This window comes from Patella vulgata, chromosome 6 (assembly GCF_932274485.2).
Source record: "Patella vulgata chromosome 6, xgPatVulg1.2, whole genome shotgun sequence".
Classification (NCBI taxonomy): domain Eukaryota; kingdom Metazoa; phylum Mollusca; class Gastropoda; family Patellidae; genus Patella; species Patella vulgata.
In genome coordinates this window covers 10033538-10105626 of record NC_065884.2, presented here as the reverse complement: position 1 = coordinate 10105626, position 72089 = coordinate 10033538, and the positions used below count along the sequence as shown (strand labels likewise).

At 36.4% G+C, this 72089-nt stretch overlaps 2 protein-coding genes and 1 long non-coding RNA gene across 3 annotated transcripts; 1 reads left to right on the top strand and 2 right to left on the bottom strand.

The window, feature by feature from the left end:
- The first annotated feature begins 13937 nt into the window (after nt 1-13937).
- LOC126824221 (galactoside 2-alpha-L-fucosyltransferase Sec1-like) lies at nt 13938-14499 on the top strand. Its single transcript, XM_050553403.1, has 2 exons — nt 13938-14032; nt 14310-14499. Exons 1-2 carry the CDS (start codon nt 13938-13940, stop codon nt 14497-14499), a joined length of 285 nt encoding a protein of 94 aa, XP_050409360.1.
- Nucleotides 14500-35442: 20943 nt separating this feature from the next.
- LOC126825176 (uncharacterized) lies at nt 35443-37944 on the bottom strand. Its single transcript, XR_007681826.2, has 3 exons — nt 37841-37944; nt 36636-36707; nt 35443-35676 (listed from the first exon to the last, which is right to left on the bottom strand). It is a non-coding gene; the product is annotated as an uncharacterized LOC126825176 (long non-coding RNA).
- Nucleotides 37945-43080: 5136 nt separating this feature from the next.
- Nucleotides 43081-71538, bottom strand: LOC126825164 (TLC domain-containing protein 2). Its single transcript, XM_050554671.2, has 4 exons — nt 71234-71538; nt 58641-58723; nt 58063-58145; nt 43081-51827 (listed from the first exon to the last, which is right to left on the bottom strand). Exons 1-4 carry the CDS (start codon nt 71482-71484, stop codon nt 51369-51371), a joined length of 876 nt encoding a protein of 291 aa, XP_050410628.1. The 5' UTR covers nt 71485-71538; the 3' UTR covers nt 43081-51368.
- Between the last annotated feature and the right edge of the window lie 551 nt (nt 71539-72089).

Here is a 72089-nt window from a genome sequence, read left to right as displayed (position 1 = left end):
TTTATTCGTGATATACATTAAAAACAAATGAACATGGATTCGGGAGAAATTTTACTAGAAAATACAAACATTTTGAATACAGCATGTATAAGAATGAACAAGAAATAATTTTGATATATACTGAATGCACTAACAGACACGGGATAACACGGACTTCACATTAAGCAACATTTTGACATATTGCAATATAATAACTATTATTAATAGAGTTCCTGTTAGCATGCATAAATTATATTTAAAAAATTAAAACAAAAATTATAAATGTATATTTCCTTCTTATGAGATGCATTTTATATTAAGGGCGTCTCCGTTATATGAATATATTATGTTCTTTTATAGAGGTTACGGTGGCTAAACGGGTAAGACGCTGGCTCGCTAGCCTGGAGCTCGGGTGTTCGATCTCTGCATTGGCCGAGAAAGTTCACCGGGATTTTCCGGCGTGGTTTCCCTCATAGTACACTGTATGGTGTATATACCCGTCTATGAGCAGAACAGTAGGACGTTAAACCCTATTTCATTTCATTTCTTCTTTTAAAATAAATCAGGCCCCGTGTTCACAAAGCATTCTCAGACTTAAGTTAAGAATTTACTCAAAATTGTTCGTCTTATTTTAACTAAAATATAGCCCTTTATCAAATTTTTGTTGTTTTAATGTATCAAATACACCAATAAGAAACTATGTTCAAAGTTTTGTGTTTCTGAAGCAAAGATATTTCTCATAAACAGTGATTGAAAGTTGAGTAAATTCTTAAATTAAGTCTGAGAATGCTTTGTGAACTTGGAGCCAGGTTGATGAAATGCATCTCGTCATTCAGCTATGAGTATCACCAAAAGGATATTAAGAAATCATGTAGCTATGAGGGAAATTTTGCCCGGACAGCGGCACTATGGCCTACTCTTATATCGAATTCCAACTGCGAAGGGATCTTTTACGTGCACGCCAATGTGTACACGGGACCTCGGTTTTTGGTTCTATCCGAACGACTAGACAGCTGTCCTTCTCAGGCCTGAAAATAAACAGGTGCACACGTTTTAGAATGGCATAGTAATCATATGTAATATGACCACTTAAAAATAATTCACAGAAAGTTCCACAAGATTCTTTAGGGGTTCTAGAGGTCAGGCAATGCTTTCCTGCGTGCCGTACACTGTATTAGTGTATTACGGGGTGTAATAGCACAAGTAATGCAACAAGGAGTTGGGTCAAGTGCGTTACACCGTGTTCCACACTCAAGCTATATGACAAAAGGGATAATTTTCTATCGTTAATGTGATTGTCCCATCCGTAAGTAGTATCCCCTATCAACCAGCTTTCAATTTCCAACAATTAAAGTATGCGTTGGAACATTTGCTGCTTATGCAGTTAGAAAGCCATAAGACTATTAATTAAGAGTATGCTACTCGGCAAACCTCGGCAGATTCCAGTGGCCTACCACTCGGCAAACCTCAGCAGATTCCAGGGTCATGTATAGAGTAACGGAATCTGCTGAGGTTTGCCGAGTGGTATCCTGCATCTAGCCTCGGCTGTATGACGAATTCCCCATTGCAACAATATGACGTATTATTATATCAATCTGTCTCTTATATAATTTTATGATTTAAATTAAATAAGGATCGATGGTAGAATATCATCATACTTACCACGTGTTACTCAAAAATCAATTTTGTATTGTCAGAATATACTATTGAGAACAAGTCACTGGCTGCAGTCAAAAGAAGCGAATATAATAGAAGTCACAACAGTTCAATCAATAAAATGGGTGTCTTTTAAAGATTACTTTTGAAAAATCTTATTTTCTTACGGTGTTCAATTCGGATACATTGTGTGCTTTCAATCCTTTCACTTCAGTTCGTTTAAGACAAATAAGGATTTCTTTTGGAGCTTATTTTTAAAAATCTGTTTTCGTACGGTGTATTGTTTTGGAGACTTTTTGCTGTGTTCCTTTGGGATAAATTATGTGTTTGTGAATTACATGTTACTTATTCTAGTAACACAATTCTGTTATTATGAACAAACGTGTCGTTTTGTATCCCTTCGTCTGTGTTTATGTTTTGTCGGCTTTGCTTTGTGTATATTTTATGACTTATGTTCAACAACCAACCCCGAGGCTTAAAGCCGCAGAAACTTTCGGAAAATTGGTAACTCCAATTCAAACGGAAACCACTCTGAAAAAGGAAAGCATTTATGAAATAGACCAACCCGAGAAGAATGGAAATCATTCACTGAAAAAAGATCAAATATCTCAAATCGGGACAGGTGATGAGAAAAAAAGGACACATTTTCTGGGATTAACGCAAATTTTTGGTCGGTTGGGTAATCATATGTTTTACTACGCTTCCTTAAGAGGAATAGCGGACGCTATCAACTATACACCCATTTTAAGTAGAACAGGTCCTATACTTGAATTGTTTGAAATTAATTTGAATAAATCTGTTGGTACATTGACCCTGCACAATAGTGTCACGAAAAGTGAAAAATGTACAGGAATTTTTACCGAAGATCTGATGTCACCTATAAATACGACAACTAATATAACATTGTTAGCTTACTTACAATCGTTTAAATATTTCCAAAAAATACAATCAGATATCCGAAAGGAGTTTATCCTGAAAGCGGATATCAAGGCTCGGGTCAAACATATTTTTAATACACATAAAATAACAGATCGAATAAAGGTTGGGGTTCATGCCAGAAGAGGTGATTTTGTACGTTTGCAAAGGGAAGGATACACGCTACCTACCCCTTTGTTTTTTTACAAGGCTATGGATATGCTGAGGCAGAATTTAACAAATCCAATATTTGTCGTGTGTTCAGATGATAAGAAATGGGTGACAGATTATTTACAATTTAATAATTCGGTTATTGTTCATGAAACTGTAGAAGTTGATTTTGGAGTATTAATGAGTTGTGATCATAGTATTATATCATCTGGAACTTTTGGTTGGTGGACCGCCTATTTAACGAAAGGTACCAGCATTTATTTTAAAGGATTTCCCTCACCTCCTCTCCTTGGATGTATATCTCCTCCAGATTATTATCCATCTCATTGGATTGGACTGGAGTAATCCATTTACTTGAATTGAACTCAAAATTGGACCCAAGTAATCCATTTACGTGAATTGAACTCAAAATTGGTCCCGAGTAATCCATTTACTTGAATTGAACTCAAAATATCTAGTTAGCACGGACTCCACAATTCCATCTAATTGGATTAATCTAATTATCACGGACTTAAATAATTAATCTAATTGGATTGGACTATAATAATTTAACTGGATGGATTTTGTATAACATACTAAGAAAAGCATGGGCTCTATGTATGAACTCCAGAAGTGACTTATGTTATATAAACAATCTGGTTAAAAGGCAGATCCTATTTCGTTTCGTTTTTATAGTTCAAAATTTCGTTTTAGGCCATCGAAAGTATAAAAAAACGAAATGAAATAGGATCTGCGTTTTAATCAGAGGGCCAATTCCGATTATATTTTGGAGAATAAAACTGCTTAATTTTGTGTTAAAACTCCTTAATATCCCGTACCTAAGGGCCGAGCAACTAATTCAATATTTGTGATATGTTTTCAAACAACTTACACCCGTCAGTCTTCATCTGGAAATGGAGACCGGTGTCCCAAGATGTATTATGCGGTGTCTGTATAAAACCAGACTTTTATTTTATAAAAAAACAATGTGTAGGCGAAATTTACGTTTCGTTATCCAGTACGGCATATGGGTCATTCACTGTATAGACCTCTACAGGAACGGCGATAGATTATCAGGTCACCCAACGAAAAAAATGACCAGAAATCTTAAAAGGGTTACGTGTCCGGATAAGCATTTTTGACGTTCACGTCCAAACAACTCAATATTTTGAGCTGAAATTTTGAGGCAGGGTAAATACACCATTGCTCTATATTTTGGCTCTTAAATTTCATACGAACTCGGACTTTTATTTTTGAGACTGTTCAAATCGGGATAGTCCCTTTAAGGAAAAGTGAACAGAAGTTGCATCACACATTTAAATGGATTAGACTAGTTGATACATTTTAGTGGAATAAATTAATTAAACCCCTGGCATGTGTACAAAACTATCAATTTTAATGAACGATACTAATTAACATAATTTAATGGAATGGTCGATTTACCCAATTCCAGACAATAGCAATTAAATAGTACCAAATACTACCTCATTATTGTGAAAAACTAAATTAATACTTCAATTATATAAACAAGATTGAGATAATTCCTTGAAAACAGCGGGGTTGGATGGCCGAATGGTTAGCACATGCGCGCTGTATCATAAGGTCTGTCATTGAGTCAAATGGCGTGATTTCGATTCCCCGGTTGTCCGTGACTAGGAGTAGGGTCGCCTGTCCAACCTTGTGGGTTTTCTCCGGGTCCTCTGGTTTCCTCCCACTGCTAAAGACCCCTAGGCGAAAGCGAATTATTGAATTAAAATTGAACCATGTGTTAGTCCCGAAATGACCTAGTTTGTGTCGAGTGGATGTTAAAACCCATTTCTCTCTCCCCCTCCCTCTCTCTCCAATAGAGTCCACAACGGCCGAATCTACCGATTCAATATTGAAGTATCGATGTTTAGTCCATGCCAGAAAGAGATATCGATACCTTATGCTTATCTTTCATTTCAGAAATTAGGAGATATTTGGTAATATTTGGCTAGTCTTTCGAAGTGTTATAGTATAGTATACAGATATTACGTTCAGATCTTTAGTCATACATATCTATCTACAATACTGCCACACAAATTTCAATTCTGCAAGTATGACGGGCTCTTACACGTATATGCCCACTTTTCACTATTGATGAAAGAGCCCCCAGTTGATCCGGCGCTGGCAGTAGATCTTCATATATCAATTGTCCCAATAATTATTTTGTATCTGATGATTGTGCATGGGCAACCAATATCTGTCTCGTGATCTCCGCCACAATAACACCATAGGCCCGGGATTACGTAAAAAAATGAACTCTTACGACTGGCGTGGGTTGGATGGCCGAATGGTTAGTGCGTGCGCGTTGTGGCATAAGGTCTGTTATTGAGTCAACTGGCGTGGTTTCGATTCCCCGGCTGTACGTGACAAGGAGTATGTTTGCCTATCCAACCTCGTGGATGTTCTCAGGGTCCTCCGGGTTCCTCCCACCGCTATCGGGAAACTTTGCCAGGACAGCTGCATTTCCGGACAAAATTATCGCAGCTGTAATCAAATGCCGTCAAAGGCCGCCAAATGCTGGGCCACTGAAGCACACGAAACCTCGCGCAGCGGGCCATTGAACTATTTATAGATATAAGGAAGAAGCAGAGAAACCGTAACCGGTTTAAGATATATAAATCTCAGATAAGTACAAGATAACAACCTACGAAAAACAATTTCTCATGCATGATTGTGGCGAAGAGGATCCCTCTAGAATTTTTTTTAACTATCGAAAGGAAGTAGGCCGTAGCACGGTATTTAGCCCAGATGAAGTAGAAATGTATAGGACTTTAAACTCCATAGTGAAGACTTCAAATATTATTGAAATATCAAAGTTATACATACATAAAATTAAAATAATTTGGCTTCAAAGATACCCTAATGACTGCATTGCCAAAATGGATACATCTCTAACACGTAAATTGTTAAAATAAAAAAATATATACATATATATATATATATATTTCGGGAGTGACCAGATCTATGTTCCCCTTTTCCTGAAAAACTGACAATTCTAAGTAGGAATATTTTGCCCGGGCATCGCCGTTGTCTAACTGTCAAGGGTTCTTTTACGCCCACGCGTACGTACGTACTATGGTTTCTATTCACACCACTTCCGTTGTCGGGACTGACATTCTGTCAATTCGGCACGCTTTGGACTGAAACTCGAGTATCCCCTTCAGCCAGCCATGGGTCAAATTTTAAGCATCGTTACTGATATTGCCACTGATATCCCCATCAGATGAAAAATTAAAGGCATCATGGTGCGCTCACTAACATCCCCATAAAAGGTATTATAGGCATCATGGTGTGGTCACTAACATCCCCATATAAGATATTATATGCATCATCATATGGTGTGGTCACTAACATCCCAATATAAGATATTATAGGCATCATGGTGTGGTCACTAACATCCTGATATAAGATATTATAGGCATCATGGTGTGGTCACTAACATCCTGATATAAGATATTATAGGTACAATGGTGTGCTCACTAACATCCTCATATGAGATATTATAGGTACAATATCAAATTTACCTTGACGAAATGACCATGTATTAAATACAACACAAAACTTACAAAAATACAATTTTAATATATAACTAATAAATATATATCTATCTATAAATAACTGAAACTAATAAGACACTCCTTCTCCGAACTCCAATAACAAAATATGTCTCGGACATTTTAAATAATTGAACTGAATTGGTTTACGTTGATAACATGGCGCATGAACCTAATAACATTTGGTATATGGAGAACTTGATTTACTGGAATATTTTAAGGTGGCTTTGATAAAATAGTATCTCTGAAAGGCATTTAGTTAAAGGGATATATATTAAACAGACTTTATGGATAACATCCACTAGGTTTATTAACTGTTAATTAGTTTATTGTTATCCACTTGTATATAGGAAATGGAAATGGAATGGGGTTTAACGTCCTACTGTTCTGCTCCTATACTGGGCTAATGAAGACGGGCATACGCCATACAGTGTGCTATGAGGGAAATTTTGCCCGGGCAGCGGCACTATCGCCTACTCTTATATCGAATTCCAACTGCCAGGGGATCTTTTACGTGCATTCCTTCTGCAACATGTTTGATTGTATCATTGCTTGATAACGATGAGAATATCCTCATTGAAACGTTGCAGTTAATAAACCTAGTGAATGTTATTAACGGTCTGTTTAATTGATAAAATAGACTAAATAAATTATTTCGGTATGGATATTGGGTATAATTAAAAATTTCTCCGTGGTGGTAGATCATCAACTGGTGGACCATAGGCTGGTGGAGTTGAATATAATTAAAAATTTCTCCGTGGTGGTAGATCATCAACTGGTGGACCATAGGCTGGTGGAGTTGAATATAATTAAAAATTTCTCCGTGGTGGTAGATCATCACCTGGTGGACCATAGGCTAGTGGAGTTGGTTCTACCATCATCTCATCCGGCTTTTTATCCTTCTTCTTGATTTCCGGCTTCTTATAGACAATTTCTATGATGGCTTTACCCTGACAATCCACGTTATAATCGAAATCGCAATAACCTTCGTTAGCGTTGAATACCAGACCAGGTGGACATTGTTGAACAAAGGTATCCTTGTTGGTTATAGCACAATTGATGAAAGTATTACAGAGAGACGGATGAGCAAACAGGCCATCTTCTTTAGGACAGATGAAGCCATCTGTTGGTAGGTTGTTAGAATGGGGTCGTTGATCGGGTGTCAGTTCGACAGGGCCATTGTCGTTTGGATTGTTGGGAGCATAGCCTGAAAAATTCATACAAAGAAATATTAGAGGAAAATTATTATACCTCTGAACTATCTATCTTTCTGTCTGTCTATGTAGTGAGAGTGAGAGAGAGAGAGAGAGAGAGAGGGAGAGGGAGAGAGAGAGGGGATGGGGTTTAACGTCCACTCGACACAAAATAGGTCATTTCGGTTCAATTTTATTTCAATAATTCGCTTGCGCGTAGGGGGTCTACAGTCGTGGGAGGAAACCGGAGGCCCGGAGAAAACCCACGAGGTTGGACAGGCAACTCTACTCCTTGTCACGTACAACCGGGGATTCGAAACCACACCAGTTCACTCAATGGCAGACCTTATGGTACAGCGCTAACCATTCAGCCATCCAAGCCCCCTGTCTATTTAGTGGGTGGTCCAAGAGTGGTCTAACGCGTGCGTTTTAGATTAAGTGGCGTGGTTTCGATCCTAAGTTTGTACGTGACAAGCAGTAAGGTCACCTGGCCAATCTCCGTGTTTCACCACTGTTATAGGCCACTTTTCACAAGCGAATTATTGAAATAAAACGGGTACCATATCGCTGGGTCAGAGCAAAAACATCGTAAGTGACAAATTTTACGAAAACTGTTTTTTGATTGTTTTGGAGTTCCAATACCTAAAGCCACCTTTTTGGGGTATGAAAGAATGAATTTATCATTTTTCCTCGGAGATATGGCTACCCCCAAAATGTGGTATGTGCATAAATATCATATTGGTGAGAGCAAGATCATCGTATCTGACTTGTTTTGAGCAAGAACATGGTAAGTGAGGGAATCTATCTCTCTGACTATGATATCATAGCTGATATGACGTCATAATTTATGACATCACAGCTACGTTTCCACGGTAACAGATTGGAAGCGATTAAAATAAACAGTTTTTATGCTTACTTTCCTTCAATCTCAGATGGGGATATTGTTGTATATTGTGCTGATAAAAAAGGTGATAAAATATTAAAACCCCAAACCCTATAAAAAAAACTAGGAAACGTGAACATCAGAAAATGTTAATAGAGCCTATAGGCCTATACGGAAAAAAACAAGTCATTGATAAGTAAGCCTAAAAGAAAACTGATCTGCTAAAACTTGCAGAATATCTACAAAGTGACTGTCGACATTTCTAGAAATGTATTTCCGATGTGTTAGCGAGACATGTTAACAATTGCATTAGATTTTTGCATCAATATAGCCTACCTTTAGTAGCCTATGATAAAAACTGTATTAGCTCATTCGTAATATTTCTATATTTGCATTAATGAAAAATATATATTTAGCCTATTGATGATTGGAAGATCACTAAAAGCGCCTCCTTACTCCCGAATCACACCATAGGGCCTACTAAATTACCAGTGCTGGTAAAGTAAAGCGGAAATAAAACTTATGATGTTTTTGCACTAACCTAATCGAGTGAATATTAAATTTAATTCAGAGCAAAAATATCGTAAGTGATATTTTGGACAGGATGGGTGTAAATAACCGTAATTCCAAATAACCGTAGTTACCCTTAATATCATTAGTCAACTGGAGAAATGTGAAATGTATTGCAAAAAAATTGGATTTACCAGAAAGGTTTCAACCTTTAAAGTCGTTTTTCTCCACAATTAAAAAATGTCACTTACGATGTTTTTGCCCTAACCCAACGATATGTTAATTCCGAAATGACCTAGTCTGCATCGTGTGGACTTTAAGGGCCATCTATATCTGGATTTGGCTAGAAATGCAGCACTTAGAACTATAATAGTTTTGTTCTGAAAGCAGGAAACATTAGGGCGACCCTATTCTGTTAAGGTCTACAACCAAAATCTATAGTTCATACCATTTTAAGCAATCTAATTAAACTACAAATCTATATTTCGTTTCATGAAAATCTGGCCGGTTCTAGTGGAAGGTCGCGTCAGGGTTCGTACCAGTGACTTTTGACCCTATGACGTCAGACAATGATTAATCAAGTGGCTAATCCCTCACTTCAACCAGAACCACTCTTCGGTATAATATCCTAGTGTTTTGAACGCAAGTAGAAAGAAACGAAATAGGATCCGTGTTTTCATCAGATTGCGTTTTAAGAAATCAAAATTGAGCTTACCTAGATTCTTATTTTGTGCTGGCTCATTGAATCTGTCTTGAGATGGATTGTTGGTTCTGCCATTTCGTGGTGGAGTGTATCTATCTCTCGGTGGGATGTATCGTTCTTCTGGAGGAGAATATTGACGATCTTGTGGAGGACGGAAGTTTCTGTTCTGTGAAATAGTGTTCGCCACCAGACAAACAGCTACCAGAAATACAATATCCAATGCTGAATTCATCTTTATGTTTGTCTTTATTAACCTATAACACAAGATAATACATGTGACGAGTGTAGTACACGAGACTGCGTATGCTTACAAAGGATGAAAAAAAATGAAATAGAGTTTCACGTTCTACTTTTCCGCACCAACCGGGATAATTAAGACGGACATACGCCATACAGTGTGATATGAGGAAATGTTATTATCCGGGAAGCAGTTGCATTCTAACTGATGAGGGTGCTTTTAAGTGAACACCGCCAACATGTACACGGAACCTAGATATTTCGTCCTCCCCGAACAACTAGACGCTGTTCCGTTGCGCCACTGACAAGGGGAAGTTCCAGCGAGGAACTTACTCGGTCAACACCGGGGTCGAACCGAGTTCCTCCTGGTTAGGGGATGACGTGGCTAAGTGGCTAAGACGCTGGCTCGCTAGCCTGGAGGTCGGGTGTTCGATCCCTGCATTGGCCGAGAAAATTCATTCAGATTTTCCGGCGTGGTTTCCCCTTGTCAGTGATGCAGGATGGAGGGCCTGATAAGAACAGCTGTCTAGTCGTTCGGATGGGACGAAAAACCGAGGCCCCGTGTACACATTGGAGTGCACGTAAAAGACCCCTTGGCAGTTGGAATTCATAATATAAGAGTAGGCCGTAGCGCCGCTGACCGGGCAAAAATTCCCTCATAGCACACTGTATGGCGTATGCCCGTCTTCATTAGCCCATGTTAGTAGCAGAACAGTAGGACGTTAAACCCATTTCATTTCATTTCCTCATGGTTAGCACCCCGCGCTCTACAAACTAAGCCACCATAGCTTCTCTTAAACAGGCATTAAGTAAGCTTAGATAAAGAGCTGACAGTTCTTCTTCTCGTTATAATAGTTTAAAAAAAATGGATAATGAAAACAAAATATGCTGAAACTTTCAGTCAAATTGCTTCACCCTGAAACGAGATATATGTAATTCAGTTTTAGTCTCGGTCGTCATTACTAGCGTTGGTATGATAATAGTCTCGATAGTCCACTTTTACGATAAATTATCCATCAGAAAATATATTTAAAAAATCCAGTAAATATCGCAGACTAGCGATGACATCGAGGGTTGATTATGGTGTGGATAAGTTAATTAATGTCTAATTAATAATTTAGATAACATTTCAGGCCCAAAGAAAGATCTGCAATAGAAACATTTAGCTCTTGCATAATATATGTTTAAGCAAAAGAGATATTCGTGAAACTGAATATTTACCTGTATGTAATTGTTTACACCTGTCGTGAGTCGATGTATTACCACGTCTAATGTTCACCGTATTTATACCTTCAGGTGAATAATGAGTTTCACATTTATATAAATTAAAATGACAGAATTATTACCGGACGAATTCTGAATGTTTCCTGGTTATTTCAGTCCAACTACGATAATATTTATGGTGCGATCCTATATTTCATTCGGGGGGGTTGGATGGCTGAATGGTTAGCGTGCGCGCGCTGTATCATAAAGTCTGTCATTGAATCGACTGGCGTGGTTTCGAATCCCCGGTTGTACGTGACAAGGAGTAGGGTTGCCTGTCCAACCTCGTGGGTTTTCTCCGGGTCCTCCGGTTTCCTCCCACTGCTAAAGACCCCAAAGCGAAAGCGAATTATTGAAAAAAAAATTAAATCATATTAGTCCCGAGTGGACGTTAAACCCCATTTCTCTCTATATATATATATTTCATTCTTGGCGGATTGCTGTTTACTATAATCCCGTTATGGTCCTTTGCATCGGTCCACTCGGCACAAACTAAGTCATTTCGGGACTAACATATGGTTCAATTTTATTTCAATAATTCAATGCACTTATGGGTCTTTAGCAGTGGGAGGAAACCAGAAAACACAGAGAAACCAACGAGGTTGGCCAAAGCGATCCTACTCCTTGTCACGTACAACCGGGGAATCGAAACCACGCCAGTTGACTCAATAACAGACCTTATGATACAACACGTACGTGCTAACCATTCCGCCATCCAACCCCTGATGATGTAAGCATATTCATTTTATTTATCGTATATGCTGAATTTATTCCTGATATACATTAAAAACAAATGAACATTGATTCGGGAGAAATTTTACTAGAGCATATAAACGTTTTGAATACAGCATGTTATGAATGAACAAGAACTGATTTTGATATATACTGAATGCACTAAATATCACGGGATAACACAGACTTCACATTAGGCAATATTTTGACATATTGCAATATATAATAACAATTATTAATGGACTTCCTGTCAGCATGCATATATTTAAAAAATTAAAACAAAAATTATAAAGGTAAATTTCCTTCTTATGAGATGCATTTTATATTTAGGGCGTCTCCGTTATATGAATATATTATGTTCTTTTATAGGGGTTACGGTGGCTAAACGGATAAGACGCTGGCTCGCTAGCCTAGAGCTCGGGTGTTCGATTTCTGCATTGGCCGACAAAGTTCATCGGGATTTTCCGGCGTAGTTTCCCTCATAGCAGACTGTATGGCGTATACCCGTCTTCATTAGCCCAGTATAGGAGCAGAACAGTAGGACGTTAAACCCCATTTCATTTCTTCTTTTACAATAAATCAGGCGGATGAAATGCATCTCGTCATTAGCTATGAGTATCACCAAAAGGATATTATTAAATCATGTAGCTACGAGGGAAATTTTGCCCGGGCAGCGGCACTATGGCCTACTCTTAAATCGAATTCCAACTGCGAAGGGATCTTTTACGTGCACGCCAATGTGTACACGGGACCTCGATTGTTCGTCCTTGTCAGGCCTGAAAATAAACAGGTACACACGTTTTAGAATGGCATAGTTTTAAAATGTAAAATGACCACTTTAAAATAACACACAGAAAGTGCCACAAGATTCATTAGGGGCTCTAGAGGAGATGTTGGTTCGAGCTAGAGTTACGGGGATGTAATAGCTCAAGCAATGCAACAAGGAGTTGGGTCAAATGCAGGGGCGCCGGAACCCGGGTACCAGGGTATACAAATGGTACCCTACCCTTTTCTGGGGTATACGTGTATACCCATGCCCTAATGATGGAAGTTTTCAACCTTTTTACTCGTCTAAAAAGGAATAATTTTCTATCGTTAATGTCCCCATTAATGATCTATTAAGAGTATGCCACTCGGCAAACCTCGGCAGACTCCAGTATCCTACATCTAGTCTCGGCTGTATGACGAATTCCGCCATTGAAACTATACGACGTATTATTATATCAATCTGTCTCTTACATTTATGATTTAAATTAACTTTGGAATCGATGGTAGTATATTATACTTACCACGTGTTACTCAAAAATCGATTGGCTGCAGTCAAAAGAAGCGAATATAATAGAGGTCACATATTTCCAATCCTTTACAACAGTTCAATTAATAAAATGTGTGTCTTTTAGAGATTTCTTTTGAAAAATCTTATTTTCTTACGGTCAAGGCTTTTTTCGGTGTTCATTTCGGATACATTGTGTGCTTTCAATCCTTTCACTTCAGTTCGTTTAAGACAAATACAAATTTCTTTTGGAGCTTATTTTTAAAAATCAGTTTTCGCTCGGTGTATTGTTTTGGAGACTTGTTACTTATTCTAGTAACACAATTCTGTTATTATGAACAAACGTGTCGTTTTGTATCCCTTCGTCTGTGTTTGTGTTTTGTCGGCTTTGCTTTGTGTATATTTTATGACTTGTGTTCAACAACCAACCCCGAGTCTTAAAGCCGCAGAAACTCTCGGAAAATTGGTAACTCCAATTCAAACGGAAACCATCCTGAAAACTAACAGCACTTATAAAATAGACCATCCCGAGAAAAGCATTTATAAAATAAATGATCTCGAGAAGAATGAAAATCATTCACTGAAAAAAGATCAAATATCTCAAATCAAGACAGGTGCCGAGAAAAAAAGGACACTTTTTCTGGGATTAACGCAAATTTTGGGTCGGTTGGGGAATCATATGTTTTACTACGCCTCCTTAAGAGGAATAGCGGACGCTATCAACTATACACCCATTTTAAGTAGAACAGATCCTATACTTGAATTGTTTGAAATTAATTTGAATAAATCTGTTAGTACATTGACCCTGCACAATAGTGTTACGAAAAGTGAAAAATGTACAGGAATTTTTACCGAAGATCTGATGTCACCTATAAATACAACTGCTAATATAACATTGTCTGCTTACTTACAATCGTTTAAATATTTCCAAAAAATACAATCAGATATCCGAAAGGAGTTTATCCTGAAAGCGGACATTGGGGCTCGAGTCAAACATATTTTTAACACACTTAACATAACACATCGAATAAAGGTTGGGGTTCATGCCAGAAGAGGTGATTTTGTACGTTTGCAAAGGGAAAGATACACGCTACCTACCCCTTTGTTTTTTTTACAAGGCTATGGATATGCTGAGGCAGAATTTAACAAATCCAATATTTGTCGTGTGTTCAGATGATAAGAAATGGGTGACAGATTATTTACAATTTAACGATTCGGTTATTGTTCATGAAAGTGTAGAAGTTGATTTTGGAGTATTAATGAGTTGTGATCATAGTATTATATCATCTGGAACTTTTGGTTGGTGGACCGCCTATTTAACGAAAGGTACCAGCATTTATTTTAAAGGATTTCCTTCGTCCCCTCTACTTGGATGTATATCTCCTCCAGATTATTATCCATCTCATTGGATTGGACTGGAGTAATCCATTTACTTGAATTGAACTCAAAATTGGACTCGAGTAATCCATTTACTTGAATTGAACTCAAAATATCTAGTTAGCACGGACTCCACTATTCCATCTAATTGGATTAATCTAATTATCATGGACTTAAATAATTAATCTAACTGGATTAATCTAATTATCATCGATTTAAATAATTAATCTAACTGGATTAATCTAATTATCATCGATTTAAATAATCAATCTAATTTCATTGGACTATAATAATTTAGCTGGATGGATTTGCATAACATATTAAGAAAAGCATGGACTCCAGAAGTGGCATATGGTATTTAAGGAAAAGTAAACAGAAGTAGCATCACACATTTCAATGGATAAGACTAGTTTATACATTGTAGTGGAATAAATTAATTAAACCTCTGTGCGCCATTGGCATGTTTACGAAACTATCAATTTTAATGAACGATACTAATTAACATACTTTAATGAGGTGGTCGATTTACCCAATAGTAATTAACCCTTGTGGGTGCACGTTGTAAGAATCACATAGCAGGTATCATGTGGTCCATATGGATCCCAGTTAAAATTCAAAGTTGTTACGCACAGATATATTTGAATTAAAAGGCAGAAGTTTTTTTTTTTGCACTCATATTTGACATATGAAAAAACAACTAAATTATTATCCAAAAATATTTTAGTGACATATGGAAAAGATATAATAATTCTCACAAAATTGTTACTTTGTGTACTATGTGATAAAGAGGTTAAATGGCAATTCACGCTTGATACAAAAACCATTGAATATAAGCAAACACATTAGCAAAATCACTTCTGTGGGTTATCAGTTCGGGGTCAGACTGGACCCCATGTTCCCTTCAAGCATTGGGCCTGATTTGCATGTAACATAACGCTGCATGTGGCAAGCAGATAAATACCGATCTCTTCGCTACGTGTAAAAATGTATAGGAGACAAAGTCAATACATTTCAGAAAGCAGTACCCTGTAGTTATTACACCAGACAGGATACGCCCACATTTTCGAGAGATGGATAGAGAATAAGCTAAAAAAGAAAGTGATTTTTCGTACAATCAGGGGCCATAATTCAGGAAGTTACTGTCCGATATGCGCGAGTATGGAAAGGAACCGAGATCTTTGGGTTATAAACTTACATTTCAAGTTTCATCACAATCGGATTAAAATTGTGACCTCTATAGGGTACGCTATTTGAGAACGAAGGGCGGCCATTTTGTCTGTCAGTTTTGGGCCGATTTTCACGAAATTCGACCCCATGCATCCTTAGGGTTTAACGGTGATATAACAATAAGTTTTCCTCAATCGGATAAAATTTATTACCTCCATTGGGTCCACAAGCTAAAATCTCAATTTTTCGTACAATCAGGGGCCATAATTCAGGAAGTTACGTTCCGATATGCGCGAATATCGACAGGAACCACGATCTTTGGGTTATAATCATACATTTCAAGTTTAAACTAAATCGGATAAAAATTGTGACCTCTACAGTGTTCACAAGCTAAAAACGTGATTTTTCGTACAATCAGGGGCCATAATCCATGAAGTTACAGTCCGATACATGCCAATATCGAAAGGAACCGAGATCTTAGAATGATAAACCTATATTTCAAGTTTCATTGAAATCGGATAAGAATTGTGACCTGTAGACTGTTCAGTCACAGGGGTGACGACAATATACGTCCACATGAAAATGTGGGCGTATAAAAACACTATAAAACATGTGCACGGGGCAATCCAAATACTTCTCGGCATTTAACTATATATTACCTTGTTTAATATTTATTTAAAAATGTAACCACCATTCAAAATATAATCATAAAGGCTAGAAAATGACATAGTAGATTCGTTACGAAATTCAACACGTTTCATATCTCGTAATTTCTCGCGAAAATTCTACTTCAGTACTTGCAAGCCCGAAATGATTTCTTTACTGTCCAATCAATAGACGCCTTCCAATTTACTTTATTCTATTTTAAGTAACATTGTATAATCAAAATATTATCGCCATGTCACGTACGGCGGGAAACAGAGTATTGTCTTGAATATTTATCGTAGATATTGAATTAAACAAGCCAACAGTGAGGCTGATGTCCCCCGCCGAAATCCTCAAATAAATAGATGACACATATTAATTAATCGCACATCTATTTTTTCAAAAGTATCAAGTAATCAAACTGATTATCAAATATACACTAAGTTCCATCACTCTCTATAAGATAGAATGAAAGTTATCTTGTCCCAAAGCATCGACCAAGGAAATTGCTTATCTCTGCCTAGCTTTAGCTTGATATGTTAATCATTGAATATTTTTGGTGGAAATTGGTCAAATTGCGTAATATGCTAATTAGCATAATTTCATATTTCAAAAATTGACTTAATGCTATAACTTGACTATTAAATGTTCAAATTTGGTGGAAATTGTGTCTAAATCCATGTTTTCGTGGCCTGGGAAGCAAATAAACACATTTAGAATATAATCACTTTATTACATAATGCACGTTACTTGTAACGTTAAACTGTGTGTTTAACGTTACAATTGATACAGTCTAAGAATCCTTACGCAAGTTCAAATAGGTTCAAACGCACAATTGTCAACACATATCATTACAGTTTGTATTGGAATAAGTAATTCTATGACAAATAGTGAAGACTGGACCACTAAACAGTTACCGAACAGTTTTTCTTTGTGGTTATGCGTTCTTCATTTGCATAGCGATGTTTCTTGTAATGACGTATTACACAGTCAAGCCGCCATGGCGGCCATGACACCAGCCTGTTGATATTTCGCGTAGCAGTTGAGTTTCATCAAATCATATAATTATGCGGTAAGGCTTCACCTTTATTTCAATAGGAATTGATTTATTATATGTTAAGCTAAGTGCAGTACTGTTTTGGGTCAGTTATGTGTAAATTAAGGGAGGTATAGGCCAGTAACCTTTTTGTAGTGATTTCACTAAATAAAACTTGCGCAAAGGAACTCTGTAGGGATGAGCCACTACTGTGGCTGGAGTAAGGCGGAAGACATCAGTAGTGGAACCATTTCTAAATGCACAATATGCAAATTAACAGCCGCCATTAGTGAAAAAGTTATATTTCCCCCTAAATCTGAAACTCTTTGACTTAGCTCCACGAAACCAGTATCTACGCTCATAATTTCATGGTCAAAGGTGCCGAAAAACAATAGGAGAACATCACAGTGGTATTGCATAATATAGAATATGCAAATTAGATGCCTCGGCCATGACTGAAAAATACACTTTTAGTCCAAACTCAAATCATTTGCAATAATCTGAAAAATCAAGTTCCTACACCCATGAGTAATAAAAGTATCTGTACCTCATTGTGGAGAACATTTGACTGATTGCATTAGTACCAGAGCACTGTTGTCATGGGTGGGGGGGGGGGTCACATAGCCCTGATGAAAGCAAACAAATTATTAAAACTTTATCATCAGAATTGTCTAAAACTGGTTTCGGAGGTGCTGTTATAGGATTAATAGGATTGTTCTTTAGCAAGGTAGGACTGTTTATAGATATCATCTATTTTAAGGCTTTATTTTAATACATTTTAAAAATATGAAATTGCAACTTTAATAGCTGCGGTTATTCAAATAACAAAAAGTCCTAACCGTAGGAGCACTAATTTCCACAAAGCCTAAAATAGCAATAACCAGCCGTATAACAAAATTATTTTAGTTGAACAGATCACGACACTGTTTATCAACAATGATCACGTGACTAGTCACATGCCGCAATCCAACGATTTTCATTAGTCAATGACTTCACCACTTGTTGTGGCCAGAAAAAATATAATTCTTATTTAGATAATTTTATAAATATTATACACACTGACGGCGACATGTGAAGTGGGTTGGTTAACGTCATTGTTACTGATATGAATCCTCTTCATAATGATTTTGACACGCACAATAAAACTTAAAAGAATCCATGAAGAATTATGGCCCGTAGAGTGAGCATGAGCCATATATTCACTGAACGTCCGATGTGATATCCACGTTGGACAAAATATATTGAAAGAAAATTATCGGATCATAACCAAATTCAATAAGGATAATGTTTATATGATAATGACATAATATACCTAAACACAAAAGATTCCCTGAGACATTGTAGCCTGTAGAGCATGAGCCAACTAACAAAATAAAAAAACAAGCCAACAGTGAGGCTGATGTGCCCCGCCGAAATCCCAAAATAAGTAAATGACACATATTAATTAATCGCACATTTATTTTTTTAAAAACTATCGAGCAATCAAACTATACACTAAGTTTCATCACTCTCTATCAGATAGAATCAAGATTATCTTGTCCAAAAGCATCAACCAAAGAAATTGCTTGGGTTTAGCTCGAAATGTTAATCATTGAACTCAGTCAAGACATTACCTAATGAACATCTACATCAAGTTTAAACATTCTACCTCAATTAAAAGCAGAGTTTTACTTATCGCTCCTTAGTCTAAGCAGAAAATTCGCACCATTGAACTTAGTCAAGGTAATGATAAAATAAATCTATCTTCGGAGTTTCATCGCTCTCACTTCATTATAACCAATATTATCGTACCCCAAAGCATCAACCAATCAGATTGCCTATCTCTGCTTATCATAAGCAGACAATGTCAATCATCGAACTCCACCAAGGCATTCACCTAATGAACGCCTACATCAAGTTTGAACATTCTACCTCAATAAGAAGGAGAGTTATTGTGTTCCAAAGTATCGACCAATCAAATTGCTTATCGCTCTGCTTACCCTCAGCACTTTAACGTGCACTCCAATTTGTACATGGGACCTCGGTTTTTCGTCCCATCCGAACAACTAGACAACTGACCTTGTCAGGCCCTCCATCCTGCATCACTGACAAGGGGGAAACCACGCCGGAAAATCTGGATGAACTTTCTCGGCAAATGCAGGGATCGAACACCCGACATCCAGGCTAGCGAGACAGCGTCTTACCCACGTGATCTCCCTTGATGTAATAAAGCTATACACCAAGTGTCCTCACTCCCACTTAAATATAACTAAAGTTATGTCCCAAAGCATCAACCAATTAAATTGCTTATCTCTGCTTACCCTAAGCAGAAAACTCTCTTCTTCGAACCCTATCAAGGCATTCATCTAATAGACACCTGCACATTCTAACTCAACAGAATGAGAGTTTATTGTGTTCCAAAGTCTCGACCAATCAAATTGATTATCGCTCTGCTCACCCTGAGCAGAACATGCTCATTATCAAACTTAGTCAAGGTATTGATGTAGTGAAAATATACACCAAGTTTCATCACTCTCACTTAATTAGAACTAAAGTTATCAAGTCCTAAAGCATCAACCAATCAAATTGCCTATCTCTGCTTACCCTAAGCAGAAAATCCCCATCTTCTAACTCCATCAGGGCAATGACCTAAAAAAAAAACTCCTACACCAAGTTTGAACATTCTAACTCAATTAGGAGAGTTATTGTGTTTCAAAGTCTTGGCCAATCAAATTGCTTATCGCACTGCTTAGCCTAAGCAGAAAATGCTCATTATCGAACTTAGTCAAGGTATTGATGTAATGAAACTAGACACCATGTTTCATCAATCTCACTTAATTAGAACTAAAATTATCGTGCCCAAAGCTTCAACCAATCAAATTGCCTATCTCTGCTTACCCTAAGCAGAAAATGCTCATCTTCGAACCCTATCAAGGCATTGAGAGATGATTGACCTAATAAACACCTACACCAAGTTCTAGCTCAATTAGAAAGAGAGTTTGTCCCAAAAAGTGTGACGGACAGAAGGACGGACGAACCCGTTTTAATAGTCCCCTGCTTACTTCGAAAGGCGGGGGACACCCCCCCCCCCAAACCCCCCCCCCCGTCTTATCTTTACTTCACTATCTAGCAAACTAGTGTTTTTATACATGCTAAAACCCGAGTTTTAAATGCTCTGTCTCATTCCTGCATTTATCTTTCGGTTACACAACTAATACTCCCCTATTGTTTGGAGACCTCCACAATCAGTAACACGCGTCTAGAGAGAGAGAGAGAAATGGGGTTTAACGTCCATTCGACACAAACTAGGTCATTTCGGGACTAACATATGGCTATGCCCTCGTCACGTACAACCGGGGATTCGAAACCACGCCAGACTTTATAATACAGCGCGCACGCTAACCATTCAGCCACCACCCCCTAACACAGGTCTGTCCTCAATACATTAATAGACATTCAAGACAATATTATAGTATTGAGTTGGGACTTTCCAAAAGATAACAATCAAGTTAGCTAATATTTCTTACCAACCGACCCCAACCCCCACTTTCAACATTCATTGATTGATTGGGGTTTCATATTGTACTTGTTTGTTGTCAGTGCACTTTAAAAGTAAATGGACAAATATCAATGAAAATATTTATGAAGAAAAATATGACATAATGGTGGTGGCAGAGGAATAACATGTAACCACTTCTTGAGTCCTTGCAGTACAGGAAACGATCAGTCAGTCACACCTTTAAATCCTGATACCACAAAAATTGTTTCAAACAATACAACAAGATATATATTTTTTTTTCTTTATTTTGGTTCAACGCTATCTATTAATACTAACAGGCACATCTAAGACTTAAATAACATCTGCAACTCGGACATGGTCCTTTTTTTGAGTAGAAATGAAATGGGGTTTAACGCCCTACTGATTTGCTTCCAAATTTTTGAGTAGAGAACCTGTGGAACGGTGGCCATATACTTCCGGAGTCTAGTTGATGTTTTATTTTGTAAATGTTGCGCAATGCATCCCCACCATGCATATGAGATGAACCCTATCCAGAGAAAAAAATAATGGCATTAAAATGATTAACAATGTAGAAACATATGAAAACCCTCTTTTTTTTTCAAGTGGATTGTGCAAAGCAATTATATAGCAGTACTCAAGCTATATAATTTGTATAGATCCATAATGCTAATATTGTGACTGAAAATATTTAGTAAGTCAAGAACCAACTGATCCCAGGCATGGTACTATTCTACACCTATATCTCAGAGAGCTCTAAACTGCCATCAAGTTGAGTAAAACCATTTCTGATGCAAAGGAATCTAACTTACTGCTTTATCAAAACTTTTTCTATGTCTGCAATATCTCTTGATTTGCAGATTTCCAGGAAGGAGGCTTAGCATATGACGACCGCAAAACCTCTGCTGGTTCCTCTCCTCTTCTTTTGTTTTTTCTGATGCAAAGGAATCTAACTTACTGCTTTATCAAAACTTTTTCTATGTCTGCAATATCTCCTGATTTGCAGACTTCCAGGAAGGACGCTTAGCATATGACGACCGCAAAACCTCTGCTGGTTCCTCTTCTTTTATTGAAGAGAATCAGCTTTGCCAGTGTGAGACGGGTCACATCTTTCCATGTGGTTAGATCCTTAGTTTCTCTCAGTATGGGCACTTGAATTTGTAGCTGCTTATCTATATACAGGCGCGGATCCAGGATTTTTTGCAGGGGGGGGGGGTCTAGGTTGGATAATTGCTTAACTAATGCGCTAAACGTTGTAAGGCTGGGGGGGGGGGGCTGTAGATCCTCAACACAGAAAAAAATTGGTAAATTAGATTCAATTTGGTGCATTCTGACGTATTTCCGGAAGATAAATTCCAAAAATACAGGTCTAAAAATCGCCAATAAAATCGCATAAAATGTCCTTAAAATTTTGATGGGGAATGCTCCTTTCACAGGTGAGGAACAAAATATCTTCAGATACCATATTATGGTTGTTCTTAACAAGCTTTATTAGCAGTATCAATTTACTATTAGAGTAACCAATCCATTTAAGTATAGGAAAGTTGGTCGGGGTTTTACCAGAGCACAAACTTTCACAGACGAAAAGTCTATAGACTTGTTAATCTGTAATTACCCGATTTTAAACACACGTGGTGTTACGCCTCACGCAGCAATTGTTTTAAATGCGCGTATAAAAAGTCTTACGAATGACGACCTGTCGGAAGTATTTTACCTGCACTCTCGATCGCTGTAGTAGGCCTACCTTCCACTGTTTCGCGGTAAGGGCATGTTCCAAGTTCACCTAATAAGACATTCTCTTCAGGTATAATAATAATAATAATAATTAAATAATAATAATAAAACATAAGCGGTGAATATGTTATGTATCAAATTTTTAAAAAATCTTATAAATTCCGCTAGTATATTTTTTTTTTTAAATTTGATAAAATAAATGACCAGAGTTTTTTTGTTATCAACGCTGCCGATAAAATTAAAAAGCAAACAACAATATTCAACGTCAACGGGCAAACAGCGTTAATAAAACTCTTTAAATTTCAATAAACTTATATTTTCATACAGTACACTGTTAGAAGGATTGGGTCAAATTTGACCCAAGTGTATTGGGCACAGACAGGCATTGACCCAATAAATTTGTGTCGCAATGACTTAAAATTATTGAGTCAGTTTGACACATATGCATTCGGTTAAAGCTACCCAAAACAAATTTTGGGTCGGTCATGTCTGTACCCTATAGGGTATATATATATACTTGGGTCAAATTTGACCCAAATTTTTTGGGTTAAAATAGACGTAGCGTTTTTGGGTCGCTGTTCCTTTAGGTGACGTGGTGTTGGGATGTAAGGCCCATGTATATAATGGTTGAATCATAATTGACTGCAACAAAAAAAAAAATTCATGCATCAAGAATCAATCATCTTAATTGTGACACGAGGCATATACGATAATTACTGCACTATGTGAGAATTTACTAATAGACACATATGACATGCATGCACTTAAATTATATAATGACATTATAATTATTATTCCCATTTCGAGGATTAGTCGAAAACAAGTATTTATTCCGCTTCCCTTTGTCCTTTGATAATGTAGAGTTTATTAAACTTCCAAAAAATATAACAACTTTGTAAATCTGAATATAATTTATTTTTGGTAAAAAATAAATAAATATTTTCATCAATTGAGTTAGGTGATTAAACAAATCCAAGATATCTTGGATACAGGTCACAATTCTATGGAATACAATTACTGCTTTTTACTGAGCGACGTTTCGACTAGGCTGCTCTAGTCATTATCAAGCAATGATAGAATATGAAAATATAACAAGGCAATATATTATACACGTACACAACAATACTTAGTTGATGCTGGCCAAAGATACCCCTTAATTACATCTACATAAAGGGAATCTTTTTAATTTAATTAAGGATTATAAAGTTAATGCTAATAACAACATTCATTAATAAGACTAATTTACCTGAAAATTAACACAAATTGATTAATGGATAACTTGTTATTAAATATACACAATGATATATTAGGTTTTAATAGTGTTAGAAATAAACTCCCTTCAGCTGTGAAGAGTGACTGGTTAATTACGTCTACTGGCGTATTAATACAAGCATGCAATAATATAAATGTAGTCCAAAATAAAGCATGTGAGATGCATTACAGAGTTCATACCATCAACATCGTTTTTGTTCTTTTTTTCACTCATCGTAACTCGAAGCCATGAGTCTGCTATTTATGGGCCCAGCCTGAGAATCCATTTCGGGATTTCTCATACATCGTTCGCAACAAATAGTGACAAAGTATTTTTACTAGATGCTGTGATTTGTAATGGCAGGATTTAAACTGATTTACGATAACAGCGGCTATGAAATTTCGTGTGTGAGGTTTTTTAACAGGTAATCCCAAACACGCGATCTGCAGGGCTTCCAGGGTTTTGTGGACAAAAAGAGGATATTCAATGTCCAATATGAAATAATACGATATCAGTGCGTATACAGCTTTACTAATGCATGAGTATTGAACTACTGATACTTTTTCGGCATAGACTATCATTTTCTGTCTCTCAGTACAGGTTCCAAATGTTTGTATGTAAGGCTGTCTTCCACAGCCTAACGAACATCTTCAGCTGTGGCATTTGCCGAACAAAAATCTAGCAGCTACCGGTGGGGAAGCACTGTCTTCTTTACATGTGCCATGCCTACGATGGCACAGATGATATTCAGGTCTAGAAGAGATAAAAGATCACATCATAATTGATATGTATATACGTATAGATAATTTGTTAACATCGCCATATAATGTAGAAAAAGATCAACAACACTCGATTCCATGGAGATAGGCTTTAAGTGAGGGTTGACAATGGAAAAGACCGAAAATCATGCAGCCCGCGCATTGTATATAAACTATAATATATAGGTGTATAAAGTCTTGATTAGAAAGGTTTCATTTTCAATCTGAGTAAAATAAAACTTAGTTTGCCAGGCAACAAACCATACGCCCACAGAAGCTATATAGTCGCATATTTTTTCTTGTCGGTATCGAAACATATAAAAGCTGTACGAGAATTATAAGCAATTAGCCGAAATCATATACGCCCACATTTTCATGTGGACGTATATTGTCGTCGCCCCTGTCCGTCCGGACGTCCACAATTGTTTGTGGACACTCTACAGGTCACAATTCTTATCCGATTTTGATGAAACTTGAAATATAGGTTTTTCTCCAAACGATCTCGGCTGCATTCGATATTGGCATTTATCGGATCAAAACTTCATGGATTATGGCCCCTGTTTGTACGAAAAATCACGTTTTTAGCTTGACCCTATAGAGGTCACAATTTTTATCCGATTTTGTTGAAACTTGAAATGTAAGTTTATAACCCAAAGATCTCGGTTCCTTTCGATATTCGCGCATATCGGACCGTAACTTCCTGAATTATGGCCCCTGATTGTACGAAAAATCGCGTTTTTAGCTTGTGGACCCTATAGAGGTCATAATTGTTATCCGATTTAAAAAACGTATTATTATATCACCGTTACACCATAAGGACGGCTAAGTTCGAATTTCGTGAAAATCGGCCCAAAACTGACAGACAAAATCGCCACCCTTCGTTCTCAAATAGCGTAAAAATATGGTATATCAAGGTTGTGGATCCTATGGAGGTCACAATTTTTATCCGATTTTGTTGAAACTTGAAATGTAAGTTTATAACACAAAGATCTCGGCTCCTTTCGATATTTGCGCATATCGAATTGTAATTTCCTGAATTATGGCCCTTGATTGTAGGAAAAATCACTTTCTTTTTAGCTTGTTCTCTATCCATCTCTCGACAATATGGGCGTATCCTGACTGGCAGCCGCTGGTTTCATTATTGTTTCATTGGCTTCTATAGTTCTCCCCAATACATTTCTTATACTTATAATACATACGTGTAATATAATGATGAATTGGTTTTTTTTGAGTCATCAGACCTCATTGAAAATCACAAGGCGTCAGATAATTGTATTCTATAGCCTTTCGAGCGACCACAAGATTTTTCAAAGTGATTGAGAGTCATATAACTTTGACAGTAAAATGAAAAACAAAAGGACCCTATAAATCTCATGTTTAAATTTAAATTTAATTGGATATTGATCTCCACGAAATATACATGGACGTATAAAAATTGTTTTCTTACCATGGTCATATTCAGGGTCTGTTGTCTCCAAAAGTGGTACTTGTTGTATCAACTTTTGGAGGGGATGGCTGGCTGGATATGACGGTGCTCTGGATCTAGCTTCTAACATGAGGGTTGAAAGAAGATAAGTTAGACGTACGTCGAAACCTGTAAAGCCGTTGGCTTGTGGCAAGATAAGGGGCAGTTCCTTCAGCATCTGAAAACAAATTAAAATTTCATAACTATATGTTAGTCCCGAAATGACCTAGTTTGTGTAGAGTGGACGTTAAACCCCATTTCTCTCTAAAGACCCCTTCGCGCAAACGAATTATTGAAATAAAATTGAATCATGTGTTAGTCTCTCTCTCTCCTATCATTTTTCGTCCACATTTCTTTATTAATAAATAACACATTGTGCTACCGTACTATTTCTCTTCAGTACATCTGTATATGTTATTTATTTAAGTTTCCGCCGATATCTATCATAAGCCAGATTTCCTTACATTAAATGTCAGCCTCCACCTATTTCCTTCTAGAATATCGGGTGTGTCTATGGTTAATGTTGATCGATACTCCAAACTTGTCACATTCAGGTTTCCCTTAAAGATACATTATGGGAGATTAGATAAAGGTCTGTCAGTTCTCACTATAATAGTTAAAAACTAGATAATGTAAAAGGGATTTTGCTGAAAATTTCAGTCAACTTGATCCACTCTGAACCGAGATTTTAGCGATTGAATTTTCGGCCTAGCCTCGATCATCATTACTAAAGTCGGTAACATAGTCTCGATTAATCATTTCGTGATTAAATCAATAAACCTAATCGGAATAATTTAATTAATGTCTAATTAATAATTTAGATAACATTTATGGCCTAAAGAAAGACCTGCAATAGGCAGATTTAGCTCTTGCATATGTTTAAATAAAAATTCGCAAATTTATACTTTAAAGAGACAAGATCCTGGATGTCGTGTGCATAACAACAAGAGAGAGAGAGAGATAGAAATGGGGTTTAACGTCCACTCGACACAAACTAGGTCATTTCGGGACTAACATATGGTAAATGTTATTTCAATAATTCGCTTGCACGTAGGGGTCTTTAGCAGTGGGAGGAAACCGGAGGACCCGGAGAAAACCCACTAGGTTGGCTGACAAGAACAGTGTCTAGTCGTTGGGATGAACCAAAAAAAAGAAGGTCCCATGTACACAATAGCATGTAAAATTGACAGTTGGAATTAGAAATAAATGAGAAGCCTTTAGGCAACATGAGTAGTGAGATAGCGCCATAACCGCTGCGCCACCGTGCCTCCTATCACTTTTTAATAGTTTCTGTTGTATGTACTATAGCAGTGGTTCTCAACTTGTTTTTGCCAAGGGCACACCTTGGAGCACATTAAAAAATAGCGGCACATCTGGCTAAATATACATGAAAAATATTTGAATTTTGCAAAATAAAAACATGGCAAGTCATAGACGGCATACAGCCGTAGACACAGACTAGTCATGGGCACCTAGAATGACTCAAACTAAATAAAGAAAAAACACAGCTATGAACTATACCAGTAGACACCAGAGAATACGCAATTGGGATCAAGTGGTTTTTCGCATTTTCTTAGTGAGCCGTTCAAAATTTCGCGGCACACTGGTTGAGAATCACTGTATTATAGGGATTAAGTAGTCTAACCCATACGTTGTAAATCATAAGGCCCGTAATCGATGCTAGTATCAAGGCTGTAAGTTTGTTGTGTACCATGTTGCTACTAACGAGCCCGGTGGGTTATGAAATTCATGAACCTTAAAAATATAACCGCCCCCCCCCTCCCCCTCTCTCACTAGAATTTTTTATATCTCATAAACATGGCGGCACACAATCTGCTTTTAAAATGTCCGCATAGTTAAAAGTAAAGTCAAATTAGTAGGAATCGGAAAAGAAAAAAAAATTGTTAAGTGACGATTGTCGAAGTCACATTAAGTGAAATACCATAAATCATCAAAAATTAATAGACAATTTAATATTCCCACTTTTTAAAATGTTGTTACAACACGTGAGGAGGGTTAGAAATTATCAGGAAAGAAAATTATATAAATTAGTTTAATTTTAATAGTTATGTTTTCATAAATCATAATTCAGCCATAAATCTTGTCTCTTTCAATTCGGTATAAAAGCAGCTTAATTCTATAAACAGCTTCATCTTGGGCCAGGAGCATTGACAGATTTACTAGAACTATTCACTTGGCTTGACGGTAAGGTCCATAATTATTGTTATTAAGAATATTGTTCGCTGGTTTAAATTTCAACCATTCTTTAATTCTGAAAAACAAGAAATTAATTAATATCTTTACATATAGTTCGAATTTTATGATATTTTTACGTATAATTTATATAGTTCGTTGATTATGGTTTTTTTTACATAGTATTTTAGGATATTTTAGATAGTTCGTGTTTTAGGATATTTTAGATAGTTCGTGTTTTAGGATATTTTAGATAGTTCGTATTTTAGGATATTTTTGCATAGTTCGAATCTTATGATATTTTTGCATAGTTCGTATTTGATGATATTTTGGCATAGTTCGAATCTTATGATATTTTTGCATAGTTCGTATTTGATGATATTTTTGCATTCTTTAATTCTGAAAAACAAGAAATTAATTAATATCTTTACATATAGTTCGAATTTTATGATATTTTTACGTATAATTTATATAGTTCGTTGATTATGGTATTTTTACATAGTATTTTAGGATATTTTAGATAGTTCGTGTTTTAGGATATTTTAGATAGTTCGTATTTTAGGATATTTTAGATAGTTCGTATTTTAGGATATTTTTGCATAGTTCGAATCTTATGATATTTTTGCATAGTTCGTATTTGATGATATTTTGGCATAGTTCGAATCTTATGATATTTTTGCATAGTTCGTATTTGATGATATTTTTGCATAGTTCGTATTTGATGATATTTTTAAATAGTCCGTATTTTATAATATCTTTAAATAGTTAGTAATTTATAATATTTGTACATAGTTCGTAAAACGTATAACCCTCCGATCACAGATATTACTTTTATCCCTTTCCGGACATCTTATTCCAAATAGCAAATGTCAGGTGTGTCTTTACGTACACGTTACCTTGGTTACGATAATAATTAATTAATGTGTACACGGTACCTTGGTTACGATAATAAACAATCAATGTACACATCTTGGCAAAACTACAAACAGTGATAACTTGGCTCAGGATAAAGTAATTTGAATGAAATGTTCAATATATTCATTTTGCATTGTCAATTTTTTTTAACTATATATTATAGCAAACGGAGGTTGGATGACCGAATGGTTAGCGCGTGCGCGTTGCACCATAAGGTCTGTCATTGATTTCGATTCCCCGGTTGTATGTGTGGCATGGAGTAGGGTCGCCTGTTCAACCTTGAGCTTTTTCTCCGGGTCCCCCGGTTTAATGCCATGCTAAAGACCCCTTATTGAAATAAAATAGAACCATATGTTAGGCCCGAAATGACCTAGCGAGCCTACGGCTAACTCCCTGAGCTACCGCGGTTCCCCAAACGTAAAAGATATAAAACGATGTGTGTCTACGGCATGTTTATCACGTGCATTCCATATGTACATAGTTTTGGCTCCATACTTGAAAGTGACAAGAGACAAGGAATAATATTGCCTGGGGGGGGGGGGCTTTCTCCGGTTTCCCCCGACTGCTAAAGATCCCTACGCGCATGCGAATTGTACCATATGTTAGTCCCAAAATGGACTAGTTTTCATCGTTAAACCTCATTTCTCTGTGTATTCTATTTTAAACAAAGCAGGGTAAAGTTAGAAGATATAAAATGGGCGAACTGATGAAAATGCGACTGCTGTTGATGCTAGGCCTGGCGTTGGTCATCACCGCTGTTCAAGCGAGAGGTGAGTTGAAATGTTTTAAGCTTAGAAACATGGCCGCTTTATGAGTTTGGATGAGGAAATGAATGATGTCTAACGTCCTATTGTTCCACACCAACCGGTCTAATGTAGACGGCTAAATTTATTTGTTAAGGCCAGCTCAATTTTTGTCAAGGTCTCATAGATGTAAAAAAAGGTTAAGGCACATGATTGCTGGCGAGATTGTAGCATTGGGGCTAGGTCCAGGGTTAGGGTTAGGGTTGGGCTTAGCGCTAGCCCTGTTTACATCTCATGACCTATGACGAAAAATTGAGCTGGTCTTATCATTTAGCACTAACCAATGTAGACCGGTACACCCCATGCAGTGTGTTATGGGGAATATTTTGCCCGAACAGAGGCGCTTAGTTCTAATTCCAACCGCCAAGGGTACTTGAAGGTGCCCCCCCCCCGCATTTCCCGTATCATTTATGACATGGACATTCGTGGATATTAACGAATTATCATTCAGACCCCGGCTGATTTTCAAAGTGAAATACATGTTGGTGGCGTTAAATCAGGAGACATTAATGGGAACTTCTGTTTTGATTGACGAATCTGAATACAGTTTGGATAGATATATGCATTTTGGTAAGACTTTTTATTGTGTAGGGTCCAAAAGTCTACATTTGCCTATATGTATCAGTTATTCTTGAAAATGGTGCCCTTGATTAAGACGTTTGTTTACAGAGCATGGGGGTGTTTCGACGTGTAATCGCAGGGCTTTCATTTGCCCACACCGGAAGTATCGATGCGTAAGGAAGTGCACCTCCTCATATGGCACGATACTGCATCTCGGCCGATCTGGAAAATATCTTTCCATGTTTATACCACAATTCTAACCCTAACCCTTCAGAGTGGTTTTACCCACAATCCAGCTTCAATTTGTACGTTTGACATGTAACTTGTAAACCTAACCCTAACCCTAGAAAGATATTTTCCAGATTGGCCAAGATCTAGTTTTGTGCCCTCACATGTCATCGTATATCAGGCTTCAGTTCATTGCTAAAGATCGCTGTACGCGCATGCGAATTGACGAACTAAATATATACCATGTATTGGGCCTAACTGCCTGCTTGCGTTGTGTTGTGTGGACGTTAAAATCATTTATATGTATTTCTCCTTACAGATGATGATGATGATGATGACGATGACAAAAGACGTTATTATGGTAGCAGCATTGGTCGCCCACAGTACAGACCTACCTTTAAGCGTTTTTTCCACCACATTTCATACAAGCCCGAAAAGGTGATGGTTGCTAATCCTTGTCCGTTATATAAATACGGACTCTACGAAGATCCCAACGACTGTGGCGCTTTCTTCCAATGTTCCCCATCTGGGTTGGTTCGTACCAGATGTGCTAAGGGAACCCTTTTCGATAGGAACGTCCAGCAATGTAATAGTAAAGAATTTGTCACGTGTTACAGCGGCGTCAGTTGTCCACATCCATACGGTCTCTTCCCTAACCCCAGATTCTGTAACAAGTTCGTGAATTGTTTCAAGAATATCCCCTACGTTCAAGCTTGTCCAGCTGGTCTGGTGTTTAATGCTGTTGCTCCTGGTAAAGGTTTCTGTGATTACCCTAAAAATGTATATTGTGAAGGTAAAGAGATCGCTGTAATTAAAGTCCACAAACCTGTCGTTAAACACCCAGTCTACACCCCAGTTGAGCACCCAGTTGAACATCCCGTCTACACCCCAGATGAACGACCAGTCTACAAACCAGTTGAACGACCAGTCTATACGAAAGTCCACAAGGAACCTAAGAATTATAACCCTATAGATAATTCAGGAGACTATGCTGAATACAGGCGACGCAAACAAACCGTAATCTACAAACGACCAATTACATTCCACAAGCAGCCAACTATCCACAAAGAACCCACGGTCCACCCAACAAAACAACCACGACAATATAGCTCTATTGATAATTCTAATGACTACGCTGAATATGCTAAACAAAAGTCGACTGTTTACAACAACGATGGTCGTTATGAAGATGAGGACCGTTACGACAACGATGACCGTTACGATAACGATGACCATTACGATAACGATGATCGTTACGACAACGATGATCGTTACGATAACGATGACCGTTACGACAACAATAACGACGATCGTTACGACAACGATGATCGTTACGACAACGATGACCGTTACGACAACGACGATCGCTACGACAACGACGATCGCTACGGCGATAAGAAATAACTTGGATAACTTTGATTATTAATTATTTATTATTTATTCTAAATGTATTTTCAAGGCAGAGTCCTCTTAACGATGTAATTCAAAGAGGGTCACTTTTTTAATTTTAGAGATTTTTTGGTGAATATATAATGATCATCACCAGCCAAAGAAGAAATTATTTGCGATAGATGTATTAGTATTAACAATAATATCAGAAACGGCAATACATGTCGATTTGCAGGCATACGGGAAAACTTTGACAGTGTAGCGTCAAATAAGATCGCTTTATCCTACAGACATACACCGCAGTGCTCAAACCGGTCATCGATTCTGCATCATCTGGCCTATCTTGGTATTGAATTTATTTTCTAGAGGCTTCAGCATTCAGGCTCTAGTCCCGCCAGTCACGTGCTTACCCCATTGCTGTTCCCAAAGGTATTCTATTTATGTGGCGCAATAGATCCTCCAAAGACTAAGGGACGAATTTCACTGTAACATTGAACGGACTCACTACAAGAGAAATTTCAGTGGTACCATGGGATTTACGAAACCATTCATGGAAATCCAACCAATGTGTCGAATTTCTTATTTTAATTTCAAAAACAACAAAAATTATGTATGTCCATATACTCGAAACGAAATTCCAATTTAATCTTATAGAACTAGCCCCATAGGTATTCTAAATAATAAATTCCTTAGTTCGCATTTATCAACATATTTATATATTTTTTTTATTTCATAGCCATATATATATAATGATTGTACAATGAAATGTGGTGCAATATAATTTGTCCATAAAATAAAAATTAAAGATTTAAGAAAAGTGTTTTTGGTGTATAATGACATTATTTAGTTTTCATTATATTGGATGAAAATCAACCGGTTTCTAGTTTGAATGTCAAAGAAATGGAATGAAGTGAAATGAGGTTTAACGTCCTATTGTTCCGTCTGTGATATCACTACTGTGGTAACTGATGTTAAACATCAACCAGTCTTTCGGTTTCAGGGGAGAATAAAAATGCCAATTTAAATTTCTGGACTCAGACTAGCAATTATTTGCCCATTGACTGCAATGTTAAATGACTGTAACATCACAGGCTGTAGCTTTTTGCTCAACATTCCGTTGGTTCCACTCTTTATAGGCACAATGAGGACAACATTTGGCAATCTCCTCATCATAATTTTGTAGGGGGTTGACCGTTTAGATTTTTTGCTACACGGATTCGAAGTTGACAGGGGTGAAAATCTCACTTCCGACACAATGATTGCTCTGCTGAAAGACACTTTACACCCCCTATCCCTCCGCTGTAATATCATCAGTATTACCCAAAACTGCTATGAAATTGCAAATTTGATCCCTTTTCTCCAATTCTAGACCAAAAAGTCAACCCAAAAATGCAGGAAGAGGGGAGAAAAAAATTAAGGGAAAAATTGTCTATTTATAACTCGCACTACATGAAATAAGGGGAAATAATTACTAGTCTTAGTCCTTCTTTCAAATTTTTTATCCTATAGTTGTCTCCCTTCCTCTACACTGTGGTTTTTGTTTGCTTTTTCGGGCTTTATTTTTTTTATGTTTTTTTACTCAATTTTTCCTCTTTTCATTTGATGCAAGGTTTGTTAGTTTTTTTTAATCATCCTTTACCAAATTGAAAACAGCTAAGTTTCATCGATTTTGACCAGGATAATGCATTCTATTAGACTGATCTAGTGTGTTTTTTTTTTTCGGTTTGTGTTTGTCCCGGTTGCTAGGGTTTGATTCCGTTGAAATTAGTCCTCGTTGTCCCCTTTTAAAAGGTGTAGGGCGAGTGGGGCTGACAAAAGAGAGAGAGGGAAATGGGGTTTAACGTCCACTCGACACAGACTAGGTCATTTCGGGACTAACACATGATTCAATTTTATTTCAATAATTCGCTTGCGCGTAGGGGTCTTTGGCAGTGGGAGAAAATCCACGAAGTTGGACAGGCGACCCTACTCCTTGTCACGTACAACGGGGGAATCGAAACCCCACCAGTTGACTCAATGACAGACCGTATGATACAGCGCGCGCGTGCTAAACATTCGGCCATCCAACCCCCCTTGGGGCTGACAAGGAACAGCCTGTATTCCTTCGGTTGCCACGTTGGCGTGCACGTAAAAGAACCCTTGACAGATGGAATTCGACGAAAAGAATGCGGAAATGCCACTTTTCCGACAAAACTTCTCTCTTTGAAGTTGATAAAAGGAATTAAAATATTTATTAACACTTTCCATGGCGTATTCCCCTCTGCATTAACCCTATGATGCATGATAGTAGGACATTAAACCTCATTCCATTTCATTTCTCAAAAACCTTAATTTATTTAAAGATACATTATGGGAGATAAGATAAAGAGATGGCAGTTCTCGCTATAATAGTTAAAAACTAGATAGTTTAAAGGTAATTTGCTGAAAATTTCAGTCAAATTGATCCACTATGAGCCGAGAAAGAAGCGGGTGAAATTTTTGCATAGTCTCGGTCATCATTACTAAAATCATTAATATAAACAGCATAGTCTCGATTATCCACTTTTTCTGATTTAATTGTCAATAGCCGTTAGCGGCATATAGGAATCTAATCCAGCCAACATCGAAGGCTAGCCTTGACATCGAGAGTTTATTATGGTCTGAATAAGTTAATTAATGTCTAATTGATAATTTAGATAACATTTCAGGCCTAAAGAAAGACTTGTAATAAGCAGATTTTGCTCTTGCATAATGCATGTTTAAAGTAAATACCCGAGATGTGCTTTACCCCTAGACGTCCACCCCTACCCAGCCCTCAATAGCCTCCACTCCCTGTTAATCTCGATCACTCGAGCCTTAATAATCTCCATTCGAACACAAGGTAGCTGGGACATTTTAGGGCTAATTCTATTTGTTAAGACCAGCACAATTTTCGTCAAGGTCGCTGGGTTTAGGGCACATGATTGTTGGCGAGATTGTAGGTTAGGGTTATGGATGGGATTAGCGCTAACCCTGTTTACATCTCGTGACCTTTGACCAAACTTGAAGTTGGTTTTATCAAATAGACACATTTTAGAGTAAGTTATCGAGGATATTACCGCCTCAGCCGGTGAAACTGTAGAACTATATAGCTAATACTGTTCATAACAGGCGTCCCACGATCCAACCACATCACTACCACTCGATTATGCACTGCATAAAAAAAACTACATTTTTTCCAATTTTGTTTATCATTTTATTAAAACGATTTACAATTGGCCTCCATGGGATAATCACATATGAGAACATCCGCATTAAAATGGAGTCCCTCCGGACACTTGGAGACACGTGGAATGCCCTTGTGACAATTCAAAAATCGCCCGCAATCACTTGATATAGGAAAAAGACCATCCGGATCCGGGCAAGAATGGGCTGAAAAACACTCAACATCGACAGCATGATTACATGTGACGATATTCTGGTCCCATAGCGTTCCCGTGGGGCACGGCATGTGTACAGGACGACCTGCTAAACACCTGTAAAATTTGGAGCAATCAATGGGATCGGCGAAGAATCCGCTGGCTCTTGGGCAGTAAAATTGGCTGGAGACCATCTTGGTCATACCTAGAAAGAAAGAAGATCAGTTTAAATTTTAAAGCAAACAAATTCGGATTCAATGGGTGTGGTGGGCAGTCAGTGTCAGTGTCATCCACCAAAAACCTGAGCTTATAAAAATGAGGGCATGTTAAAAATGAAATTAAAAGAAATGGGGTTTTACGTCCTACTGGTCGGCTCCATAGGGCTAATGAAGACGTGCGCATGTTAAAAGTAATAATACCGCCAAAAGAGCAAAATATTTACTAAAAGAAAATAGAAGGGTAAATGACACTTGGGAGTTTGTTTTAGTTCAGACCAATGTTATGAACATGGTGTGAGTCCTTTTTGACTTGGTTTTCATCGGCCTAAGAGGGGGGAGCGTATAGTCGTTCGGTTGGCACGAACAAAATTAGGACCCGTGTCCGATACCCATTGACGGCCAACCGTGTTTAAATCCGTTGATAATCAACAGCATCCGATGGCACAGAGAGCTGATTATGGTCTTGGCAAGTTAGTAAATATCTAATTTATAATTCATATAACACTTAAAGATACATTCTCGCGTACAAACTTTGTGATTTGATGATATATTTGGACGAAAAATATATTCAAAGTAAAACTGTTCCCAAAACCGCCTAACCATTTGATCAAGAAATAACAACCGCTCCCTCACTTAAGCTGGCAGCTAACAGTCGGGTTGCCAGTTAGTGATACCCTGACAATTTTGTCCAGTGCTTGCCGCATGGGCGTTTATCGGGTAATCCAGTATTTTTTCTAGTCAGATTGGGTATCTATATTTTCCATATATACCAAATTTGACATACTTTTATTGGAAATAACCACCCTATAAATACTTTTCTGGGAAAGTATCTTTAAGGCACAAAGAAAGACCTGCAATCAGCAGATGTAGCTCTTGTATAATGCATCTTTATTGGTTGACTGTGATTAATGGGTGTATATTATGATATGAATAGTATATGACTTACACACAATCACGATTAATTTACATAAAACAGACAACGGCATTGTTCTTGATCTCTTCTTTATGTCTTTATATTCTAAAAATAACAAACATATAAATAGATAATTAATATAAGCAACAATAACCATTTATAGCTGATGGTAATAACATTGATAGCAAATGGCAATAACATTTATAGCAAATGACAATGGCTTGTATAGCAGATGGCAATAACATTTATAGCAAATGGAAATAGCGAAGCAGCAATAACAATTATAGCAAAAGGAAATAGCTAAGCAACAATAACAAATATAGCAAATGAAAATAACAAATAGCTAACAATCAATGAAAATAACAATTATAAAAACAAATGAAAATAACAGTTATAAAAACAAATGAAAATAACAAATGGTCAAATAACAATTTAAAAAAAAAAATGAAATTAACACGTCATAACACAATAACAATTACAAACAAACATCCCACCACTAACTCGCCCGTACCAGTAACAAAACATAACGCGTCCCTTCCGAAATAAAAAGCCAACAGAAACACCCAGTATGACACAATGACCACCACCATAAGAGATGAGAAGGATAGCTAAAATAAATGACATGCAATGGGGTTTAACGTACTACTTTTCTGCACTGACTGGAATAATAAAGACGGACATACGCCATGCAGTGTGCTATGCGGGAATTTTGGACAGCGGTGCTACAACTTATCCTTATTTCATATTCCAGCCGTCAAGGGTTCTTTTACGTGCACGCCAATGTGTATACGCGACATCAGTTTTTCGTCCCATCCGAACAACTACATATTGTCTTTCTCAGACCATCAGTCTTGTCATTGGATACAAATATAATACCCTCTACCTTGAAGGATATCAATTGGAGTTTAAAATGCATTATGTAAGATTTAGATAAAGAGCTGGGCGTTCGTGCTATAATATTTCAAAAAAAGATAACCAAAAAAAATGAATATATGGAAAATTTCATTCAAATTACTTTATTCTGAGCCACGTTTTCACTGTTTGAAGTTTTGACATAGATTGTTTATTATCATAGCAATGTTATTTGTTAATCGAGACTCAGTCTCGCCTCTCCAATTCTAAAATAAGTCATTAAATGACGATCGTATTTCATCCGATGCCCCCCCCCCCACCCGGACGTTAAAATCAATTTCGTTTTCATTTTGATTCAAAATTCAGAATTAATAAAAATAACGAACCTTTACAAGATACAATATCCGTCGAGCGCCGGTGTTAATAATTCAATTTTAAACTGACAGATAATTTCAGATGAACGGATATAACCGTTTGTAGCATGCACGTACTATGTTTTTGTAAACAGTGCCATAGTAATGGCGAATGGATTAACAAGTAAAAAGTCGCGCGTGCGTCTTTAATCAAGGGTTAGTGTAGGATTACAAACACAGAGAAACAAAAGTAATGAATGGTTTGTGAAATGTTTGGCCGGCTTGACATGCACGTGTTGAACGTGAAAATAATGAGTTTCTAGATGTAATTTAAATAAAGTATTTCTTTAAGAAGCTTTTAATAAAGTGAGAAGCGATTAGCGTTTTGTCTTGAACATTTTACAACTATTATTATAGACACGAGGTGGTGTTTAACAAGTCTTCTGTCCAATACTTTAGAGATTTGGGGATAAAATTATGGTAACTTATTTATTGTATGTCTTTGGGTGTGCGTGTACAGTGTGTGAGTGAGATGGGGGCAGGGGAGAGGAAGAGGGTCGGGGAGGAATCTATGTTGCCAGCAGACCCGTAACTAGGGGGGGGGGGGGCTGCAAAAAGTCCCCCCCCCCCGTGAAAACTTTTTGGACCATAAAAACAATAGGTATACGTTGTCTGTCAATTTTACAGAACCCCCTGAGAACACTTCCCGCCCCCCTCATTGCTCTGAGCTAGGTACGGCCCTGGTTGCCAGATTAATGGCGTTAAGAACTGTCCTCTTTTTAATTCTGAAAGTTCGGGTTATTTTAATATGATGGATTAAAATTTTAAACTAACTTTCATTTTATTTATTTTATCTTTTGTTATGTTTACCCAATTGTTTGGCGACCACTTACATATCCAGCTGTAACAATGGCGTAACACGGGTACTCCGCGTCCTGTGTGTAGCTCCCACTATAGGTCTATTTTACGAAATTTTGTTTAATTGTGCGGAAAAGGGAAATAAAATTAAATATATTTAATAATTGTTTCGAATAAAAGTTATAACAAGCATATAATTTCATACTTTTAGCAGAAGCGTAAAAATAAAAGGCTAGGACATTAATAAACGGGTACTATAGACCAGAACCCAGAGAAACATGATTGTGCAACTCTTAACACTTGCGTCCGAGGATAACAACAGCGCCCTCTTCCCGCCCTCTCTCGCTACGCCCCTGGGATGCAATATTACTAGCACTCTCTACATGACCTATTCCACTTTACATTTAGTTCAACATGTCTGTTATACTATCTTGTCTTACAAAATGGCGGCGATCATTATGAATATTAAAATTAGACCTACCCCACCGACTTATTAATATTATTTATGAAACATAAGTAATCTTACTGCTAAATGTTCTTCTGTGATCGTCTTATAAGTCTAAAGATAAACTTCCAAGTTGATGAAGCTCTCTCCAAGATCCTTTTTTTAGCAGAACCATGTAAACCGAATAAGTGGCGGGAGTGAATGGAATAGCCACGACTGGGCAACACAGGTGGCTAAAAATAAGTCTTCAGTGAAATGCTTATACAGGTGTATTTGAAGTGATTTAAGTCAAGAAATTGCTGTATGGTGGACAAATCAAGCCTGACACAGACAAAATAATTACAAAATGCCTTGTAAACAATATTGGTTGTAAGAATGGCCAAACATTGACATTATAACAATGCATACATATTTTTTACATGGTTGTCATATTTCTTGAGTTGTCAAAATTAATGTCCCTTGATTACTTGTCTAAATATATTCCAAAATTTTACCCAAAACGATCGTCCCAAAATAACCATTCACTTAAAAGACATGATATATTGTTCCAATCTATTAGTTTCGTCATCTGATTGTGTATTATAGACAATCTTGTTAAACAATAATTGGAGCGAAATGGGTTAAATATTTGGACACTTGTAATTCATCTTCTGTGGTGTTGCTGTAAGGACATTTATATTGTTCTCGCATGATTACCTTATTTATGTCCCGTGCTCAGTAAACAGACAGGATTTTATCTGTTTTTACCTTTTTATTGTGTTTTATGCTATTATAATTATTTATGATGTGAAGATGTTCGCAAGGTTTGTTTTACCTGCATATCTAATGTTTAGAGAGAGAGACAGAGAGAGGGGTGTTTGTTTTACCTGAATATCTAATGTTTAGGGTTAGTGTGTGTGTGTGTGTGAGGAGAGAGAGAGAGATGGGGTTTAACGCCCACTCGACACAAACTAGGTCATTTCGGGATTAACACATGGTTCAATTTTACTTCAATAATTTGCTTGCGCGTAGGGGTTTTTAGCAATGGCAAGAAACTGCAGGACCCGGAGAAAATCCATGAGGTTGGACAGGCAACCCTACTCCATATCACGTACAACCGGGGAATCGAAACCACGCCAGTTGACTCAATGACAGACCTTATGATACAGCGCGAACGTGCTAACCATTCGGCCATACAACCCCCACTAGGGTTAGTGAATGTACATAAAATAGCAAAACTATATCGGATAGTTGCATATAACTTTTGGTCAGTTTTATTCACAAAAATATATTTATAATTGACCTTTTAACAAATGGGTAATGGTGATATTATAATGGTGATAAAATTGTAAATTGTCTGTATTTCATTCTTCCAATCTTTCAATATTTCATTCGTTCAGTATTCATTCATTCAATTAAACATTTCTATTATTTTTTTATGTTTCTATTAATCCTTCATTATTAATTAGACGATAAGCTGATAATCTACTGACAGACAGTTGACAGCTGACACATTAATGATTTTAATTATTATCTTATTGTTTTATTTTACCGTAATGTCTTTTATATTTAATCATTCCTCTTTAATTGTTATTATTTGTAGTAAACTTGGTGTATATTGTTAATTCCTAAGATATCATTTTATTATCAATACGGATATGTACATTGACAAAGCATTCTAGGTTTCATTCCGTCTACAAGTCAGTTACCCTTCTTGTCGGATGTGCTGTTCTCCGCAGGCCGGTTGCCAGCTCGCTATCTTCGGAGGGGCAGTGAAGTTTTTAGGGGGGGGGGGCACACCTGGCACAGTCTACAGTAGATATTTTAGAGCTATGGTCAGCAATTTTTTTTCGGGGAGGGGGGGGCAAAACATTTTCTCGGGGGGCATTGCCCCCCCCCCCTTGCCCCCCTCTGGTTACGGGCCTGGTTCTCCGTATGGTGTTTAATGTTTTCTGGAAATAAATAGTTTCAGGGCTAGTTCCAGTCTTTAGTTATTATCGATGATTCACACTGGGGAGGTATCACACGATCAAATGTTGGTATCAAGTGTAGGGTCAGATATCACATCATCAAATACTGGTATCAAGTGTAGTAGGGGTCAGGTATCATCCTTAACAAATGCTAGTAATAAGAGTAGTAGGGGCCAGGTATCACACCATCATATTGTATCACTAGGTCAAATCCTAATGTCAAGTGTAGTGGGGCCAGGTATCACCAGATCAGTTGGTGTTATCAAGTATAATAGGAATCTGGTACAATGCCATCAAATGTTGGTATGAAGTGTAGTAAGGGTCAGGTATCATCCTTAATAAATGCTAGTATCAAGTGTATTAGGGGCCAGGTATCACCCCATCAAATGCTGGTATCAATTGTAGTGAGGACAAAGTAGGGGCCAGGTATTACTAAATCAAATCTTAGTATCAAGTTAGTAGGGGCCAAGTATCACCAGATCAATTGGTGGTATCATGTATAGTAGGGATCTGGTATCATCCTATCAAATCCTAGTATCAAGTGTAGTAGGGGCCAGATATCACCCCAACAAATACTGATATCAAGTTTAGTAAGGACCAGGCATCGCCAGATTAAATGCTAGTAGAAAGTTGGTAGGGTCCAGATCAGATGTTGGTATCAAGTGTAGTAGGAGCCAAGTATCACTAGATCAAATACTGGTATCAAGTGTAGTAGGGACCAGCTGTCACCCCATGTAATCCAGGTATTGGAGAGAGAGAAATGGGGTTTAACTTCCACTCGACACAAACTAGGTCATTTTGGGACTAACATATAGTTCAATTTTTTTCAATATTGCTTGCGCATAGGGGTCTTTAGCAGTGGGAGGAAACCGGAGAACATGGAGAAAACCCACGAGGTTGGACAGGCGACCCTACTCCTTGTCACGTACAACCAGGGAATCGAAATTCTGCCAGTTGACTCAATGACAGACCTTATGACAATGTGAACATGTTAACCATTCGGCCATCCAACCCCAAGACTGGTATCAAGTGTTGTTGGCTTGGGCGTCACACATGGGTGGGTCCGACCCCCCCAAATGGGGGGTCTGAATATACTTGAGTTGGACCCCCCAAAAAAATTTACATAGTAGGCCCCAACTCCTATTTATTTACAACAATTATTAGGATTAGTTAAGATTCTATCTGTATAAAACCTGTACATATCCCAATATGGTTTATACTGCTAAAATAAAACACAGAGATAATCATCCTGGAAACATGTGTGAAGTGAAAAGTACCTGTGTTCCATAAAATTGTGTCTAGTTAGCCTGTCAGTAATATTTTGTTAATGTTTTTCTGCCATTTATTAGAGAGAATCACATGTATGTACCCAAAAACATAACCGCCTAAACCAACTATTTATCGCCCGCTCAGCCAGAAACGTAACCATAATGCTTTTGCACGCGGTGTCTTGGTAGACAGCATGACCACATGATGTTTGTTTATATTTTTTAGGGGTTTTAAAAAATAGGTTAAGGGTTAGGGTTGCGGACCCCCCTCAATATATATTTCACGGCTACGCCTCTGGTTTTTGGGACCTGATATCACAATGATGGTATCGACTATCGAGTGTAGTACCGACAAAGAATCAGCAAATCAAATGTTGGTATCATGTGTAGTTGGGGCCAGGTATCACACAATCAAATACTGGTATCAAGTTTAGTTTGGGCCTAGTATCACACCATCAAATGCTGGTATCAAGTTTAGTAGGAGCCGGTATCACACCATCAAATGCTAGTCTAAAGTGTAGTAGGGATAAAGTATCACCTCATCAAATGCTAGTTTCTACTGTAGTAGGGGCCAGATCATATGTTGGTATCAAATGTAGTAGGGACAAAGTATGAAGTGCGCTAGGGGCCAAGTAAAATAAGGTTAAATACTGACACAGTTGTTTGTTGGATTTTTTTGATTCTGACAACATTTTACAATGTGACATATAAGCTATCAAATTTTAGTCAATAACAACATATAAAAGCCATATCTTATTTCTGTCTATTTATTAATACAAATTATACAATTAAATCATATATAAAAATACAGCTTTTATTTCCATGGCAACAGATCAATAGCAAAACAGGAGGCGAGCTATATATATATATTTGAGCAAAGAAAAAAAGAAAGCTAAACGGCAGCCAAGTGTTTCAAGGGAGATAATATAAAACTGCACAGTTTATATGTATTTATATTATATCCCTGGGCTTAAAGACGAGTAAATTACAGCAGGAGGGAGAGAGAGTGGCACAAAATTATCAAATTGTGTTTTAATACACATTAAAGGACCCTACAGAGGTCACAGATTTTTTTGGATGTTAAATGCCTATATAATGCCCTAAAAATTTACTGCAAAGCGCAAAACATAAAATATAAATTTATTGCAAAGAGAAAAACATAAAAATGATAAGTTTACTGCAAAGTGCAAAACATAAAAAAAAATATAATATAATACACAGATAGCAAGGCCTACTTATATCACAGGCAAATTTAACTACTTTTAACAGATCATTGCTACAAGGGGAGACAACTGCATTTCATCCAGTAAGGACTAGTAGAAGGCTAAAACAGTAACATTGTGTTCGATCTCGCTAAAAAAAAGTAGCAAAATCTTTTAAATCGCTAAAAAAAGTAGCAAAATCTTTTAAATCATGTGTAATTTCAACAAATGAAATTGACCTTCCAACTGTTCTATCAGTGTGTACTACTGTGGTAATGGTTAATATTTTGGCGGTTACAGAAATTAATAGCATTTCCGTGATAAATACAAGTGTTCTTGTTGAAATACTAATATACTGAGTAATTGTGTATCCATAAAATCATAGCTTGTGTTATATTAGACAAGTTAATTAGTAATGCTGATAATGGTAGAAGGATGTTAGATTATTTATAAATAATTTCAGTAATTAACTTGCTCTATGCATGAGGTCCATGCTCTATGGCAGACCTTTTGACTCGACCACCAACCCCCAAATACAATGGATAGGGGAGCTATAAATACAAAGATCTAATTTGATATATTGTAGGACATAATTGCTTCATTGCTATTCATTAGCTTTTCATAAGAAAATTAGTTTCTCAACAATTTTTCCAAAGTGGTCTGAATCCTGGCTCCATCTCTATAGCAGGCATTATGCACACAGAATAGCTATCTGAGAAAAGATCTCTGCCAGTAAACTATTTTGTAATGTCGTTCTAATCCGTTTTACATCCTTTATAAACACAAAGAGTAAATAAAATATACAATTTCGATTTTATTAAATGGAAGCAGAATAAATACTTCTATAAATCCTTGAAGTATGCTTAGTGTTTTCAACTAAAATTGTTGATTTAGAAATTAAAATGTTAGGTCAATTAGCTTCGTGTCCGTTCCCAAGCAGAATTACTTGTAGACAGACAGGGTAACTTTGGTATCTATAAAGGTTGATTTATACTCCACTAAGCGAAGCCGCGAGCAAAGAATTGTCTTTGCATACCTGTGTGTGCTTCAAAGCCAAGAAAGTAATTTCCCAATTGGTCTGAGTCCTGGCTCCACCCACTATAACATCTATAAAATATAATAAAGCTGTAGATATCACTAATACTATCTATTTACTGACTAGAGATAAAGAGATAAAAATATATATAATAGAAACTGGCCAGCCCAGTTTCTAGGTAACCCGTTAGCACCTGTACAGTCTTAAACTAACTGAAATTACTGCTCCCTGGGTCACATCAAAGTGCTCAATAGAGAGAGAGAAATGGGGTTTAATGTCCACTCGACACAAACTACGTCATTTCATTTCGGGACTAACATGGTTCAATTTTATTTCAATAATTCGCTTGTGCGTAGGGGTCTTTCTTTAGCAGTGGGAGAAAACCGGAGAAAACCCACGAGGTTGGACAGGCGACCCTACTCCTTGTCACGTACAACCGGGGAATTGAAACCATGCCAGTTGACTCAATGACAGACCTTATGATACAGCGCAAGCCCGCTTAACCATTCGGCCATCCAACCCACCTAATTTTCAATAAAATCATATTGAAACTAAACTTGAACTGACATAAAGCTGGGTAATTTTGACAGATGTTTATCAAACATCTTAAAAACCACTAAAAAGTTTGCACAGCCCATAACTTGAAACTTAATACCGGTACGTGTATATCTCAAAAGAGATTCACAGATTTTTTGGAAATTTAGCTTGCGGTCAAATTTCAAACATTGCTAATGTAACTTCAAAATCAAATCAGAAATTTGAAAATTATTCTATGACCAGCAGACGAATAGACAGAAGTCTGGATTTCGATTATTTTGAAATGGTTGTCAATAATTATAACTATATAAATTTATCAAAAACAAGAACTACCCTGGTTATATTATTCACAATTACAAACAAACAATACTGACTGTATTACAAACAATGCAGACTGTATTACAAACCATGCACATTGTATTACAAACAATGCAGACTATATAACAAACAGTACAGACTGTATTACAAACAATTCAGATTGTATTACAAACAGTGCAGACTGTACTACAAACAATGCAGACTGTACTACAAACAATTCAGACTGTATTACAAACAGTACAGACTGTATTACAAACAATTCAGACTGGATTACAAACAATGCAGACTGTATTACCAGGCCTGGAAAAACGGTTTTACATGTACCTGACAAAATGTCAGGCACTAATGAAAAAGTACCTGACATTTTCAACTTAGTGCCGGACATGTATTAATAATATCAATAAAAAAGATAAATCAGTGCCGGACAAAATGACAGGCACCAGAGGTTTAGTGCCTGAAAAAGCCTGAATCCGTGCCTGACATTGTCTGTGACAGGTGCCTTATTTCCAGGCTTGTGTATTACAATACTGACTGTATTACAACCAAACAATACAGTCTGAATTACAATACAGTCTGAATTACAATACAGGCCGAATAACAACACAGACTATATTAAAAAACAGACTGCATTACAATACAACCAAACAATACAGACTGAATTACAATACAAATTGTATTACAATCAAACATTTGATTTGATAATAAAAAATAATGTGGTATTTTGTGTTTTTGATTGACAATAAGCAATCTTATATGAATCTATTGGATTTTGCAGACAAAGTTGCTGTTAAAGGGATTTTTAATCCCTTGCAAACCAGAATACTATAAAAATAGTTCTGCTGCATTCAGTATTTACAATGAGATGATGAATAGAAAAATATCTAAATTCTTTTGATGGGCCTCTTTTTTTTTTTGGATTGATTGAATTCAAGCCAGGAGATTATTTTGATTTTGTTTTCTTAATTGAAATTTAAACAATCAATTTCAGTAAATTTTAGCTGTAAAACAGTTTTTATTTTCTGAATAATGCACAATCAGTATCGGCAACTTCAAACTTAACATTTTCGGTTAAAGTGAAACCCAATTGGGCTTTAATTATACAGTGAAATCAAATGTGTTGCAAGCATATATTTATTTATTTACAGATACAATTAAATAGTCTCTGTTTTTATCATTTGCATCTCAATTCTAAATAAAATAAAACTAGAAAAATTAAAACTAAAAAAAATTACAATGATCTACTTTTAAAAAATTAATTTTCAGTAAAACTATAAAAGTCTTGGTGAAAAATAAAAATAACTGTATATAACAGAGGTTCATAAAATATATCTAGAAGTTTAAATTCTACCACCCTGAATAGCAAGAATTCTGTTGCTTTTTTAAAAAAAATGAAACTGTAACAATCAACATTAACTATTTATTCTTTCAACGCAAATGAAATAAAACGGGGAACTGACAATGGGGAACCACATCTGAAAATCTACTATACACAAAATTGGTCATGGTTCAATTTTATTTCAATAATTCGCTTGCGCGTAGGGGTCTTTAGCAGTGTGAGGAAACCGGAGGACCCGGAGAAAACCCACGAGGTTGGACAGGCAACTCTACTCCTTGTCACGTACAACCGGGGAATCAAAACCACGCCAGTTGACTCAATGACAGACACACGTTAAACCACTAGAGCACCCAAGCCCCACCCCACCCCAGTTGTAGTCAAAGTGGAGACAATTTCAAGACTCAACTACCATGTTACTGGAATAAATCATAGCAAAGTCTGATAAAAGAAATAACTAGATGGGGTCATAAAAGGGCTTCCACTTCAAAATGTGCATAACACATGGACACTTTGCAAATTAAATTCATAGTTCATGTTTTTATTTATGGTATGTGAATTCACATGTCTGTACCAATTTGTCAATAATCATAGCAAATTCTGATTAACCCGTTAAACATGACATTTTTAAAACGTTAACTACCCCCTATTGTGTAATTAATTTGACGAAGTGACAAAGAACTATGTACTATGTTCTAAGAATAGGTTGGGGAAAATACCTCCAAGGCGTTATATTACGCCCTACACACAGTGAATGGCAGTTGTCCAGGATGTAATGTAACGTCCTACACATCCTGCGATCATGGGGGAATTCCCAAGTGATTCCCCCAAGTGATGAACTATGTTCTAAGAATAGGTTGGGGAAAATACCTCCAAGGCGTTATATTACACCCTACACACAGTGAATGGCAGTTGCCCAGGACGTTATATAATGACCTACGCACTTAATGGATTAACAGTAACAAGATGGAATCATGACGAATTTCAGATTTAAAGTAGCAAATTTCATATTAAAAGAAGCAAATTTCAGATTAAAAGAAGCAAATTTCAGATTAAAAGTAGCAAATTTCAGATTAAAAGCTGCAGATTTCAGATTAAAATTAACAAATTTCAGATTAAAAAAAGCAAATTTCAGATTAAAAAAAGCAAATTTCAGATTAAAAGTAGCAAGTTCACATTAAAAGTAACAATTTCGAATTAGATAAAAGACAAGTATAAAAATCATAGCACAGTGACAAGAAACATGGATTAAAATAAAAAAATCAATAAATAACTGGAGGGGTTGAAATTATAAAATTGGATGGAAATGTTCTATTTGGTATTCAATGATTTAGCAAATAGATACGGTAAATGATTTATATAGTGGTCCGCCCAAAAAATTAGTCGAACTTTGATTTTACATTGGTCTGTAACCATATGTATATCGGTGGGAAACTCCCCCAAACTACCTGTGCTGGCACACTGTTTATTTGGCTTCAACTTGAACTTTTTACTGTTCCAAACATACCGGTTTAATTCATATGATATAAAATGCGAAATGAAATGAAATGGGGTTTAACATCCTACTTTTCTGCTGCAACTGGGCTAATAAGGATAGGCATAAACCATGCAGTGTACTTTCAGAGAAATTTTGCCTGGACAGTGGTGCTACGGCCTATTCTTATTTCTTAAACTGTCAAGGGTTTTTTTTTCATACCATCCAAACAACTTGATGCTGTAATGTTCCTTGCTAGGCCCTCAGTTGTGGCTCCAAGCTGGTAAATCCCATGGAACTTTCTCGGCCACCACGTTAGCCAATCAGTGTCTAACAAACTGAGCCACCAATGCTCCGATATAATGTGCAAAATATTATTATTGCAGTACAAACATTATGAAAGTTGCACCGAAGTAAAGAATGATCCAATTTTTGGTGCCCATTCGATACATTTCATAATTATAAAACTTAATTTGAGGTGTGGGAAGGATTATTTATAATAAAACATTGCAATAATTATTAAGGAAAGACAACTCTCATATACATTTCAAAGATATTCATTAAATAATATATAAAATATTTTTTGTTCAGTCAGATACAAATATAGACTGTTTCAAAAATATTTACTTTTTCATAAAATATATATGTACCTGTCCCAGTGTTAAAAAATCTGAACAGAGAAAATATTCTCTAAAAAACCCTATATTTGCACTTTTATTTTTTCATAAAAAATATATAAGCTTATACAAGCCTATCTGTAACATTCAAAATCTGAACATAGCAAATATAGAACCTTAAAAACAATAATATCTAACTTTCAACATTGTAATCTTCAAAAATAATTCTTTTTTCATACTTTCTAATTAAATCTTTAAATAAAAATTTAAAATGGATGACATCATATTGTTTGTGTAGGATAAACTTATACAGGCCTAGGCCCTATCTGTAACATTAAAAATCAGAACAGAGCAAATATAGTCAGTTTAAACAATATCTCACTTTCAACATTGTAATCTTCAAAAATAACTTATTTTTTATATTTTCTAATTAAATCTTTAAATTACAAGCTAAAATTGATGTAATCATATTGTTGGTGTAGGATAAGGGAGGAAAAACACTCCAAAATATAAATTTATAGTCAAAGTAAAATTTAGTCTAGATAAATTTTCTAACAAAGCCTACATTACAAAATTATTCCTCTTTTATAGTTAATTCAATTCTATCTTTAAAATAACATTTAAAATTTTATAACTGTTGGCACCATACAAAAATGGGGAGGAAAAAAAAAATCCCCAGAATAAAAATGTAAAGTAAAAATAAGTCATGGCGATATCTGACAAATCTAAGTTTGTAAACTTCGGCAAGCTATTTAATAATACAAGAAATTGACATCTATATACGTAATAGAATATAATGTATGTTCAGCTAAATTGTACTTGATAAGCAAGGCTAATAGGATAACTGATCTACTGGAAGAGCAAAGCTAATAGTATAACTCTCTCTTTTAACTGCTTTAAAGTGCGACATGAATCTAGATAAGCTACATGTAAATCTTTTCTGTTAAATAAGATTTTTTTTATCATGGGCAGGCTTTGATGTTTTAAGCAATTGGATATTATTTAAGAATGCAGCGTTTTCATTGGCCAAGAGCAACAATTTGTGCAATGATTCAAGTGTTTAGCCAATGAGCCATCAGTATTCTTAAAATACTTTAGTTTCAAGTTTTCCTGACTAGAGCCAGTGATGTGTGAGAGAGAGAGAGAGAGAGAGAGAGAGAGAGGTCAGGTTCAGTCCACATAAAAATAAACTAGGTCATTTTGGGACTAACAAATGGTTTAATTTTATTTTAATAATTTGCTTGCGCGTAGGGGTCTTTAGCAGTGAGAGTAAACTGAAGGACCCAGAGAAAACGCACAAGGTTGGACAAGCGGGGAAGCGAAACTACACTACTTGATTCAATGACAGACCTTGTGATGCAGCATGCATGAGTTAACCAATTGGCCACCCAACCCCTACAAATTAAAGCGAAATTACCATTGGTATATTTAATGTATATGAAAAAAAAAACAATGTGGTTATATTGTTGCTTGAATTAAAACATTAAAACAAAATGTCAACTGATCATGATAAAAAAATGAAGTTATGATTGTGCAAAGATATTTTGGAAAATTTGGAAATGATGGTGAGAACTATAGACAATAATTATTTTAAAAACAACCGTGCGCTTTACGAACAGCACAATAAATTAAACAACTCTGTTTAGTACTAAACATCACATTAGGTCCTCAGATTAACAAGCACAAACTTTATTTAAACAAGAGTTATGCCCCTTACAAATTATACTTTAACAAAGAGCTATGCGCCTTTCAAATAGGGAGGATGCTTGGCAGAATAATAGATCCACATAGAGATGATCGACATCTTCATCTTAACAAATACAAATTATATTTTAACAAGAGTTATGCCCCTTTTCAATGGGGAGGATGCTTGGCAGCATAATAGATCCACATATATATACACTGGAGTCTGGAGATGACCGACTCCTTCATCTTAACAAATACAAATTATATTTCAACAGGAGTTATGCCCCTTTCAACCTTCCAAAACAAGTAGAAAGCTCATGCTGGATAATAGGGCCTCAATTAAACTGGAGATGACCGATACCTCCATATTAACAAATACAACTGGATAATGGGCCCTCAATTATATATACTGGAGATGCCAGAGATAAATAAAATTATATTCTAACAAGAGTTATATCCTTTTAAATTTCCCATTTGAACGCTGAGTTCAATTGCAAGTTCAGAACATTCCAAATTGATGAAATTCCAAATGAGTGACACAGAACAGAAGTGGTAATGTGGTATGCTGGATTAATCAAATATGGAGAACTTTTTTCTGCGTCAATGATTGGTTACGATATTGTCGTCTGAAATTCTTGTGATTTCTTGATTCTCATCCACAGTGGGATTGCTGTAATTCAATTCTGGAACATTCATCATTCAATCAATATTATTTGGGGTAATCAACTCATAACAATCCTTAATACAACAAATATTAACATAAAGGGGCCATAACTCTTACAGTTATCCATCATTTCACTCAGCAGTACGAAAATTTAAAAACAATTTTAACAAGATATTAATTTGATTTTAAATGTTTATCATTAACATGTTCTACGTTATTATTTCCGTTCATCACAACTGTCTCTTTTTCTCCGTACGCCAACTTTGATTCGGACTTGGATTTCGAAGGTCGTAAAAAGTCGTTTTTCAGCAGACGCCAGAACAAAATGGGGTTCATGACGTTCATAAAAAACATGGAGGAAAATAGGGAATAATAATAAACCTTCGTCACCCTGTCTCGCCAAAACATCATCGAGAGACTAATGGAAACAAGAGAAATTCCGCGGAACACGAAAAATGTCAGCAAGTTCATCACACAAACAATTTTATAAAAGGAATCTTGAAATTGGTATTGTAACATCTGTAAGAGTTTTCTTGAATGAAGGAAGAAAGAGTTCACTTCGGCTAATAGAGCGACACAGTTGAAGGCAATATAGGCTTGTTTGTAAATATTAAAATAAAAAATACTTGTTACCTGAAACGAGAATACAAATGTGATTATATATAATTAAACAGGCATTATTCAAGAGCAGAATCTACAGATCTTTCTTTAGGCCTTAAAGTCTGTAACTCAATATCATCCAGAGTCTTCGACATTGAAAACACAAATTATTTGTCAATTTAAATCAACATTGATGTTGTGATCTTACCGGGAAAAGATGGGCTTCTGATATCCAATATTTAAGACAAAATAAACATTTTACCATTGGTACACGAATCATGTACCATAATGCGTTTCAGCGTCATGTGTAACAAAGGACTCGAAGAACGAGGCTAGATATATTCCACAAGTCATGTCAAACGATGACGACATATTCTTGTCTGGAGAGCATGCGCATAAAATACTATCGGTGTAGACTGGAACAACAAGATGCTAGAGATTACCATTCGATTAAGACTTCTGGCATATTTCGCCGATTATAACTTATTAGAAATTACAGTGAAAACAGAAATGATTGAATGTAAATCAGTTTATATACATTCATATTACATTATTATATATGTTGCGACCCATTTGTGTCAATTTCTAGATCCCAAATATTAGCAACTTAGCTCCTTTAAATTATTAATTAGACATTTATTGACATGACAAGATCATAATCAACTCTCTAGATCATCAGATGGCTACGATTTTAAATAGATTACAACAATTTGGCCATTTAATAAGGTGTTTTGGAGGGTTTTTTTTAATGTACATGCCACATTTTTTGGGGTCACATCCTAACGACCACGTACACCTTCTTGTCAGCCTTTGCAAGCACTACCCATGTGATACCGTGATTGTAAAATCCTGCAGGTTTTTCTCGACCCATGTGAGGATCCGAAACTAGACACATTCTAGATTAAAGGTCAGTGCCTTACTGCCTGATCATCGAGACCCCTTAATTAAATTAAGGCCTATGTGAGGATTCAAAAACAGGGACACATTCTAGACTAGAGGTCAATGCCTCACCACTCGAGCAACGCGGAGAGAGAGAGAAAAATGGGGTTTAACGCCCCCTCGACACAAACTAGGTCATTTTGGGAATAACATATGGTTAATTTTATTTCAATACTTCGCTTGCGCATAGGGGTCTTTGGCAGTGGGAGGAAACTGGAGAACTCTGAGAAAAACCCCTGAGGTTGGACAGGCGACCCTACTCCCGGGGAATTGAAACCAATGCCAGTTGACTCAATGACAGACCTTATGATACAGTGCGCACATGCTAACCATTCGGCCATCCCTCCCCCCACGAGCAATGCAGACCTCAATTAAAGTAAAGCTATATATAATGTTAGTGAAAAAACACAACACAACTTTATGGATAACAATCACTAGCAACTTTAATAGTTGCACAACATAAAGTTGTGTTGTGTTTTTTCAATGTTAGTCCTATCACTAAATGCCTTATAAACAATGGAGGGTTAGATGGCTGAATGGTTAGCCTGCGCGCGCTGTATCATAAAGTCTGTCATTGAGTCGACTGGCGTGGTTTCGAATCCCCGGTTGTACGTGACAAGGAGTAGGGTCGCCTGTCCAACCTCGTGGGTTTTCTCCGGGTCCTCCGGTTTCCTCCCACTGCTAAAGACCCCTATGCGCAAGCAAATTATTGAAATAAAATTAAACCATATGTTAGTCCCGAAATGACCTATGGACATTAAACTCTCTCTCTCTCTCTCTCTCTCTCTCTCTCTCTCTCTCTCATAAACAAAATATAATGTTAGTATCCAGTAGATTACTCACTATATAGTCATGTGATAATCTGATTAAACACAGATCCTATTTCATTTTTTCATAGTTCAATTTCATTCGCAGAAATAAATACTATATAAGATACTGCCAGCTGGTAAATTTCAATGTTTCGTTTTAGTAAATCCTGGGACCATACACAGATTTTTGTCATAAATTTATATTTTTTATGAAAGTTTCTCATGGATTTTAATGATTTTTATGATGTTTTTATCAAATTTTATGATATTTTTATGATGTTTTAATCAAATATTATGATATTTTTTATCAACTTTTATGACATTTTTATTATGCTTTTATCACATTTCATGACGTTTTATGTTTTTATCTTTATCAAATATTATGACTTTTATGACTTTTTTTTATATATAACTAGACTGACAGTAAATAATTTATCTCCAATCCATGAAGTACAGTAGTGTTCAGCCAGTGTTATGTGGATAAGAACATCTCACCAGTAGCACTGGTGGTATTAATGGTCGCAGTCATCTTCTCCTATTTTCATATACTCACGGGTAGCCATAGTGCCTCGCTAGCCTGGAGGATGCAGGTTCGATCCCGGTGTTGGCAGCGAAAGTTCATCTTGGTCTTCTGGCGTGGTTCCCCTTGTCAGTGGTGCAGGACGCAGGGCCTGACAAGGACATCTGTCTAGTCATTCGGATGAGACGAAAAACCAAGGTCCCATGTACACATTGGCGTACACGTAAAAGGTCCTTTGGCAGTTGGAATTCTATATAAGAGTAGGCCTTAGCACAGTGTATGGCGTATGCCCTATGCCCATCTTCATTAGCTCAGTCGGAGCAGAAAACATTAGTGCATTAAACCCAACGTTCATTTAATTCCATTTCATATACAAATACCATCATAACATTAACTGAACACTGTCAAACAGAAAATGAAAGAGAGCAGCAAGCTGGGGGTCATAAAATGCCTGGCTGATTTTCTTATTCAAAACAAGAAAAAAATTTACGGCTTATTTTATGGGAAATGAGGAAATTTTATGAAAATATGAATGTATTTATATTGTACGGTCCCTGTTAGTTCTCATCAAAGTAAGAAATGATATGAAATGAAATGGGGTTTAACGTTCTACTGTTTTGCTCCGAACTGGGCTAATGGAGACAGGCATACACCATACATCGAATTCCAACTGTCAAGGGATCTTTTACGTGCATGCCAATGTGTACACATGATCTCAGTTTTTTATCTCATCCGAAGGACTAGACATCTGTCCTTGTCAGGCCCTCCGTCCTGCATCACTGACAAGGGGGATTCATGCCAGAAAATCTGGATGAACTTTCACGGCCAATGCAGGGATTGAACACCCGACCTCCAGGCTAACGAGCCAGCGTCTTACCCACTTAACCACCGTGATCCCCCCATCAAAGTAAGATCTTGATGGAGTTTTAAATGTCTATTTTGTTGCCCTTTATGTATAGAGACCTTTGAAGAAAATACTTCAAAGTGACTCTTGACCTCTGACCTCTCTCACAAATTTGTTTGATCTATATTGAGTTTGGGAACAAGGCCATTTTTATAACAGAAATAAACATAAACCTCTCCCACTTTATTCCTCTCTCTCTCTCTCTCTCTCTCTCTCTCTCTCTCTCTCATCATTTCTTCATCTCTCTCACATCATTTCTTCATCTCTCACATCTCTCTCTCTCTCTCTCTCTGTCTATCTCTCTCTCAATCTCATCACTTCCTCATCTCTCCTTTCAATAATGTTTTTAGACTATATTATTTATACAACCAGCTTTACATGTTGCCACATCCTTATTGAAATTAACCTGTTATTGACCTGTAGTAAGATCTTCCTCCTACACATGGATAATATATCAAATATGACAAATAACAACAGCATGACTTCATCAATTACACTACACACCCACCAACCAACCTGTGTATAGTAGGAGTCACAGGTAGGTCAACATATAACCTGCTCAACTACATGTACAGGAGAGACGGGGATTAAGTCCACTCGACACAAACTAGGTCATTTCAGGTCTAACATATGGTTCCATTTTATTTCAATAAGTCGCCTGCGCACAGGGGTCTTTAGCAGTGGGAGGACATCGAGAAAACCCATGAGGTTGGACAGGCTAACTATTCGGTCATCCCCCAACGATGTGACACAAAACAACCTAATCCCTCCTGTCGTGCCTATATAAGGTTATCCAGTCTCCCAAGAGAGGTCTAATGTGATTGAGAGAGAGAGACACACACACACACACAAACTAGGTCATTTTGGGGTTAACATACGGTTCAATATTATTTTAATAACTCACTTGTGCAAAGGGGCCTTAGATGTGGGAGGAAACCCAAGGACCCGGAGAAAACCCACAAGATTGGAAATGCGACACTACTCCTTGACCCGTACAAGCGAGGAATCGTTGTGGTTTTTTTTGTGGTAATCACATATATTAGCCTATTCAGAATACAACATTCAACATAAAAAATTACCAAGAATTATTTTTGTTTAAGTCTATAGTTATATTAAAGGGAATGGGAGCTTATAATTTCTCTATTTCCTACAGGACCTTTTTTAGCCAGTTCGTTAAGAACCCTGTTTTTAACCCTAACCAGTTAGCCCCTATTTAACATTTGTGGCCCCAAACATTTAAGATACCCCAACAAATACATAAAGATGCATTATGTAAAATTTAGATAAAGAGCTGACAGTTCTTACTATAATAATTTAAAAATAGATAATGAAAAGAGAATATGTTCAAAACTTCAGTCAAATTACTTCATTCTGATCAGAGTTATTGCTGTGGAAGAAAAGTTTAGTCTCGAATGCCTTTGCTATTGTTTTTACAATAATAAACAAAGTCTCAATTATTCAAATCTGTTGAATATAATAACCATCCGGTGTTCTAGAGAGTTGATTATGGGCTTCTCACGTAAATGAATATCTAATTAATAATTTATATAACATTTGTGGCCAATAGACAGATTTAGCTCTTGAATAATGCATCTTTAAAAAAAGCATTATGTAAGATTAAGATACAAAAGTTGGTTGATATCACTGTAACCCGGATATCATTTAATCTTGTGTATCTAGCATTAATTTCTTTCACATTCATTCAATCAAATCTTTGTTTAAAAATTTGTAAAAATCATTTAAAATCACTTAAAATCATCTAATTTTTACTAGTGTCCAGTTTTGATAATGAGTCTCCAATTTACAAGTATTAAATTTCCTAACCACCGCCCAAAAATTAATCATTTTACATTAATAATCTATTTGGTTGTTTATTTCTTAACAGTAATCAAGAAATTAAATGCATGTAAATTGGACACTCATTATCAAAATTGAATGGACAGCTTCAAACTGGACACAAGTACAAATTAGATGAATTTTGGTGATTTTAAATGAGTTTTACGAATCTTTAAACTAAAGGAATGTGAAAGAAATTAAGGCTAAATACACAAGAGTAAATAATACACGGGTTTCAGTGTATCAATACATAGATAAACTCAAGAGCCCTTCTCTTACAGAGATAAAAGGCAAAGACGGCTAGGCGTTGGGTTTGTTTTGCCAAATTTACAGACAAAATACTAACCAAAAAGTGGGTGTGACACTGTCCCAGGAGGTCGGGGCAAGCACCATAATATAAATAGTTGATGTCTTTACGGTATAAGGAATAAATATGCAAAGTTCCAAGATGATCCATTCAGAATTGCAGCCTGTAGACGATAAATACAAAAAATGGGCGTGGCTCTGCCCCTGGCGGTTGGATATGGAACAATATAAATAGGTGCCGTCCTTAGAGTATAAGAAATAAGTATTCCAAGTTCCAAGTTAATCCATTCAGAATTGTGGCCTTCGGACTCTAAAGGCAAAAATTGGGCGTGGATCTGGCCCTGGGGGTCGGGGCATTCACCAAAATCAATAGTTGACACCCTTAGGCTATAAGGAATACATATGCCAAGTACAAAGTTGATCCATTCAGAACTCCGGCCTGTAAACGATAAACACAAAAATTGGGCGTGGCTATGCCCCTGGGGGGCGGGACAAGCAGTTGTCGTCCTTAGGCTATAAGGAATACATATCCCAAGTTCAAAGACGATTAGGAATTGTGGCCTGTAGGCAACTCACAGAGACACAAAGATCAAATGGGTGTGGCTCTGTCCCTGGGGGTAAGGCATGCAACCCAAACGATAGGGATGTTCCTTATGGTACAAAGAATAAGTATGCAAAGTTTCATTATGATACGTTAAGAAATGCGGCCTGTAGATAAAAAACAAAGAAATACAACAAATGGGCGTGGCTCTGCCCCTGGGGGTCGGGCATGCACCAAAAACAATAGGGATCATCCTTAGGGTATAAGGAATAAGTATGTAAAGTTTGAAGATGATCACGTAAGAATTGTGGCCTGTAGGCGACACACAGACACAGACACACACACACACACACAGACAGGGGTGACGGCAATATAGGTCCACATTATGAATGTGGACGTATAAAAATACTTACAGCAAGATGATGTAGAGTTACCTCCCATAGTTTTAATAATTTATTATTCATCAACATATCCAAAAAATCATACATAAAATACCCTGTAATTATAGAAAATACATTTAATAAAATATATCATTTTACAGTCATATTGATACCAAGGCCTACAACAGAATTTATTATGAAGAAGTGAAATCGGGGGATCACAGTGGCTAAGTGGGTAAGACGCTGGCTCACTAGCCTTTTGATCCCTGCATTTGCTGAGAAAGTTCATCCAGATTTTCAGTCATGGTTTCCCCCTTTTCAGTGATGCAGGACGGGGGGCCTGACAAGGACAGCTGTCTAGTTGTTCGGATGGTACGAAAATATTGAGGTACCGTGTACACATTGGCATGCACATAAAAGATCCCTTGACAGTTGGAATTCGATATAAGAGTTAGCCGTAGTGCCGCTGTCCGGGGCAAAATTTCTCTCATAGCACACTGTATGGCGTATGTCTGTCTTCATTAGCCCAGTTCGGAGCTGAACAGTAGGATGTTAAACCCCATTTCATTTCATTTCATTTCATGATAATAATATAACTAGAGCATATTTACCTGTTGATACGGCTACCATACAATATGTAAAATAATTTATATGGTATAACAGATCATCTGTTAACTCTGGATACAGGATAAAACTAAAATATATAAAATTAAAAAATAAATTATAAAATGACAAATATTTTATTATATAAATTCAGTAGAAATTATAAAGTAGCTAATGTTTGTACAAATGACAAGATAATAGTCCACAAATGTTTAACTTCAGGGGCCCGTTACACGAAATTTTAACTAAGATAAAATCCAAATTTTAGTAATTTGATTGGATAATATTAGATTGATTTTAGTGCTTAGGCAATGAAAATTGAAGCATCTACTCAAATTTGGATTTTATCTTTAGTTAAGATTTTGAGAAACAGGGCGCCCCAGATGTTTCGAATATTACAGTTTTCCATAAATATTATCAATAATTCTTTGCTAAATATGTGAAATATATCATAGCATCAATCAGAGCAAAAAGAACTCAAATATGGCTAACTTATATTAGGAGTACATACAGTGGCGGATTAAGCTCCACCAAGGCCTGAGGCGGCAGTTGCTGGAGGGCCTATTTAGTTTTTAAAGTTAGAGCCAAGGTAGTTGCTAACATTAAAAACGTAATGTAACTTTATATGCCCATAAATGACGTCACATAGATACAATATATTAAGCAAGACATAACCGAAAACTTACAAGGATTTAACGTACATTGTAGGCCTACGTTTAAAAAATAAGATCAGATCTCCAAACAATAGGGCCTATTTATAATGGTGCGGGCCTAATTAATTTCGGGTCAGGGCCTATGTTGATTCCCGTTGGGCCTAAACCCCACCCCCCAACATTCATTGTCTATGCGTTTTTAATCGTATCAGACAAGTCTAAAAAAATTTTTTTTACAAAATCTTTGGGCCTGAGGCTGCAGCCTCACTGATAATCCGCTACTGAGTACATAAATTAAGTTTTGAACTTGGAATATCCTCCCCCACCCCCTTTACATTACAAATTTAAAGAGTGCCAGGAAGAACAGTGCCGAGCACGGAATGTTTTGATTTTTTTGGTAATGTAAATGTAAAGAGTGAGTGATAAATGGAGTTTAATATCTACTCGACACAAACTAGGTAATTTCGAGACTAACCTATGGTTCAATTTTATTTCAATAATTCGCTTACTGGTACTTTAATATAAAGAAAATAAATGAATTGTTTAAATATAATGTGATATGTATTAGTGTGGTTGCTAGAACACCTACAATATTGCAACCGGTACTTTAATATAAAGAAAATAAATGAATTGTTTAATGTGAGATGTATAAGTGTGGTTGCTAGAACACCTACTAGTGTTTTCACAATGTTTATATATTAGTGATGGTTACCAGTATAAATCAGGGTGGGGCAGTCTTTCATTATGTTTGACAATAACTCCATACAAGTCATGTGTGATATCATTAGTAATATATATAGGTCACAGCCAACTCTAAATAAATTCTTTTAAGTTAAGGGTGATTGAATAATGATGTCATAAACTATATCTTATGATAGGATTGTCCCTATAGAGTCCACGATCAGATATGTGCATATACGTTCGGATATGTTTCGATACGATAAACACGATTGCTACAACTGACACAATATATGATAAGAAATGATAGGATCAGCACGATTACTCCACGATCTCAATCGCAGCTAGAATCATGATAGTGGAAACCTACATGTACATGTAGCATAAGCGCAATAGAATTATTGAAATAAAATTATACAATATATTACTGCCGAGTGGACATTAAACCTAGTCTCTTTATACATACATGTTGGCTTTCTACTAAAATGTGCAAAGCAAAGATACATGTGGGCTTTCTACATAGGGGGTCACATTGGTTAAGTGGGTAAGATGCTGGCTCGATAGCCTGGTGGTCGGGTGTTCGATCCCTGCATTGGCCGAGAAAGTTCATACCGATTTTCCGGCGTGATTCCCCCTTGTCAGTGATGCAGGACAGCTGTCTAGTCATTCGGATGGGACAAAAAACGAGGTCCTTTGTACACTTTAGCGTGCATGTAAAAGATCCCTTGACAGTTGGAATTCGATATAAGAGTAGGTCGTAGTGCCGCTGTACAGGCAAAATTTCCCTCATAGCTCACTGTATGGCATATGCCTGTCTTCATTAGCCCAGTTTGGAGCAGAACAGTAGGACGTTAAACCCCATTTCATTTCATTTCATTTGCTTTCTATATAGAAGTGTTTGCACATGACGAGCAGGGACGCTTGTCCAACCTAGAGTGTTTTCTCCGGGTCTTATGTTTCCTCCCACTGCCAAAAACCTCCACACAAAAGAGAATTATTGGAATAAAATTCTATCTATGTTAGTCCCAAAATGACCTTGTTTGTGTTGAGTGGTCATTAAACTCCATTTCTCTCTTTATGTACATACATGTATGGATGGGCTTTCTACTAGAATATGAACATATAACCATATTTCATTCATTCAGTACATGGTGAAGGTACATGTAACAGTATACATCTCGGCTTTTAGTACAATGTAAAGGCAACAAGTGCATAGCAGTGGGAGGAGAATATTTGTCAATGTACATGAAGAATACTGTATAGGCTGATGTACACATCATTAAAATAAAATAATTGACCCTTTAGCACTACTGTTCCCTCTAGTATGTTAAACAGTCTGAGTCATACAGAGAGAGAAAGAGAGAGAGAGAGAGAGAGAGAGGCGACACAGGTTCCACTAGGACTAGACACCTGTCCTTGTCCTGCACCACTGACCAGGAGAAACCAAGCCGGAAAATCCCAATGAACTTTCTTGGCCAACACTAGGATCGATCTCGCGGCATCTAGGCTAGCGAGCCAGCGTCTTACTCACTTAGCCACTGTGGCTCCCAGAACACAAATGCCGACAAAAATTATTGTGCATGGTTGACAAACATAAAAAAAATTTTTGGCCCTGCAAACATAAAAGGGATGAATAACTCAAAATGTACGCATTTCCTGTAGGTTATTTTGTTGAATTTATACTGTCACATGGAATTAGAAAACCAGAAAAAAGACCCTATTTCCTTCTAGTGGACAAATTTTTCACTCAGTTTTAGATATTTTTATTTTAAACACATATGGACAAAAAAAGGGACACTTGAATTCTATTTAGGGATTTTTAGAAAGGAATTTTATCTGAAAGGTGGTTTTATTTCTAGCCTTGCCCACACAAAATCAAAATGTCAAGGTAAACCTACAAACAAGCCACACCTCCATGACAACTCTGTAGACAATGTCCATACACTGAATACAAGGCCAAGATAAAAAAAAAATACTTGTGTTTACTGCTTACAGTTACTTGACCTCTAACCTACATGTAGGGTCAGTCAGTCTGTTGAACTTTTTTTACAGTGTGAGAGGGACAGGAAAGGGAGAGAGAAATGGGGTTTAACATTCACTTGACACACACTAGGTCATTTTGAGACTAACATATGGTTATATGGTTTACTTTTATTTCAATAATTTGCTTAACTGAAATGAAATGAAATGGAGTTTAATGTCCTACTGTTAAACTTTCAAGGTATCTTTTACGTGCACGGCAATGTGTACACGGGACCTTGGTATTTCATCCCATCCAATCGACTAGACAGCTGTCTTTGTCAGGCCCTCCGTCCTGCATCTGGATGAACTTTCTCGGCCAATGCAGCGATCAAACACCCGACCTCGAGGCTAGCGAGCCAGCATCTTACCCACTTAGACACTGTGATCCCCAATTTTTTTGCTTAGCACCCAGTTGTTTTTGTAATTCTCTTAACAACTGGCTGTTATGGTAAATAGATATTTATCTTTGTGTTTTCAGTGTCTAACCACACATGTTTTTGGAGGGTTTATATCTAATAAATAACTATCCCACTGGTAAATTAATTCATCTTTTTAACAACCTGTTGCTAGTGTTTTCTATGTGTAACCACACAGGTGCTTTTGAAGGGGCCTACTTAATAGACTAGATCAATTCATATTCTATTAAAAGTCTTGTACTCAACAGGATTTTACTTGACTTAGATTGCATTTCTCGACCAGGTTGTCAATAATCAACATAATACATTTAATTAAACACTTATTCTGATTTACTAATGACTATATTTACTGTATTTATAGTTGCCAAGACAACTATAACCATTTGTTGTTACCTTACTTTCCATAGGGGCTACAGAATGGCTAAATCTATTTGTTAAGTCCAACTCAATTTTTGTCAAGGTCGCTGAGATGTAAATAAGGTTAGGGCATGTAATTGTTGGCGATATTATAGGTTCTAGGTTAGGGTAAACATTGGGACTAGATCCAGGGTTAGGGATTAGCGCTAGCCCTGTTTACATTTCGTGATGACTGACGTTTGACCAACCTTGAAGTTGGCCTTATCAAATAGACCTAACCCTACAGAATAAGACACATACATGTATATAGCACTGGCTGGATTCATAAAGAAAGAGAGAGAGAGATGGGGTTTAACGTCCGCTCAACACAAACTACGTCATTTCGGGGACTAACATATGGTTCTATTTTATTTCAATAATTCACTTGTGCATAGGGGTCTTTAGCAGTGGGAGGAAACCGGAGGGAGGACCCCGAGAAAACTCACAGGGTTGGCCAGGCGACCCTAGGCCTACTCCTTGTCACGTACAACCGAGGAATCGAAACCACGCCAGATGACTCAATGACGGACCTTATGATACAACGTGCATGCGCTAACTATTCGACCATCCAACCCCCTTGAACTAATAAATGAATTAATCTATTAACAACAACCCGTTATGTTTATGTTTTTTTGGCCTGGGTTACTAGACAGAACCTGTCAATTCTTGTTGTGATAAGAATCATGTACTCAAAAAGAGAGTGACCTTGACTTAGATTGTGTGTCTTGAATATAGACCAGGTTGTCAATAAACATTTTACACTAACACAAAACATTCAATTAAACACTGACATTTATATATATATACACAGACAGACTTGATAACTAGTAATAAAATATTATTAATAAACAATGGTTGTTACGTTACTTCAGTTATTAAAGTGTACAGCAACATAGAAACCTAACAAAGTAAAGAAAGAAAGAAATGGGATTTAACGTCCACTCGACACAAACTAGGTAATTTCGGGTCAAATATATGGTTCAATTTATTTCACTAGTTCACTTGCATTGCCGCAAAATCTCAATACCTCAACTTTATAGGCTAGCATATAGGAGGGTGGGAAATTGGAAATTCTAAGTTTGGATATATACGTAGAAATAGTGAGGGAAAGCTGTTCTCCCTCCCTTCGAATATTTTAATTTCAGCTACAGAGAGAGAGAGAGAGAGAGAGAGTGAGAGGTGTATGACAGTCCTTCTGATCTAAAGCACAAACTCAACACAAGCCAGCACACCAAATTTAATCAAATTTCCATTTGTTTTACCCAAATCATTTGAACAAATTGCTTGGAACTGGAAGACATATTTTTCTTGTGTTATATATATATTCTGTTATAATAAAATGACAAGAACTATTTATTTATGAATATACATAACACAAGAAAAATATGTCCTCCAAGCATTATGTTCAAATGCTTGGTTATAAGTACATTGTATTCTTTTAAATTAAATTTCAAAATAACCTCGGTAATTTCTTTAGAAATAAATAAATGAATTCTTGTCTATTTGTGAAAAACTAAATGTAGCAATACAATAAAGTATACATGCAAGGCAAGTATTCACAACAAGACAGCGGGTGTGTTTGATTTTCTTCCGTCATGACGACTAACAAACACAGTATGTCGATGACATCATCTATAGACTATAGGGCAGACATGATCAACATTCGAAATAATGAAAACATGAAGTATCATTAATCTGGAGGAGTCACAAGTTAAGAAACTTGTGCACTAAATAAACTATGAAATGTCATCAAAATGAAATGAAATGAAATGCGGTTTAACGTCCAACTGTTCTGCTCCTATACTGGGCTAATGAAGACAAGCATATGCCATACATTGTGCTATGAGGGAAATTTTGCCCGGGCAGTGACACTATCGCCTACTCTTATATCGAATTCCAACTGCCAAGGGATCTTTTATGTTGGCGAACAAAAAAGTATCTCAGTGAAAAACGGACGGTAAAAATTCAAAAATAGTCTTAGAACCGAGGTGATGTAAAGCGTTATTTTCATATTACATGTGTATAGGGACAGGCAGCAACGGTGAGAGGGTAGTCCAATCAGACACCGTTACTAAAGTAACTACGTAAACAATATCTTGTAATATTCTATATTATTTAATAATGTTAGTTATAAAAGACCAATTAAACAGTATACTGTGTATTTCAGTTATATTCCCCAATAACTCACAAAATAATGTAGGCTATAACTTATAATACATCATGTAATTGTTTAATGACCAATACACAATAGTTGTTATAATAAACTGTATAGAGAAAGTGTTATATACATAGGTAAAGTTGTTATAATAAACTGTATAAAGTGTTATATCCATGGGTAAAGTTGTTATAATAAACTGTGTAGAGAAAGTGTAATTTCCATGGGTAAAGTTGTTATAATAAACTGTATAGAGAAAGTGTTATATCCATGGGTAAAGTTGTTATAATAAACTGTACATGTATATAGAAAGTGTAATATGCATGGGTAAAGTTGTTATAATAAACTGTATAGAGAAAGTGTAATATGCATGGGTAAAGTTGTTATAATAAACTGTATGGAGATGGTGTTATATCTATGGGTAAAATTGTTATAATAAAGTGTATAGAGAAAGTGTTATAATGGGTAAAGTTGTTATAATAAACTGTATAGAGAAAGTGTTACATCCATGGGTAAAGTTGTTAAAGGTAAACAAAACATATGTTACTGTCCAAGGGGGGATTGGATGGCTGAATATTTATCATGTGTATGTTGTATCATAAGGTCTGTCATAGAGACAACTGGCGTGGTTTCGATTGCCCGGTTGTACATGACAAGGAGTATGGTTGCCTGTTGAACCTCATGGGTTTTCTCCGGGTGCTCCAGTTAACTCCCACTGCTAAAGACGCAAATTATAGAAATAAAAACTGAACCATATGTTAGTCCCGATATGACTTAGTTTGTGTCAAGTGGATGTTAAACCCTATTTCTCTCTCTCTCTCACTAATGTATGAAAGTAGACCATTTTCGTTTTGACTTTATCTAAGTCATATAACGTTGTGATTGGAAATTATGGTACAGATCAAATGTGAATATGTCACAAGTCATGTGTGATAAGAGGGTTATGCAATAACACATAGTTCACACTTCACACCCTTCTTGTATTAATCAGAAGCCTATTATTTAAACATACATTAGTTAAAGTAGCTAAGTCTCTAACTCAATATCACCCGGAGTCTTCGACATTGAAAACACAAATATTTGTCAGTTTAAATCAACATTGATGTTGTGATATTACTGGGAAACGATGGGCTTCTGATATCCAATATTTAAGACAAAATAAACATTTTACCATTGGTACACGAATCGTGTACAATATAATGCGTTTCAGTGTCATTTGTAACAAGGGACTCGAAGAACGAGGCTATAGACATATTCCACAAGTCATGTCAAATGGTGACGACATATTCTTATCTGGAGAACATGTGCAATAAATACTATCGATGTCGACTGGAATAACCAGACGCTAGAGAATGCCATTCGATTGAGACTTCTGGCGTATTTCGTTGAACATAAATGATTTGAAATTAGCGTAAAAACGGAAACGATTGAATGTTAATTAGTTGATATACATTCATATTGCATTATTATATACGTTGCGACCCATTTGTGTCAATTTCTAGGTCCCAAATATTAGCGATTTAGCTCCTTTAAGATCTTAATAAAGAGTTATCCATTCTTGATATAACCGTTGAAAAATAGATGATAAAAAGAAAATATTGAAAATTTCAATCAAATTACTTTATTCTGAACGAAATTATCAACGTTGGAAGTTTGGACTAGAGATAGGCATTACTGTCTCCGCATTGTCTCTGAGAACTGCAAATCGCTTGATTGACAGACGATAACTCTGCCCACATATTCTCGATTATCAAGTAGCATTCTCAATGCCTACGGAACCCTTCCTTGTCAGTCCTTTCATCAGCAGTCAGTGATCAACGGTGAATGTTAGCTTGGTCAGCAATTTATTAATTAAATGGACGACTGTTTAAATCCAAGCTGTATCCATTCCAGCCAAGAGTTGATGTCAGACTTGTTATGTAAATAAAGGTCCAATTAATAATTTTAATATTTGAAGCCTAAAGAAAGACTTGCAATAGGCTTATTTAGCTCTTAACTAATGTATCTGTATTTTTGGGGGAATCGATCAAAAGGACGCAGGGAATACGGCTACAGTGATTGTCTTGATTAAGACATTTCTAACACACATTCTAATTATGATCTAAAATTAAACCATTCTTAATAAGCTATTCTAATTTGTCTTCCTCATTTCATATAAAACCAATTATTCCTTAGTTTAAAATGGTGTGTAATTTGTATATTTCGCTAAATATCAAATTTCTCAGCCCTTAATCCACTTTATTATGTTCTAAGATTGATTATTTAACATTAAAGAGGCATTATGGGCGATCAGATAAAGAATCGACAGTTCTTGATATAATAGTTAAAAAAATAGATAACATAAATAGAATATGCTGAATCAAGATATTGAATTTTAGGCTAGCCTCGATCATCATTACTAAAGTCGGTATGATAAAAAACAAAGTCTAAATTATCATCTTTACGTTTAATTATTTTTCAAAAAAATGTATTTAAATCCGCCAAATATATCGCAGGCTAGCAATGACATCGAGAGTTGATTATGGTCTAGATAAGTTAATTAATGTTTAATTAATGATTTAGATAACATTTCAAGCTTAAAGAAAGACATGCAATATGTAGATTTAGCTCTTTCATAATGTATGTTTAAGCCACTCTATTATGTTCTAAGATTCAATTATTATTTAAAATTTAATTAAGAAAAAAAATCTAGAATAATTAATGTATGTTTAATATGTTCTAAGATTGATTATTTAAAGAAAATATCAATACAGTGCAGTAAAAATCTATCAATTTTAATCTCTTCTCAGTGGCAGATCCAGAGGGGGTGACTAGGGTGACTAGTCACCCCCCTGAGAGATTTAAAAAAAAACGCTAAATCGGATAAGTTTTTGGGGTTTTCACTTTATTTCTTTGAGAACTATTGCCCAGAAGATACCTCAGATAGCACAAAATAGTTTAAACCCCTTTGGACACCCTATGCCCCCCCCTTCTAGTGCTCCCGCCTTTGGTCGACCGCGCTTCGCCCCTGACCTCTTTTAGTCACGCCCTGGAATAAATCCTGGGTCCGCCACTGCTTCTCAGTTGTCAAGCATAAAACTGTTTGATGTGTTTTAAAGGCTCAATACCACTCTTGTTGTAACTGAATAATATGTCCCAATCTTTATTCTGGTCAACAAATTGTACTATTTTACAATATTCCAATTAATTGATGATACAAATTTCATCTTAACACACTTAATTTAAAAAATTGGAAAAATTCAACTAAATGATTTGAAAAGCCTGACGTACAGCTTTTCAAATGTGACTTGGATTTAAAAATGTTTTTGAACCCTCTGGACAAATAAAATAGGATGTAATGGATAATTTACACAACAGGTAGGACATTTAAACATCTAATACTTAGAATAAGGCTATTTTTTATTTTCTGGAGCTGTCAAGCCAACAAGAGTGTTATTGTCCCTTTAATATTTAATTAAGAAAACAAAATCTCAAGAGAATAATGCTAGATAAAATCCAGGTTTGGATTCAATCTGAATTAGAACAGAATTAGCAATAAATGTTCACAGACTACAAGTTAAAGATACATTATGGGAGATTCAATAACGCGTTGGCAGTTCTCACTATAATAGTTAAAAACTAGGTAATGTAAAGGCAATTTGCTGAAAATTTCATTCAAATTGATCCACTATGAACCGAGAACTAAGCGATTGAAATTTCCGCCTAGCCTCGATCATCATTACTAAAGTCAGTACGATAAACAGCATAGTCTCGATTATCCATTTAATCGTTAAATCGTGAAGGAAAGTTATGCAGTTAATCGGTTCATAATGTATGTTTAAATTAAAGTTTTAACAAGGAAATGTAGCTCTTTGTGAGTTCAGTATGATTATTTTCAACTTATAGACTTGTATGGCTTTATGTAAAGAAATTGCATCTGCAACCATTTTCTTGCATGAAAATAGTAAATATGATTAAAAATATTGAAAAAAATTCTATAGTGTCATGTTGGATAAATAAGGTTATATATACATGAATATCTTTAATTTGTAGACATATTGCAATTCTGACTTTTTAACTAGTTCGCAAGTGATTCATATAGTGCTAAAATGATAAAATGATTTATATTATAAAGGGAGTAAGGAATCAGTGAAGCGATAATGAGTACACATCTTGAGCGAGAGAGAGTGAGTGAGAGTGAGAGAGAGAGAGAGAGACGGTGGGGGGAACTTCCACTTGACACAAACTGGGTCATTTCGGGACTAACACATGGTTCAATTTTATTTCAATAATTCACTTGCGCGTAGGGGTCTTTAGCAGTGGGAGGAAACCGGAGGACCCAGAGAAAACCCATGAGGTTGCACAGGCGACCCTACTCCTTGTCACGTACAATCGGGGAATCAAAACCCCGCCAGTTGACTCAATGACAGACCTTATGATACAGCGTGCACATGCTAACCATTCGGCCATCCAAATCCCCCCCCCCCCAACTGGGGTAATTAAGGAATAAGCATGTCTAATATGCATTCGGTCACTGTGATGTCACTTGTGCTTTGGGGGATTAAGAGTGTTAACCACAATGGGAGAAAACGCGTCGAAACGTCGCTGAAATAAACTCTTCAAGTAACTTGTATTCCATATAATTGTGCCATATGTTATTCTCATCCGGTTACTAAATGCCACTTTAACAATTGATTTAGAGTGTTTTCGATAATTGACAGTGGCAGTGAAATAATAGATACTAGCTTTGAAGTAGCTAAGTCTCTAACGCAATATAATCCAAATTCTTCAACATTGAAAACACAAATTATTTGTCAATTTAAATTAACATTGATGTTGTGATCTTTCTGAGAAAAGATGGGATTCTGACATCCAATATTTAAGACAAAATAAACATTTTACCATTGGTACACCAATTGTGTACCATGATACAATTTCAGCGCCATTTGTAACAAGGCACTTAAAGAACGAAGCTAGACATATTCCACAAGTCATGTCACAAGGAGACGCCATACTTATCTTGAGAGCATGCACAATAAATACTATCAGTGAATGACAGTAATAACCAGGCGCTAGAGATTGCTACATGATTGAGACTTCTGGCATATTTCGCTGAATACAACTGATTTGAAATTAGAGGAAAAACGGAAACGATTGAATGTAAATTAGTTTATATACATTCATATTGCATTATTATATGCATTGCGACCCATTTGTGTCAATTTCAAGGTCCCAAATATTAGCGATTTACCTCCTTTAAGTGAAATGAAATGAAATGGGGTTTAATGTCCTACTGTTCTGCTCCTAACCTGGGCTAATGAATATGGGCATTTGCCATACAGTGTGCTATGAGGGAAATTTTGTCCGGGCAGCGGTTCTGCAGCCTACTATTATATCGAATTCCAATGGCCAAGGGATCTTTTACGTGCACGCCAATGTGTACACGGGACCTCGGTTTTTTGGCCCATTCGAACGACTAGACAGCTGTCAGGCCCTCCATCCTGCATCACTGACAAGGGGAGACCACGCCGAAAAATCTGGATGAACTTTCTCGGCCAATGCAGGGATTGAACACCCGACCTGCAGGCTAGCGATCCAGCGTCTTACCCACTTAGCCACGTGATCCCCCTCCTTTAAGTACATGTACATATAATTCTGTTATTGTTGTTTTATGAGCTCTATAAAACAAAGTATAAAACTGCAACAATAGGTCTATATGATGTTTTTTTAAAGCTAAAGATATGACACTGGAAAATATCAATGTGCTGACCATTAAAGATATTCAAATTTTAATATTCCAATATACGTGATATTATTATCATCTGTGGCATGGACTCTATATATAATAGATACCATTTAATGTTTGAAGTATATATGTATACCACATAATATAATACAACAATGTATAATGTATATTTGTGGGCTAAAATTTGTAAAGGGTATTATAGTATCTAATACAATGCACAGTTGTAATTAAAAGGGTATTATATGAAGCCAATACAATGTATACTATAAATAGTAGCAAATATGGTTAACAAATTATAAAAATTTGATAAACACATTTTCTATAAATAAACTGAATCACATGTACAACGGGGAAACTGTATTGCAATGCCAATGGGAGAAACCCTCAGCCCATGATCATGCACGGTTATACTATTAGTATTACTACTATTATAGGGTGTGACTGTCTGGCGTAATAATATGTGTTAATTCAACATAGTATACAACCAAATTACACATCTAATTACTTAAAAATAAACATATTTGTTCAAAGATGTGACGTGTAGTTTCATACTTACCAACTTAAATCCCATACACCTACAATAAGCGCATGAACCCACGAAACGACTAAATTTGTCCATTTCCATGAATCTTCCTTAACTGATTTTGGTTTGCCCATTCGGCAGACGACAGAATTTACCCCATGGAAGAACAGCATAGACAATAACATCACATAATGTCCATGCCAAAAGTCTACAGGACTTGCTGTCAAAACTTTTTCCGCTTCCATGGCGAAATTCGCGCTGATATTTTCATGTTTCACTTCCATTTAGAGCAGACCGGTGAATAGTTTCACTGGTCACGTGACCAAGCCTCCTCTAAACAAAACATTGTCCCGTTACTATTAGTGGATAAGCGGGGCTTGAATGAATGTAGACTCGATTAAACGATCCTTACTGTTCCACATTCATTGAGTCATTGGCCAAAGGCCAATGTAAAGAATATAACGATGTTTCACATTCACGCCATTCTTTCCCTCTATTCTCCCTACATCAGGGTGTTACAGTGAGTGGGGGCCTGTTTCTACCCGAGGATTGTAAAGGGTGATTATAATCCTCCAGGCAGCCTTTTAGGTCGAGATAATCACCCTACCTATAACGAAAATGACCTCTCCACATTCTTGCACCAATCGCCATTGTAAAAAGATCAGAGAAAAGAAACCGATAAATCAAAAAAGAAAACGGAAATAATGAGGAGACCAGAATGCGAAAATAATGGATGTTGTCAGTTCAAATTGACATCCCAATTTTTATATAGGATTTTATTGCTGATTTAAACTTTAAAGGGCCAATAACACTCTTGCTCGCTTGACAGCTCCAGAAAATAAAAAAAATAGCCTTATTCTAAGTACTAGATGTGTTATAAGTGTCTTAC

Excerpts from the sequence above, each read along its gene's own strand:
- LOC126824221 (XM_050553403.1), top strand. The coding sequence starts at position 13,938 with ATGTCACCTATAAATACAACTGCTAATATAACATTGTCTGCTTACTTA. Across the intron at positions 14,033-14,309 it reads CAATCAGATATCCGAAAGGA|TGTAGAAGTTGATTTTGGAG; the intron begins GTTTATCCTGAA and ends TGTTCATGAAAG.
- LOC126825164 (XM_050554671.2), bottom strand. The coding sequence starts at position 71,484 with ATGGAAGTGAAACATGAAAATATCAGCGCGAATTTCGCCATGGAAGCG. Across the intron at positions 58,724-71,233 it reads GGTGTATGGGATTTAAGTTG|TTTTATCCTGTATCCAGAGT; the intron begins GTAAGTATGAAA and ends TATATATTTTAG. Across the intron at positions 58,146-58,640 it reads TATGGTAGCCGTATCAACAG|GGTATTTTATGTATGATTTT; the intron begins GTAAATATGCTC and ends CTATAATTACAG.